The sequence below is a fragment of the Podarcis bocagei genome (assembly GCF_964188305.1).
Source record: "Podarcis bocagei genome assembly, chromosome: 17".
NCBI classification, from domain to species: Eukaryota; Metazoa; Chordata; class Lepidosauria; order Squamata; family Lacertidae; genus Podarcis; species Podarcis bocagei.
In genome coordinates, this window is record NC_138143.1 from 4,497,247 (window position 1) to 4,567,945 (window position 70,699).

General features: G+C 49.0%; 2 protein-coding genes across 2 annotated transcripts in view; one reads left to right on the plus strand and one right to left on the minus strand.

Annotated features, from left to right (window-relative positions):
* Nucleotides 1-517: 517 nt before the first annotated feature.
* BCAP31 (B cell receptor associated protein 31) lies at nucleotides 518-37,802 on the minus strand. The gene is made up of 8 exons (XM_081177221.1): nucleotides 37,653-37,802; nucleotides 34,375-34,535; nucleotides 32,315-32,415; nucleotides 26,823-26,970; nucleotides 19,658-19,793; nucleotides 10,439-10,565; nucleotides 6,616-6,716; nucleotides 518-1,229 (listed from the first exon to the last, which is right to left on the minus strand). Exons 2-8 carry the CDS (start codon nucleotides 34,464-34,466, stop codon nucleotides 1,191-1,193), a joined length of 744 nt encoding a protein of 247 aa, XP_081033347.1. The 5' UTR covers nucleotides 34,467-34,535; nucleotides 37,653-37,802; the 3' UTR covers nucleotides 518-1,190.
* A 7,281-nt stretch (nucleotides 37,803-45,083) lies between these two features.
* ABCD1 (ATP binding cassette subfamily D member 1) overlaps nucleotides 45,084-70,699 on the plus strand; it is a 26,747-nt gene continuing 1,131 nt past the window's right edge. Inside the window, exons 1-10 of the mRNA XM_081177206.1 lie at nucleotides 45,084-46,247; nucleotides 52,311-52,491; nucleotides 55,132-55,274; nucleotides 58,240-58,408; nucleotides 61,935-62,029; nucleotides 63,734-63,879; nucleotides 64,440-64,585; nucleotides 64,799-64,883; nucleotides 65,676-65,801; nucleotides 67,361-70,699. The exon at nucleotides 67,361-70,699 is cut by the window's right edge and continues 1,131 nt beyond it. Of these exons, the coding sequence (XP_081033332.1) occupies nucleotides 45,309-46,247; nucleotides 52,311-52,491; nucleotides 55,132-55,274; nucleotides 58,240-58,408; nucleotides 61,935-62,029; nucleotides 63,734-63,879; nucleotides 64,440-64,585; nucleotides 64,799-64,883; nucleotides 65,676-65,801; nucleotides 67,361-67,583 (2,253 nt within the window). The 5' untranslated portion in view covers nucleotides 45,084-45,308 and the 3' untranslated portion in view covers nucleotides 67,584-70,699. The remainder of the gene's footprint in view (nucleotides 46,248-52,310; nucleotides 52,492-55,131; nucleotides 55,275-58,239; nucleotides 58,409-61,934; nucleotides 62,030-63,733; nucleotides 63,880-64,439; nucleotides 64,586-64,798; nucleotides 64,884-65,675; nucleotides 65,802-67,360) is intronic.

Sequence of the window (70,699 nt, forward strand, 5' to 3'; positions counted from 1 at the left end):
TTCCTTTCTTCCGGGGGGGGGGGGGAGAGCTTTCCCTAGCACTCCTTTATTCCATCTCCACTCGCTCCTCCCTCAAATCCTGCTCCCTCTTCACTTTTTTCCTTTTTTGAAGTGCATTGTTCTCTTTGCTCAGGAAAGCCACTTGCAGACACAAGCTGCGTCCCTTCTGTGGCCATGGTTTTGGCACCAAGTGAGGCACTGAACACAGTAGCAACTTGTTGCTCAAGTCCTTGGCAGACCTTAGGAGGCGGACGTTGAGTGCAAAAGGACAAAGACCAGAACCTTGACCATAACCAGGGTGGGACTCAGGAGCCGGCAGACCAGAAGGCAGGCATTTTTTGGCCACAGAAACAAGTCAACAGGGGTGGGGCTTTCGGTTTAGCCCATCAGAAGAACCCAAACGTCCCCCGCTCTTCATTAATCCAGAACACAGAATTCAGGGCTACAAGATCAATTTCCCCTTGCTCTGTTTTTTTTAATCCATTACTCCCATTTCACTCAGAGGCCACACTGAAAGTTTTGTTCTACCAGAGTTTTAATGAGAAGCTTTGTACAGACACCTTGTCCTTAATATATATTATAAAAAAAATACAGAGATTACGGACACAGGGGAGATCTTCCCCATCACAGCCAGATGGTATCAACATGAGTACATAAGCACCACACATAATGCTCCACTCATGCTCCCTTCAGGCTTTGGATGGAGTAAGTGAAACTACCCAGAGTGTGGGGGAGCAAGTGCAGCTAAAAGACAGCAGGACAGCCTTAGAGCACATGCTGAAATAGACCCAGCCAACCCTCGCCACCATGAAAGGCTTCTGGCCCTGGTAGGCCAGCCCCAACTGCCTCCCCAGAGAGACAGACTTTGTCTTCCTCTTCCTCCTCTCCTCCACCTGTGAGAAACAGTCAAGCAGCAGTATTGTTCTGGTAAGTTCACATCCAGTCTCTTTATTGGGGGGGGCAGGGGCACAAGGATAAAGAGAGTTAGCAGTCCACTCAAAAGCTATATCACTGAAGGGGGGTGCAGGACAGGGAAGGAGCAAATAATGGTGGATGAACAGATCACCCAAACCCATGCCCAGAAAGTGAGGGGAGGGGGCTCAGCTAAGCTGCCCCCAGCCCCATGAAAGACATGAGTGTACAGCAACCAGGTGGAGACTGGCCAGAACCACCAATATGCAGCAGGGGAATCATTCTTCTTTCTTGTCTCTTGGTCCATCGCAGGCCTCCTGGGAGAAACAAGGAGGGTGGGGGAACAACATGGCGTTATATAAGAGGAGAATTATTTCATTCAACTGTATTTTTAAGCCACGTTTTGGACAAGCCAGTGCAAAGTGGCTTAATACAGTTAACTTCTCCATTTTACATGCTTTAGGGACAGTTGTCTTGTTTCCCCATGCTTACCCCCGTCCCCTTTTCAAAAGCTGCAGCCGAGTAAATAACACTGAATTCTGCAAGTGGTTTATTTTTGTGCTGGTTATGTGGAGGAGCCAGAAGTTATGCAGTGCACTAAGGGCCCCACGGCTCAAGCCACAGAACTCCCCTTTGGCTTCTGAGAGGACAGCAAACACACACTTAGCCATGTGTTGCTGCCATTATGGCCTGGAAATCAGCTTTAAGTGAAGATTCCCAGGAAACCAAATTCCTTATTGTCCTTTGCCACATGCTGCACTTGTTACTTTTGCAGGATAAGGCAGACACATAGTTTTGGATTTGGAGTTTCACAGAACTCTGCAGACAGCAGAGCAAGGTAGCAAGTGGACACTTTGCAGCAGAAAGCGAACTACAAGTCCATTGTCATTTCAGGCAGATAATAAGCAAGTCACAAGGCCTTGCATGCCCAAATGTACACAACAGATTTGACTCCCTGCTGGCCGATGACGCAATATCTCCATTCAAGCCATTGTCCTTTGTATTCTGCAAGGTCATAAGCTGCTCATTCTTAGGCACATCATTCAAGGCTGCTGCATTTGTTTTGCTTCTGTGCTGTACATGCCTAATGCTGGTCAGTGTGTGCACCAGCCACATGAAATGCAGGTTCTGTGAATGTATTTCCACAGCAGCCAGTGGCGATTCCCTACCCTGACCAGTTAGGGATGCTCAAAAATCAAGGCTGTTTGCATGCTGAGAGAGGCCACCTTGTGAATTTATGGCTCAGGTGACTTCCCCATTCATAGCTCAGTCTTAGCCCCAGGCATCTTGAGACACACACATCTCCACAAATTCCACCAGACTGAGCCACATGGCTGAAAGGATATCATCTTAGGTATAGCCCTGTTCTGCTACTCCACGCAGTAATGGCAACTTGAGGGGCAAATAGGCATTCTCAACAGTCCTTCTGAAAATACAGTTTTGCCTTAGCAGAAATGCTGCCCCCACCCCAGCCTCCACAGATGGCCAGGGACTTCGATGCAATTCTATCCTGTGCCCAAGTGCAGAGCTCAATTGTCTAGGAGGGACAGCAGCTGCAGTAGCAACATTCTGGCTCTCTGCCAACTAGCCAGCCCTTAGCACTGCAATCCTACCCAAGGGGGAGGGATCTGCTTACACAGCCCAAGGAGGGGGAAGACCACCCAGCTCCCTACAGGAATGCAACCTGAAGGAAGCTGCCCAGAATGGCCACAAAGGCAAATAGCTGCATGAGCAAATCAAGCTAACAGCAGCTACGGCCCACGACACTCCTACCAAGCTAAGCAGATGCCAGAAATCGCCAGCTAACACAGGTTCAGATATCGTCCTGGATTCTGCTGCCCATTCAGAATCCAGTCTTCCTCCTCCTCACCCTCCACCCTGCAAATTCTCCCTCTGAAGGGCTGCGGTAGTGCTCAACTTAAGTAGAGCAGAAAGGCCAATGCACCCCTAATTTTGATGTCTAGGCAAGATGCAGAGCAGTCTATCAGCACCCTGTACAGGGGACCATCATCCCTGACCTTTGGTGATGCTGGCTGGGGCTGAAGCTCAACAGTATCTAGAGCGAACCATGCCATGTACAGGGTGCTTTGGAGTATGATGGCAGCAAAGATGAAGAGCTGCGCGTGAAATATTAGCTCAGCAGGATACCTCCCTGCAGAGAGGAGTTCCCACGCAGTGCTTAGCATTTGCCATCACTTAGTTCTCCCCTCCCTTTGAAAACATGTTTCGAACAGAGTTCCCAAGACAACAGCCGAGAATGCTGCTGTTTGCACCCACACCTCCTCAACATGGCCTTCCCCATCCTGGTGCCTTCTAGAAGGCTGTGTTGAGGCTCATGGGAGGGCACCAGGTTGGGGAAGGCAGCCTTAAGGAAAGGCCAACATGAGAGCCTCCAATCACCACCCAGGAACAATGCTCAAGGGCATGTAATTAGCTGGAAAAGTCCCTATCCTAGAATCATAGAATCATAGAGTTGGAAGAGACCACAAGGGCCATCGAGTCCAACCCCCTGCCAACCCCCTCCTCCTCCTCGCAGGGCAAGGACATCTCTGCTTCCCTAGGTACCCAAAGGCACACTGGCCCTTCAGAAGCAGGAGGGTGCCATTCCTCAGCAGTGCCAGCCTGCAGAGCCATCAGAATAGCAACAACACTGAGATCCTATTTTTAAGCAGCTGGCAAGGCACACTGTTACTGAGTCTTGGCAGCCGGATCACACCAGCTCTGGGGAGGGGAGGGGGAAAGCAGGTGGTTGCAGCACACAGGCGAAGCCAAGACAGAGCTCAGTAAGGACTTGTGGGCTGAAGGGAGCATGGGGATGAGAAGGGATTGGAATGAGGATATTCAGAGCAACGCCCATTGCAATCCAGAAAGATGCTGCGTGGGGGGTAATTAAGCCCCGGAGGTAGGAGGCTTACTCAGCATGGGTTACAACAGAACCTTGAAACTTTTTTTATATATCATCCTAAGACTGAGAAAGAAGAGGCGGTTGCTGTCCCTGTCCAACCCACCCAAGCTCCACCATGGAGCAGAGAGCAAGCAAAACGCAGAAGACTCAGCTCATGTGAACTGTCTGGAGCCCAGTCAAGCCTTCCAAAACCACCCTCCCCAACTGCAAACTTCTAGAGCGGAAGGGAGAAGCCCTCGGTCACTAGCTATGGAAGAACTGTGCAAGCGATCAGGTACATTCCCCAAGGGAGGCTTCCTGGAATGCCCAATGGGGACTATGACTATGACTATGACACACCACAGAAATAAAGCACAGAGATCCCCTCAAAGAATCCTGGGAGCTGCAGTTTACTCCTCACAGAATTACGATTCCCAGTGCCGATGACAACCCACAGTCCCCAGGATGCTTTGGGGGAAGCCATGTGCTTTAAACGCAAGGTGTGTACGCAGCCTTGGATAACAAGAGGGGCTGGTTAAGCATGGAAATTGGGAAGGGGGCCATCACAAGATTGTGACTGAAGGGGGGGGGGAATATTTTCCGAACTCCAAAGAATTGCCAGTAAGCTTCTGGAGAGGACAGTGACACACAGAGAAACCTTCTCCTAAGATCTACTAGAAAATATCATTTGGTCCCAAAACAATAGTTGGGAGGCTGTTCCTGAGGTTTCCCACCTCTGATAACCAGACCATAGCTGTCAACTTTCCCTTTTTTTTTGCAAGAAATTCCCTTATTCCAGTGCCATTTCCTGCTGCTTCCTGGATTCTAAGATATCCCGTAGACTGTCCCCGGGACAGGTGAGGCTGCTGATCCCTTATTTTCAAATCTGAAAGTTGACAGCTATGAACCAGACATCACTATCCCAGTCCCAAACTGCTGTTAATGAATTTGTATATAGTCCTTCACTCCTGAGTTTAAGTCCAGCCTGGGGAAAAGAAAAACATCCTCCACATCTTTGCAGGCAGTGCTGCCTCAAGTCTTGTTTAAAAACCCGAGCAGCGAGGGGCCCAGCCCCTTCCGCACTTCCTTGAGGTGGTGCCAGGCCCAGCATTGTTCCTCCCCGCCCACCTGTTATCAGCTCCCAGGTGAGGCAGCGTCTTGTGACCTGCTGCTTACGTGCAGAGAGAAACGTGGAGGGTTGTTTACCGGGCAGGATTCCCAGGCGCTGCCAAGATCCTCCCCCTTGCTGGTTCTCCGCGAATGGGAGAGGCTGGAGTAAAAAACCCGCAACCGAGGCTGGGCAGCTTCTCTCAGCCACTGTGTGCAGATTAGGTTACCCTGGCAACGAAAGCTGGATTATTTTTATACGTGTGTGTGTATGCTGTGTTTGTTGTGGGCTGGCCATTTAAACCTAGCCAACCAGTGACACAGGGTAGGAGAGAAGGCGGGTCTGCGGCAGAAGACAGCTGTAATCCAACAGATTCAAAGCCCTCCCTTAAGAATGCAGAAAGAACCTTCATTAATGTACCAAAGCAACTCATCAACATAATCACACACACACACACACACCCAAAAAACAAAAGACCGACTACTCCTTTCTTCCTGCCACAGGGGTAGCGACTTTCGGGGGACCCTGAGAAGGGGGAGGTTCAGAAGCACCCACTGCATGCACAAATGTGAAAGCTCCCGCAACACATTCAAGGACTGGAAGGATGTATGTTCTTGAAGGTAGAGACTGTCAGCAACAAGATTCCAGAACTTGTGGAAGGCTCTTGCTAACTTTTAAGGATATCTGATGCACAGTCAAAAGGTTTGGGGTGCAAGGGGTGGGGGAAGAGAGCACACCCCTGAGGAGGTAATCATGGGTTGTAGGACTAGAAGCAGCAGGGACACAGCTCCTGCTTTCCCTGAAAGCTTAAACAACGGCAAGACACACATTTATTTTCAGTTACAGCTGAATCTTCAGAAGACTCCTCAGCTGCCCTCATCTGGAGGAAGATTTGTTCACAAAACTGGCTTTGCCCAGCGGGAGTGACCATGCTGGACTCACCGCCTCACACACAGCTGAAATCCAACAAGGAACAAAGCACAGGGCAAGAAAAAAGGAGGTTCTACTTGGGATGCCTCCCTCTCAACCATTGTAAGGGCCGACCGCAGCCGAAACCTTACTTCTCGAGCGTCACCCCATTCTTCCCTTATTTATGCCTTCTGGTAACTGGGAAGCCACCTCTCTTTCAAGGAAGAATGTCCACAGGACACTCAAGTGAAGGCTGGAATGAGGAGCCCCCCCCAAAAAAAAAGCTGGGGAAAAGAGGAAGACCAAGAAGCTTCCTTCTCTTAAAACCAAGCAGATGGGCCTTCTGCAACCAGGTGTCCTCCAGATCTTCTTGGGGTCCCACCAGCCCTAACCAGCCTGGCCAATGGTTAGGGATGATGGGCACTGTAGTCCAACAATATCTGAAGGACACCAGACTGGGGAAGGCTGGCATTGACGACCCTCACATTCCCAGAGCAGCCACAGTACTCATGGGACAAACACTCTCTCTTTTTTCTTTTTTTAAAGGATTTTTGAGCCCCAAACCCCTCATCACACCACCACCACTGCCTTCTTCTTGCCCTGCCCTAGAACACAAACACCACTGCTCTTCCTGGAGCAAGACACCAACTCAAGCTGGAACCCGTAGAAGCCAGGGAGAGGACCGGTTTTTAGAGTTTTGGAATAGTCCAGCCAGACACACATGCAGATGCCAGCCAGGCCCCACTTGACTCCCTCCCACCTCAGAACAGATATTTGCAACCCCACTTCCCTCCCCTGGCACCTGGAGCTTGGTGTGTTCATGCATCAGTCTGTCATACTCCTTGGTCAGTCCTTCGGCCTGTTTGCGCATAGCCAGGGCCTCGTTCTCTGCCTTTTCCAGGGCTGGGGGGTAAAGGGGGAAGAAAAGCACAGGTTAGAGCAATCTCTACACATCCCAACTGACCCAGATAATCAGGCAACAGCAAGCCAAGTCACATGAATGTGTCTGTGTGTAAAAAATGGATCACTGAAGATCCTGGTTTTCCAGGAATAGAAAACCACAGACTTTTGGATCAGAGGAGGAGCTGTGATCTTCCACCAAGTTCATTCCTCTGACTTCCAACTCCATGAAAGGACTGAGGTGAGTAGTTTGATTTCTAGCACTTACTTAATAAAATTTGTATGCCTGCCTTGATCCAAAGGTCATAGGACAGTTTACAAAGTAACTTAAGGCTGCAGCCATGTTCCCATCAGCTGTGGCTATCAAATGAGGATGCTATAAAGCTTAGCCACTTATTTCCCTCTTGGTCTTCAAAGTTGAGATCACTGGACAATAAGCTAGGCTGCTTCTCAATTGCCACTTTGCCCACTGCAGGGTTTGTGCTTGACCACCAGCATAGACAGAATTTTAAAAAGTAACGCTCAAAGACATGGATGGTGGTTCTAGAGTGTAATTAGTACTAGGCAAGCCTGAAATAACTGATTGGATCATGTCACCACAAGCACATTTCAACTATTCTCAATAAGCTCTCATCCAAATTTTTGTTCTGAATTAGGACTGTGCTCCCTGGTCCAAATCACCTCTAACATTCACTAGTGTTTTACTGCGGGAGCGGAGAACCAGAACCCTGACCCAAACAATTCCCTGAGTCACTTCCAGTTCTGCTTCTTAAGATTCCTACAACCTATCATGGGAGGGGAACCTCCAGCCCACACAACAAATCAGAGCCACCAGAGGCCCTAATTGGGCCCACAGGGTAGTTTCTGCCACACCTGGAATCGCCTATGACTTCAGGTGTGGTGCAGGTAAAGCCGTATCTGCAAAGGAACAATTGGGAGCCCAAAGGTGCACTCTCAGTTGCTCCTTGGCAAGAGGAGCTTGCATTCAGGGCCTTTTGCATGTTGGCCATCAACGGCACAGCAGAGTTTTCCAAGCAGAGCCAATCTGTGCCGAAAGTCGAGCTCGTGGTCAGCGCTGAATTTAAATTTAGTGTGCCAAGTGCAAGCCCCTCTGGGACCAGATCCATTCTGAAGCTTGCATTTGGCGCCAAATGCAAGCTGCACTTCCTGCGCTTCAAGGCTCCGGATGCAGACAGTCAGAGAGCATCTGGCGCATGTCCCACGATAGCATTAGCATCACTGGAAGAGAGAGACACCCAAGGCTGGTTTCTATCAGATGCAGACCTAAAAGGCTTTGAGGCTCCTTAAGGAAGGCTCAGAGAATATTGGGAAGATGCTCCTTCCTTCACTTTCCTCACTGGCTTCAAATAGCACATAGTTAAGCTATTGAATTATTTCCCTTGAGAAGTAGTGATGGCTACAATCTTGGACAGCTTTAAAAGAGGATCAGACAAGTTTGTGGAGGATCAGCCTATCCATGACTGCTAGCCATCATGGCCATTTCACTTCCATTGCCAGTTGCTGGAAATCACAATAGGGGAGAGGGCTGCTGTTGCACCCAGGTCCCGCTTGCAGGCTTCCCACAGGCATCTGGTTGGCCACTGAGAGAACAGGATGCTGGAAAAAATGGGCCATTGGCCTGATCCAGCACATGGGACACTTCCCTCGGGGAAGAACCACCGTGCTAAAGAAACAGAGAGCTTCTGGGCCAGAAGAACAAGTTGTGCCAAATTTGGCAGCTTTTCTGTGGCTTAACAATGAGCACCATTTGGGTGTTAGACTGGAGAGAAGGAACACAACACAGCTATAAAAAAAGAGGGCACACTGGAAGAAGAGACAAGAGATCAGTTCAACCCAGGCATGCCCAGCCAAACACCCCCTGCACCCCCCAAAGAAAGAAATCTGAGCCACAAAATAATAATTCAAGAACCTTAAAAAATTCAACCAACTTAAAAGGTATATTGAGCACTTCTTGTGTGCCTGGTGTTGCACACTACACAACCAATTACAGTCCTGCCTAGCCACTGTGCCGTTCACATGGGAAGGGGGAGTCAAAGAGAAGCTGGGAATGTTACACAAGCCCACCAAGAACTGAGAAGGTCGGAAGGGCAATTGACACCCAAAACTTCCCAGCTCCAGGATTCCTCCAGCACTGATGTCAACCCCTCTAGTTTGCCAGCTCTGGAAATGAGCCCTGGAGAAGCTGCTCAGACTGGTTGATACTGCAACTGAGAACTGGAGCCCCCCCCCCCCCCCGAGTGTGTATGTGTGTGGTGTGCAAAGAACCTGCCCTGCTACCCTAAAAAAGCTTGCAACGTTTATTTGGAGTTGGAGTTGTATTGGAGTTGGAGTTCTTTTCACACACAGAATTGGTTTTAAATTGTTTGCGTATCTACTATACAAACAATTATAGCAGACATACAAACAATTTTCTTGGAGGACACCTGGAAAATCATTTGTCTGCTTCCTATGCATCTGGACACTGGATTACGTAATCCAATTTTGCATTATGGTTCTTGAGGTCAAGTAACGGGTTTTTCATCTATCGGATGCCAATCTGAATCAATATGGCAGGCTGAATCTTACAAAACAGTGTGGATTTTAACCACTGATTTCAAAATTGCACTCATTTTGATGATGTTTCTTAGCATTCCCAATCATTGTTGGGTATGAGCTTGCCAGTATAAAATAGTTTACATACAGAATTGTTTGATTGTCTTTACTGCGAAATCGGATCAAGATATTTTATGGGAAGCAATTCATCAATTGAATCAAAGAAATAAATAAATACATTTGACTGTGGAGGAGACACAGGGAGAGGAGGGAAGGGTTTAGCAGTGGTGAAGTATGGTGCCAACAGCACCAAACAGCAGCATTCCCTTCCCACTAAGTGACTGTGCTCTCACACATCTCCCACGCATTCCAGTGGGGCTTATGCAGGAGAACTTTCCACTTGACTGTGCGCCACAGCTCAGAGCAGCATCACCTACACTGCTGCCAGAATCAACCACTTTGCAGGAGGCTACCTGGGACCAATGTGAGCAAGTGCCACTACAGCAGCCTATGCTGCATGTCAACTGGGACAGGAGAGAGAGGGATGGGGAATTTGTGGTTCTGCTGGACTCCCACCATGCCTGGGCATTGGTCATCAGGCTGGGACTGATGGGAGCTGTGACAAAGAAGGTGTAAAGAAGTCCGAAACCTGCCAGTGTGTGCAGTGCCCAAACATTCAGATTTGAAGACCTGAGTGCACCAATTAGTGCTCCCCATCATCATTTCCCTTTTCAATAACTAAAGAGACCAATTTCAAAGTTGGACATTGCTTTGTAGGGCAAGGAAAACAGCATCCTCACAACTATAGCGAACCAAAGTGTTTACAAACAAACTCTTCAGGGCTCGGTCCATCTATTCCCAAAGTCTGATGCCAAGTGAAGTATTTTTAAGCAGGGGGGGCAGAATTCTGAGATTGTACATGAGGAAGGCGCATGGCTGTACAGTTCTAGAAGTATAAATAGATGGTGTATCACCCTTTCATCGGCATCTAGCCCGGATGATCCAGCTGTACACAACTGGGATGTGGGGGGGGGAGAGGGATAGTCCAGGGTCTCTAATAGGTCATGCCCTTTCCCTATAAGTTACTGGGCAGTGGCATCTATCACACAAGGTCATTTTACAGCCAGGACTGGAGGGGGCATGCGCTAAACATACTCCGCCAAGTCTCTCACCTTTCTTTGTGGAGGCCAGCTCATCCTTCAGTTTTTTCACTTCACCCTGCAGTGCTTTACTCTCTTCTTCACCTCCAGCGCCTTTGGTGTCCAGATCTGTTATTTTCACCCCTGCTTGCTGCAGTTGCTGAATGAGAAGAGGGAGAGAAGGTTAGAGGACACAGGAGAAATCCATCCATCAATGAGAAATAGCTTGACACAAGACTTAATGTGTGTGTACAGACAAACCCCTGTCCTGTACATGGTCAGCTGGCTTTTCTCCTGACCCTTTCCCCTAACCTACCTTGCAAAACTTCAGTGTCAACCCATTTCTAGGACAATTGTCACAGCCAAAAATACTAAATAGGCAAACCACTATTGCAGAATCCAAAGAAGCAATTTTGGGATTCCTCTTTAGCTCAGAGACCAGGGGCGGCAGCAGCGGCTGCCTGGAGGACTCCCAAGGAGAGGGAGAGGAGAGGAGAGGAGGCTGAGGGAACGCTCCACAAGGGAGGGTGTTTGAAAAAGGGTGAGAGGCTGCCAGCACTGCAGACAAGGAGTGACATAAATGGGCTCCTGAGCCCCACAGGTGTGCCACAGAAAGAATGCAGTTGTTTAAGGGAGCCATAGACTCAGAAAGGTTGAAACCTTCTGCTCTAAAGGGATGGTCAGCATGACATTCAGAGGTCTACAATTTCCCTTGGCATGGCAAACACACATCTGCTGAGCATGACAAGTCTTCATGTTTCCTTCCAACCTGAGAGCTAGAAACCTCGCAGAAACTGGTACCCATTTGATGCTGGGCTTCCCAAGAGGAGAAGAACTATAGTGACGATGCCCCTACCCCTCTCCTACTCTGAGGCTGAACCTTGGGCAAGGGGCAAAATCCCTGTCCTCATGCTTTGAAGGTCAAGGATTGGACCCTTCCTGCTGCAGTAATGCATGGCTTAGCAACCAAGTCATCAAGTATGCAGAGCCATCAAGTTTGCAAACACAGATGCAGTGGTTTAGCATTTGGGGGGGGGGTCCACAGGGGCAGATGTCCTGGGCACAAAATTTCAACACCAGATGCTGCCTCATTACAGCTGCATGCTTCCATCACTGGGCTCCACTGAAAATGGCTTTTCCATGCGATTCAGGAAGTGACCTCTCCAGATAATGGAATGACTCTACATCTCTCTGTGATCCCCTGGGTGACACGGATGCCGTTAGGCAGTTGAATGCACATGCATCCATTTCCCTCCTTCCCACCCACCCCTGTGCGTGGCCCCAGGCACTGGCAACCCATGCTACACCACTGTACAAACAATCCTCATATGAGAATGGGGAAGCTCAGAGTGAGGCCTGCCCAAGACCAACCAAGAAGCTCATGGATGAAGCAAGATTTGACCTGGGGTCTACCTACTGGAGGACCCTGGGCAATTTCATTTTTACACAACAAAATGCCCCATTTGAAATACCTATATCTTGCTTTATAGCCCAGAGATGCTCTCAAGAAGTGGCTTACGAAAGTTTTTTCAACTAGGATGATTTAGGCTCTCGCCCTTTTTTATTGCCAGGCAGCAGCTCCCACCAAAATCCTTTTGCCTCCAAGGAGCAGGGAGACAGCTGCCTCTTGCACACAGCCTGTGGTTGGATTAGCCGAGACTCGCCTGCCATGTTTCACAAACTTCCCAGCCACATCATTTCCATCCTATCACTTTCTCCCTTTTTTGATGCATACGAAATGCCACCCTGAATCCTGTCGTTCTCCTAACATTTCTTACTTTGGAAAAATCCCTGAAGGAAAGTATCCCATAATAACCAGTCAAACAATAGGCATACTGCCTACACACCCCTGGAAATGCCAACCGTGAGCGTATAAAACAACGGACGTTGCTTCTGGGCAGTGCAAAGGGAGCTGGATAAGCCCAGGACAGAAAAGGGGACATTTTACTAGGCAAAGAGAAACCTGAGATTTTGGAAGGGAGAAATGGCTGCTGAAAAGACAAGGCATGGGGGTGTGAGGAGGAGAATCTTTCATCCTCAAACTGAGCCTGGTTTGCATAAGCTTTCTCCAATCATGGTTCATCTTATATGAGAAGAAGCAGTTGTGATTGCAAGCACTGGCATGACAAGCACAAAAGCGACAGCCTGACATTAGCAATGCTATGTATAGAAAAAATGTTATACAAGACCTTCAGAGCAGCAGAGATGCCCAAGCCTGTGGCGCACGACACGACAGCAACTGAAGCTGGGTGGAAAATCAGCACAGACCAGAATGAAGCGCTTCTTCACACAGAACAGTTAAAACTGTGGAATCCGCTACCACAAGGTGTATTGACAGCCACCAACCTGGGTGGTTTTAAAAGACAAGTTCATGGAGAATGGAGCCTATCAAAGCCACAATGTCTACGTTCTGCCTCCACTGACACAGGCAGTGAGCCAGGCGCCCAGAGAGGCTGCTGCTGTGCCCGGTCCTGCTTTTGGACTTCCAAAAAGCATCTGGTTGTGAGATCATCAGCATTTTATTTTTATGCCGCCGCTTTTCCACAGTTAAAAACAATGCTCAAGGTGGCTTACAACATGACAAGATTTACATAATTACAAAAGTCATAAACAATAAATACAGTGGTACCTCGGGTTAAGTACTTAATTCGTTCCAGAGGTCTGTTCTTAACCTGAAACTGTTCTTAACCTGAAGCACCACTTTAGCTAATGGGGCCTCCCGCTGCTGCCACGCTGTCGGAGCACAATATCTGTTCTCATCCTGAAGCAAAGTTCTTAACCTGAAGCACTATTTCTGGGTTAGCAGAGTCTGTAACCTGAAGCGTATGTAACCTGAAGCATATGTAACCCGAGGTACCACTGTAAACCACATCAAAAATACACAACCAAATGGAAAACAATTTCCACATAAATAAAAATCTAAAACTAAGATTACAGCATTAATATCAGTTTGAAATGACATAGGTAAAAAATAACAGCAATTAAAAAAAGAAAAACGGAGCCCTCTCTGCCCAGCAGCAGCGCCAGCAGTCCTTTATGGAGCCCGTCAAGCGCCGCCCTAGGCCAGTTGGTGAGTGGCAGGACTGGGGCCCTCAGGCGCTGAGCAGGGGAGTCCTCCTGGGTAGCCTGATCCAGCAAGGCTACTCTTAATGCCCTCAAGTGTGTTTATATCCTATGCCCTCCATTTCTGGAAACCCCTTGCTTCTCTCCACTGCTCAAGTAAAAGGGACCAAACCTTTAGTGGTGCAGGCGCTGCCCTGTGGAACTCCTTGCCAGTAGATGTTTTGCAGGAACTAGCCCATAGGTCTTTTGAAAACCATACCATTCTAAGCCAGATCTTTGTAATATGAATTCTCTTTTTTAACAAATCAGGGATTACTGGTGTTTTATCTGTGTTTATGCTTTCATGGACATTTTGTTGATTTTATTCTCATGTTGTATACCACATTTATATATCTCTCTCTCTCTCTCTATATATATATATATACGCACAGAGAGAGAGAGAAAGAGATTCAAACTACACAAATATTCAACTGTGTCGCACATACAACTGCTCCATTGCCACTTCAAGGGCCACTGAATCGCCTTTCACACAAGTTACAACATGCATGGATTCTTAAATTCAAACTGTTTTCAAAATGGCAACCTAAAAATATCCTCCCTCGTGTTCTGCAGCCGTTATATGGAGATGTAGAAAGTGTGCATCTGCTCATGCCTGTGTTTTGCAGGATGACACTATTCCGTCAACCAACTTCAAAGGCTGTGTATTTGCTTCCCACCAGCTACAACACATTATTCCAGCTCTCCTGTGACAATCTGAAAAAGTAGAAATCCTTCAATGGTACGTATATAACTGCACGTCTGTGGTAGATCACTGGCTCCCCCCCCCCAAGAAGTTCAACTACTTTTGCTCCTCTAAAAAAAAGCTCAACATTTTTGCCCTGCACCCCCCCCAAAACAGGCCCCCCCTCTTCCCTTCCTAAAAAAGGGCCTTCCTTCCTAAAAAAAAAAAGTCAACAACTTTGACCTGCACCACCTCAAAAATGGGGGTAGTCTTTGTGAGTAGTTCACAGTCTCTTGGGAGTTGGCCACCCCTGCTATAGGCGATGTCCAACCTCAATCATGCTCAGAGTAACCCACTGAAATCAATGGAAGCTTATGTCATTGAATTTGTTGGTATTAAGCTTTGAGTTCACACATCAATGTGAGAGCCAGTGTGGTGTAGTGGTTAAGAGCGGTGGACTCGTAATCTGGTGAACTGGGTCGATTCCCTGCTCCTCCACATGCAGCTGCTGGGTGACCTTGGGCCAGTCACACTTCTCTGAAGTCTCTCAGCCCCACTCACCTCACAGAGTGTTTGTTGTGGGGCAGGAAGGGAAAGGAGATTGTTAGCCGCTTTGAGACTCCTTAGGGTAGTGATAAAGCGGGATATCAAATCCAAACTCTTCTTCTTCTACCAAGTAATTGGGGGCCAAAATGAAGGACACAGAATCTTTTGTTAAAACTCCCCTGCCTGGTTACCTTGAAGAGACTGACCTGCCACACCCAAGAAGGGGCTGTTTATAAAACTGTCTTAATCAAACAAGAATAGAAGTTCGACCAGTTCCCGTTGTCTTTAGAATACACAGTTCCCTCCAACTTGGCTGGCCTTAAGGAGCCAGGAATATGGGCTGAGTACACACTACACATTGAAAGCACATGACGTCCCCCAGAGTCCTGGGAACTGTAGCATACTCCCTCACAGAGCTACAATTCCCAACACCCAGCATCTACAGTTCCCAATATTCTTTTTTTGGGGGGTGGGGAGGAATCATGTGTACACAGCCAGTTTTTAGAGAAGCTTCTGCATTCACTTGATCCTCTTTGCACACCCCTCCCAAGACATACTGCAACAGGGCCAGCATTCAAGAAAGTGATCTGCCCACCTCCCTCTAGGTTAGGGTGGGTTCCCTGTGGCCCCTTCACATGCTGCTAAGCTAGTCCAAAGGAAGCCTGTAAGGGGTTCCCACCAGCCCCAGTCAGCCAGTCAGCATATCTAATGGTTGGGGGCGAAAGGAAAGCAAAACAAAAAACAAAGATTAAAAAAAGAGAAAAGAAAAATCACACCTACAAAGAAAACCGTATCGTCATACTAATCGTTAACATTGACTTCCTTCCTTTGTTCTGAGACCTCATAGTTTTTAATCGTTCTGTCTTGTTGTGTCTAGTGTAGATTACCTCTATCTTTATACCTCTTGCACCATTTTTCAATTTCTTTAACCCTGCAAAGCTTCATTCATTACATCCCGATATACTTACTCCAGAAGAATGTTTTTTTCACATATTCTTTAACACAATCCCATTCTTTTACTAATTTTTGGTCCGACTGTCCCCTTAAGAATGCTGCGAATCTTGCCAAATATATATATTCACAAAATTTGATTTGCCATTCTTTTGTTGGTAGGATTTCCCCCCCTTTCCAATTGTTTGCAATGAGCATCCTGGCTCATTGCAGGATGCTCCAACTCTCCAATTCTAAGGTTCTATGAAAATGAGTGAGAAAAGGGGGGGGGGATTTCCTCCCAAACCGGAGTGCCACATCCCCATTCTGTGATGCAGAATATCCCCAAGCGAAATTCACAAGAGATGACTTTTAACTGGAATAGAAAAGTCCATTCCATTCCAGTCTGTAGTGCCAGAGAACAGGGGAGAGAGGAGCTCTCCAAAAACAGCCGCAAGGGACTGGGGCACTATCAAAAGCCCAAGTCATAATCACCGCCCTTGAGCAAGCTTTGCATTTTTATCTTTGCATCCTGTTTATGGCTACAGATTGAAGACACACCAAAGCCAATATATCCAACCACCACCCTACTATCCAGAGGGTCAAGGCTGTCTTGCTAATGAACAGTCCTTATTTTTATTTGACTCCATAAAAATTATTGCCATATTTAAGGCAGTGCCCTCATGTCAACCCAGCGTGGTGGGGCTTGCCTGCCCCATATGGCGGGTGGTGGCTTAAAACACATAAGGTTTGAAGGCTCTTTGGTACACAGGCAAATGTGAGGCCTCTCGCCCCACTGCAAATGGAAATTCCATGAATTTCCATGCTTATTTTTATTGGTTAGGGAGGAGAGAAAGTAGGGCTGGGCCTCAGAGGAGAAAAGCTGGCAAGGAAAGAAATTGCATGAAAGGGAGCTGCCCCCAGGTTGGAGCCCCACCCTCCAAAGCTGAAACTTGAGAATGCAGCGGCACTTTCACCTGTTTTGTCCATCATGTGGTGGAAGTAAGCCTGCTCTTCTTCTATTTTCTAAGGAAATCTGGATTCTGCATTAGAAGCTGCAGCTGCCGTGAATTCCCAGAAACTCCAACACACTTGCCATGCGACAGAGCTTGCCTTTCACAGCCGCACTCTCCACGTGAGGAGGGGGTGGGGAAGACCTGGGATCTAGTTCAGGATTCTTATGAAGCAAAGCCGAGGTTCTCAGAAGTTTCAAGGCCTTGTAGCTGTAAAGACTGTGGGACTATTTAGCAAGCCTGTGTTTAGCGAACTTAGTAGCTCCCAGGTACCTTTTTTCTTTTGCAAGGGAGAGGGGGAAGCAGATGGAAACAAAATATTTCAGGTGTCAGGGTTTTACAGACTTTTCAGACATTACAGTGGTACCTCTGGTTGTGAATGGGATCCGTTCCGGAGCCACGTTCGCAACCTGAAAGGAACGCAACCCGTGCCTGCGCACGTACGGGTCGCGATTCACCACTTCTGCGCATGACATCATTTTGCACATCTGCGCATACGCGAGCGGTGAAACCCGGAAGTAACCCTTTCTGGTACTTCCGGAGTGCTGCGGGACTCAACCTGAAAAGACGTAACACGCAGCGTTCGCAACCCAAGGTATGATTGTATTTGTTCCCTCAGGGCAAGATGGGTGTGAACAGGCCTCGGGCACCCGTGCTCAAGTAGAAGGGTGAAAAATCACTAGTGCAGACTGGTTATTACCGCTTTCATCATTTAAGTTCAGGACTACACAGCGCCCTGCTTCATCAGGGTGCCTTTCCATTGCTGCCAGCTTACACACGGTGTTTTGTTTTTCAAAAAATAAATGCACAGTGAACTCTACAATTCAAAAGCTTGCAGAAACACACCCAGCCACCCTAGAGCAACGATTTCTGGTCTCAATGAAAGTTTGCCATTGAGAGCGACTGGCCAGCCAAACTACACTTTCCTCCTATGTTACGTCTGAGTAGACATGTGCACAATTGTACTGCAGTGAATTCTTATCTCCCACACAGAAGGAGAGATGGCGCAGCCTGTTTGCAAAGTTCTAACCTTTGCCTTCGGTGGGGAGGAGGGATTCCATAGCACGCACCCACACTCACTCACTGTGTAGTATTATTTGCAGAAAATGATTCCTAGGGACTACCCTGATCCCACAAAAACTGACCACAGGAAAAATGCATCCTGGTTGCTGGGCAAAAAGGAATGGAAACTACAGGAATTCCAAGGACCTGAAAATAAGTCAGACGCAGAAAAAGAACACGGAAGAGGAGGGGAAAACAGCAACTCTTTAGGACCACAGGAATAACTATAACCTGGTGTCCAAACAATTCATTGCCTAAAATGGTTGGAGCAGTCAGTCCAGCTTGTTTCACAGAAGTTTCTTAGACGGGGTACCTGCATATTTTGCTTCCTATTTCTCTGTCTAGAAGGGCAAGAGACTTGCTTCTTTAGAAAAAGGAAAGCTCTGAGTCCGGAGCCCCTGCCCAAAGGCACCAATGAAAACTTCTCCAGGTGCCACCTTGCTTGTGGGTGCCGAGTTGGTGACCTCCACCATGTAATACTTCTCCTGGCAGAGCACAATGTCCTATGCCAGGGATGGAGAACCTGGCACCCTCCAGATATTTCTGGGGGGAAACTCCCATCAGCCTCAGCCAGTATGGCCCACAGTCAAGCATGATGGGAGCTGCAGTCCAACACCAGTTCAGAGGTCCGCAGTTATAGTTTCCCTTTGCAAGATTGTCACAAGCACCACGTATGGCGCTGAAAGGTTTGGGAGTTTGTTTTTAAAAGAACCAAGCAGGAAGATTTCCAGTGGTCAGAAGGTAAGGCTTCAGAGGAGCTTGGCTCCTTCATTAGATCATCCCAGTGTTCACAAGGCAAAAAATCAGCAAAGATATTTGCCATCCAGGAGATGGGGCGGGTCATGGCCCCGGCACACAATCTTGAGGGGAGCAAACCAGCATCTCTGTCACGCCCTGCCTGGCTCCGGCAGTGAGGGCTGGGTGAGTGCCAAGGGCAAAGAGCATCCGCTGTGCCCCTACCCTGCCCGGCGCATGAGCACCTGCCTGGCAGCGTCAGCAGCAAGAGCTGGGTGAATGTGCTCCACTCCCTCCGGTGAACATTTGCACCACCCCTGGTGCTGGCAAATAGCGCTACACCCCGGCCCAGAAGAGTTTGGCCTCCAACACCTCTGTGCTCTCGCTGGAGGGAGACAAGCCCAGGAAATGCAGGTGAGGAGGGGCCACCTGCTCTGCATGCAGAAGGTCCCAGGTCCAATTCCAGGTGTCTCCTGGTGCCAAGAAAGGGCCCCCAAGCCCCAGGAGACCACCTGCTGGTCACAGGTAGGCCACAGTGGGCTACATCTTCCTCCCCACACCTTCACTGAAGAAAAATGTGGTGGACAGAACAAAGCCTGCCTCACATGGAAATTCAGAAAGTGTGCCTCGGCTACCGGAAGGTTAGCCAACACCATCTTGAACCCATTTTGAGGTATACTCCATATTTAGGTGCCAGCAAGCCTCTCACCAACACCAGGCTATCGAGGGAGCGGGTTGCAATGCCAGCTGCTTCGAATGCTTGGCATTTGCTAGTGCAGCAATCTTGTAGGTCAAAGTCACCCACCAAGTATTCCTGAAAAAACAAGGCACCAGTGGGCGATTAACCCCTTGGGTAAGGTTACTGCCATAAAAGGGGACCGGGTATATAGTGTGACAGACAGCCTCAGAGCCTTATAGGATTACAGACACCAACCAATACACCCATAAATCAGACCTCTGAAGTCTGAGGATGCGTGGAAGTGTGCAAACTACTGCCCAGAGGGGCCACTGCACCTGTGTTTCCTCAAGAGCAGAGGGACTAGCATCCAGCAGGGCCATCCGCTGCTAAAACTGAGGGGAGCCTCAAAACTCATGTTTGTAACAACACTGCAGCAATCTGCCAAGTCAAAACTGCCCCACAGCAGCTTCCCCTGTGCCTCTGGCCCAGGCAGGAGACCATACCTTCTTTAGCTTGTCGTTCTCCTCCATGTACTTCTTGGCCGCATCGCTAGCTCCTTCTGCCTGCTTCTTGAAGGCTTCGTTCGAAGCCAGGACGGTGGCGTGCTGGGAGATGAGGGTGACCAGGCGTCTCAGCAGACTGCAAGGACAGAGGCAGAAGGTGGCTCAAAGAGAGCATCACAAACCAAGTCAACAAGAGAGATAAGACACACACAGAGAGGTCTTTAGATCTGGGTCTGCTGTAAAGGGCACTGGAGTGACCTAGTTGATAAAGCACCGGGTTCAATTTCCAGGTCCGCCACAGGCTTCCCAACTGGCCTTGGGAAAGGAGGATTTTGTACTGGAAACTGGGGGTGGCAGTAGCTTCCTTACCCACCAAGGCTGTCTCTGAATACTGGGGAAAGCAAGAAAGGAATACAACTTGGCCTTGCCCAAGGCTAACCAGGTGGGACGTGAATCTGAACCCAGTAGTGCTTTATCAGCTGGATCACTGAAGCCCCCACTTCCAGTCATAAAACGACTGAGCCATGCATACCCTTTGGGGAAAACAGAACAGCAAGGCCCAACAATGTCTCTGACCAGAGAAGACTGGTAAAAAAATGGAAGGCCGGTCTTGCCTTCAACAGGATCATGGGTTTAACTGCAGTAGAGAAGACTGTGCTTCACGTCAAAAGTTCAAGGATGGGGACCTGTGACTTTCTGGATATTGCTGGACCACCATCTCCCACCATCCGTGGTCACGGGCCATGCTGGCTGGGGCTGACACAACCTGGAGTCCAACATTATCCATAGGGCTACTTAGGATCCCCAATCCTGCTTCATGTCAAGGTTCCCCAAACCTTTGATAAAAGAAGATGCCTTATACAGAGTCAGGACATTGGTCCATCAAGTCCACTATCGTCTGTACCCTGACCAGCAGAGATTCTGCAGCACAGGAGTTCTCTTTCCGCACCAAGACAGAAGAGAGCAAAAGGCAGAAGTGCAGGATCCGTGGAGGGCTTGGCCAAAGCCTTTGCTGCCTCCCAAGTCAGGAAGGAGCAAGTCAGGAAGTGGTTGTGGCCCCTGCCAATGCAGGCACGGCTCCACACTGAGAACCCATTCTGTCAACCCTTCTGTAATTGTTTATATCAAAATATGGCCTCTCTTACGAGGTTGTCGCTCACCAGATCTCTCAGCTTAGAGATAGCTTCTTCCCCACCCTCCACCTGCTATCACCACTGCTTCCCTCCATCTTAGCCTTATCACTTCTTGCCCCATCCCTACCAGAGGAGCAAGAACAATGAGGCAACGCTTCCTGGACTTGAAAGAAGCCACTGCACATCACCCTTTCAAAGAGCAGCTCCTTTTCAGCAGTAGAAGAAGACTCTACTCTGTGAGGTGAGTGGGGCTGATAAAGTGTGACTAGCCCAAGGTCACCCAGCAGCTGCATGTGGAGGAGCGGGGAAGCGAACCCGGTTCACCAGATTACGAGTCTATCACTCTTAACCAGTACACCACACTGGCTCTCAAAGGAGGCAGACTAACGTACAGAGAACCATGCAGAACCATTACACAAGCCCTTCCGGCAGCTTAGACTGGCCCAGGGGAAGGAAGGCTGCCACATCCAGGAGCCACCAAGCAGATCAGTCGCGACAAGGGCCAAGAGTGCCACCCACAAAGCTCAGCCTTGGCCAGATGTCAAACAGGCTTTTGCAACCACCAGATGACCACTGTCTGTTAGAGGCCACAGACCGAAATGTCGGTCAGAGAAGGGAGTGAGGTGGCAATAAACCCAGTGCAAGGCGAAGATGGCCCTCAGCACAGATTCCTCTGGCTGCAAGAGCTGCCAATGCAAGGCCACAAAGCGGAACGAGAGAACACTGGCAGTCCCTTCGAGTGCTTCAATGACAAGTGAAGCCCAGAGAAGGGTGGTTTGCAGCTCTCGCCTGGAGAAAACGCTCCTTCCTGTTTTTTAAAAAGCTTCTCTCGATAGCGAGGATACAAGAGAGGGAAGGGCAGGCCTTTTACCTTTCTGAATAACCGCCTTGCAAGTCAACGTGCTTTCAAGGGCAAGGGAAGGGCAATGCCACCTTGGACAAGCGTTATGGGAGTGAGATCTGGCCCAGGACTCCCAGTTCCCTCTGTATAGCCATTCTGAGCACAGACAACAAATGCATTTTGCAACAATGAAAGGGAAAGTGAGCTGAGAAGCTGCAGCCCAAGGGCTGTGCTCACAAGACCAGAACATCCTGCCTCCTGGCCAGACACTCACACACAGCAAAGATATGGAAGCCGACAGCTCCCCCCCCCCATCCCTACTTCCAGCCCCAGCTGCACAGTCAAGCGCATTCCCTTTGTATGCAACTCTGCACCCAGGCTGCTGATTTATGGCCCACAGGCATTGTTCACACCCTTCGCCAGCTGTCCTGTACGGCCAAAAGCGGCTGCTCATCAAACCAGAGAGCTGGCTGGACAGGCACCGTAATGGACACAACAGAGACCCTGCAGCCTGCTCACAGCGCCAGGGAGGACATGAGCCCCTGGTTCAGCTGGCCTGTGAGCAGCTGCTGCCAACGCAAGGACCACTGGCAACGGAGAAGGGGTGGAGCAACTGCTCTGCATGCAGGAGGTCCCAGGTTCAATGGCATCTCCAGGTGGGGCTAGAAATGCCCCCCTGCCCCGCCTGAACCCCTGGGGGCCGTGGCTGCCAATCAGCGTGGCAATATCCAGACCAGCCTTTCTCAGCCTGTGGGTTCCCAGATGTTGTTGAACTACAACTCCCATCACCCCTAGCTAGCAAGGCCCGAGCTCAGGGATGATAGGAGTTGTAGTCCAACAACATCTGGGGACCCACAGGTTGAGAACCACTAATCTAGATGGACAGCCGCTCTAACTCAGCCTGAGGCCATCTTCCTACACTGGGGGAAGGGCCACATCTCAGTGGTAGAGCGTCTGTTCTGCATGCAGGAGGTCCCAGGGTCAGTCCTCAGCATCTCCAGGTAAGGCTAGGAACACCCTCTGGCTGAACCCTGTACAGCCTCTGCCAGCCTGTGCAGACAATGCTGGGCTAGCTGGACAAATGGTCTGACTCTCAACAGGTTGCAAAATGAATAGCAAACATAAAAACCCATTTTGTGGGCAGGAGAAGAGAGAATAACTTTAGGAATTGGAATTTCACCTCTTTTAGGCTTCTTACTGTTAATCTCAGAAGCTTCTTAAGAAAAAGTTGGCTCGAAGGGCCAAGGGCTGCCTGGCCCTCACTACAGTCTAAGGACACAGAAGTGGTGGTTCTGTCCAGAGAAAGCGTCCGGCATGTGCTCATTAGGGCATCACTTTGTGGCTTAATCCCCAACTCTGAAGAGTCTACTCTACTGGCTTGTAGACTCAGCTGCTGTCCTCATCCTCAGGAATTTTCAGTAAGAGGTAAGAGATTATGCACGCCTGCCACCTTGTGGCCAGAGAGAGCACAGCAGGCTGCTTCAGCCTCTGCAACTACAGTGGTACTTCGGGTTAAGAACTTAATTTGTTCTGGAGGTCTGTTCTTAACCTGAAACTGTTCTTATAAACTGAAGCACCACTTCAGCTAATGGGGCCTCCTGCTGCCACTGCGCCGCCGGAGCACGATTTCTGTTCTCATCCTGAAGCAAAGTTCTTAACCCGAGGTACTATTTCTGGGTTAGCGGAGTCTGTAACCTGAAGTGTATGTAACCCAAGGTACCACTGTACTTGACTCTAGTCTAAACAGCAGCAAACAGAATACACTGGTACCTCGAGTTACATACGCTTCAGGTTACATACGCTTCAGGTTACAGACTCCGCTAACCCAGAAATAGTACCTTGGGTTAAGAACTTTGCTTCAGGATGAGAACAGAAATTGTGCGGTGGCAGCAGCAGCGGGAGGCCCCATTAGCTAAAGTGGTACCTCAGGTTAAGAACAGTTTCAAGCTAAGAACGGACCTCCGGAGCAAATTACCGTAAGTTCTTAACCCGAGGTACCACTGTATGCAACAGGGGTTGGAAACAGGAGGTCTTTGGTCAACCTCCACCTGGTCCTCACAGTCAAGTGGAGGCAAGAAGGAGCAAGCAGGGCATGCCCAGCTACTGCATAGTCCCATCATTTATTATTATTTGTATACTGCCCTTCATCTGAAGCTCTCAAGGCAGTTCACAGCATAAAAATACATAATAAAAACACAAAATACGTAATAAAAACAAGAACAATCTGTGGGAACTGGAGTCCAACAGCATCCAGAGGGCCACCTCTTAGGAATCTTAGCAAGTCCAGGATAGTAAGTGGGAATACAGAAGGCACTGGGAATAAGGCATTGAGATGAGCAGTTGCATCAGTTGCAGCCAGATTGCATCACCCTTCGCACCCACTTCTTGCCAGTAAGGCCAAATTGTCAGTAAGGCCCTTGACATAGTTCTTGCAGATCGTGTTGCTGTATAGAAATTTTGACACCCTGCCTTCTCCAAGCGGCCTTCCAAAAGAGCTAGGCTGCTGTGCCAGACTGATGCTGAAAACAGGAGTCCTGCTCTGAAGATTAACCGGTTTTTTACAGCATAAGCTTTTGATGGGATGGAAGCCACCCAGACAGACAAGAGAGAGAAAAGAAACAGAGAGATAGCACCCAGTGAGGCTCTAAACAGCCTAGGACCCTCGTACCTACGGGGCCGCCTCTCCCGGTATGCCCCACGGAGAGCCTCAAGGTCCATAAATAGCAACACCCTAGTGGTCCCAGGCCCTAAGGAAGTTAGATTAGCCTCAACCAGAGCCAGGGCCTTTTCAACACTGGCTCCGGCCTGGAAGAACGCTCTGTCTCATGAGACCAGGGCCCTGCAGGATCTGATTTCTTTCCGCAGGGCCTGTAAGACAGAGTTGTTCCACCTGGCCTTTGGCTTGGAGCCAATTTGATTCCCTCCCCCTCTTTCTTTTTTCTTTTTCCTTTCTCCTCCTGTGATGAGGCTGCATTTTAATATTTTAATGTTTCAATATTTTAAAGTAGTATTTTAATCTTGTTTTTAAGTTGTATTCATTCAACTTGTTTTTATTATTGCTTGTTAGCCGCCCTGAGCCCAGCCTTGGCTGGGGAGGGCAGAGTATAAATAAAAATTATTATTATTATTATTATTAACCAGGGACAGGAAACCAGTGTGGCCCTCTAGATCAGGCATCCCCAAACTCGGCCCTCCAGCTGTTTTGGGACTACAACTCCCGTCATCCCTAGCTAACAGGACCAATGGTCAGGGATGATGGGAGTTGCAGTCCCAAAACAGCTGGAGGGCTGAGTTTGGGGATGCCAGCTCTAGATGCTGTTCTCCAGCCCTGACCTAAACAGAGCAACGCAAATGGGAGCAGGGAGAAGAGGCAAGCCCCTCTGCAGCTCACATCACGCTCGTTGTCAAAGCTTCCAGAAGGGAGAGCAGGGAAATGTGATGAAAACCGTGCCTCCTTTTTGTACAGCAGTGGTTTTCAAACCTATCTTCAGGGAGTAATTTTTAGTATTGCTTTGCCTGCCAATCTGCATATCTAACAGTTGTTGAGACAGCCTGGGCACACACCGTGCGAACAACACTGCAGAAGGTTAACTGCATTGCTTATGCAAGGGTGGGGAGACTTTTTCGTCCACCATGGGGGCCAACCTTGACAGGCAAGTGGTGCAATCCATCCCAGAGGCGAAACTAGGCTTTATTTCACTTGGGTCAAAGACCCAGTTGGGTACCCAATCCCCCAATGCACATTTGCATATATACACACACACACAGCCTGGGAGCCTCAATGGCGCCCCTCTGGAGGCTTCACCTGAGCAAAAACCCTGGCTAGCCCCCACCTCCTATAGCTACGGCTCTAAGGCAGAAAACACCAGATGATTGGCAAGTGGGTTGTCCCACCCACTCCTCCAAATTCATTGTGCAGGGTTCCCAAACTTGGCGCCACAGCACAGGAGGCATTACCAGCCTTGTGCTTTCCATGTTCAGTAGGCTGAAAGAAGCACAGGCAGCTTCAAAGAGCAGTTGTAAAAAGGGAGAAGCAGCTTCCACTGAATAGAAACCACATGCCGACCTCAAGCAAGGTGCGTTCTCATTGCCCATCATTTGATGCCATGACTGGGAGTATACCTTGACTGGGAGTATACCTTGCTCCAGCAAAAAAAACCAACAGTCAGGAATCCACTTTAAGCTCCTGGTTGTTCCTTTGAAACCCCACCTTTACCTGTCCCACACCTATCATGTATGTGGGGCGGTGGGCCTGTACTCACAAAAAAGCCTTGTAGGCCAAGTGGGCAGGCCTGGCTAGCCATGTTTGGCCCATGGGCCAGAGGCTCCCCACCTCTAGCTTTGCCATCCTCTCGGGTGGCGCTGTGGGTTAAACCACAGAGACTAGGACTTGCCGATCAGAAGGTCGGCGGTTTGAATCCCCACAACGGGGTGAGCTCCCATTGCTCGGTCCCTGCTCCTGCCCACCTAGCAGTTCGAAAGCACGTCAAAGTGCAAGTAGATAAATAGGTACCGCTCTGGCGGGAAGGTAAATGGCGTTTCCATGCGCTGCTCTGGTTCACCAGAAGCGGCTTAGTCATGCTGGCCACATGACCCGGAAGCTGTACGCCAGCTCCCTCGGCCAGTAAAGCGAGATGAGTGCCGCAACCCTAGAGTCGGTCACAACTGGACCTAATGGTCAGGGGTCCCTTTACCTTTACCTTTTATCCAGCTCTGCAGCCAACACCTGCGGTGCAAGAGAACAAGTGTCATTAAGGGGAGATGTCAACGCCTGCCTAGAAGCTTTTCTCTGCAAAGGAGAATATATGGAGGCCACCCTTGCAAGGGGGAGAGGGATGCTCCCTAGAGAACTCTTTGCTACTATACGCAAGAACTATGTCAAGGGCCACAAAGTAAATAATTTGGTTCTTACTGGCAAGAAGTGGGTGATGCAATCTGGCTGCAGCTGATGCTCCCCTCAATGCCTTATTTCCAGTGCCTCCTGAATTCAAACCTACTATGCAAGCCTTACCCAGATTCCCAATCATCTGGCCCAGGGATTGGGAAATGGTAGCCCTCTAGATGCTGTTAAGACTCCAGTTTCCATCAGGCTCCAGACAGCATGGCTAATAGTCAGGGGTGATGAGTCTGGCCGGCCACGCAGCTTGCCCGCCACCTGATCTGGCCTCAGCAGTGCCCCTGAGGTACTCACAAGGACATCAGCAGCGAGAAGCCAGCAATGTAGAGGTTCCGCTGGGCTCGGAAGAGCTTCATGTGATAATGCTCCACAGCCCCAGGGTTGGTCTGCAGGTTCACTTTCTCGGTCACATCGTCATATTTCCGGATCTCACGAATGGCATCTGAAAGTCACAAATTTATATACGAGTCAGAGCTCCGCAGACTGACAATTTATTTGCAAGCCTTGCTTGAACTTAAGCTCCGGTTGGTTTCTTGAGATTTCGTCCCAAGCTCAGCCCATTGCTATGAATCCATGAATCCGGCTGCGGTCTTTGACAAGAATCCACCAAAAGCCATCATGCCACAACAGCATGTGTTCTGGACAGAAGTATAAAATGGAGGAAGGTTTTGGTCATGCCAACTTGAGGGAGGGAGAATGTTTGTCCCACTGACCAACAGTAGGGTCCCCAAAGAAGGTCTTAGACTGATGGGAACATAAACAAGCTTTTCAGCTGCCCCCACACAATGCAACACTTTGCTACCCTCCTACCATGAGGAGCCTCTGGGTAATTTCCACTGGTCCAAAATATAGTAGCACAATTTCTGTCTAGAACTAACCTCCAGGAGTGTATCTCACCTCCCAGAGCAGGGCTGGGGACCTGCGGCTCTCTAGCTATTTATGGACTCCAGCTCCCATCAGCCCCAGCCAACACAGCCAATGATTGGAGATGATAGGAGCTGTAGTTCAACAACTACTTGGGGGGGGGGTCACAAGCTCCCCAGCCATCTCTGAAGAGAGCGCCATTAGCTGCCAGCTTGTTTCAGGCCCAGTTTAGGGTGTTGGCTTCCAATCTTTAAAGCCCTCAGTGGCCTTGATCTAGGAAGCCACTTAATGAGCTCTTTCTCCTATACTTGTCACCCACCACATTAATTAAGATTGACACATGAGACATTACTTCATGTAATCATGATCATCTGAGGCAAGATCAGCTGTCACCAGGAATAGGATATATTCAGCATGGCGCCCAAGTTAAATTCTCTCCTGAGAGAAATCTGTCAGTTCCACTCCACTGTCATATATTTCAGGGCTTTTTTTGTTGTTAAAAGAATAATGACAATGAGGTGCCGGTTCTAGGATCTATACCAAAGTGCTGTGGGTGCCAGCACAAAATGGCTGCCATGAGCATCAAAGAAACAGGGGTGCCATGAGAAGGGGGCGGAAAGGCCCTGCTTCTCATGCTTGAGAATTAAGCCAATGTTAGCTGAAAGGTCTGTGTAGACGTAAGACAATGTCACCCCTCCTTCATTCCGTTCCATTCTGAGACAGTACGAATGCTATTTGGGTATTAACATTACAAGCCATTTTGACAGCCTAAGTCATGGCAATGCATGATTGCAAAATAAAGTTTTGACTCCTCACTGACTGTGCTAAAGGTGAAACTATTTCCTCACATATTCAGCCTCGCCAAGTATTCTAAAAGCAGCGGACTTCCAATACCAGGCGATACGTTGGTCACATGATTGTGCTGCCCAGGCCTCTTTTTCTTTTGGCAACAGAAATTGCTGGGGTGCAATTCAGATGGAGATCACAGTGCATGGACCCGGGGGGGGGGGGTGGTGACCCTACTCCACAGCATTTTTCTAACTAGAAATTTGCCACAAGCAGCTTGGGAGGCAATTTTGAGGGGGGAAATGTGTGAAGAAGGGACAACTCCCTCACCCCACAAATCCTACCCAAAGTCAAACCCCCACAGCTGATATTTCCAGAAGGAAAATCAAGCTCAAGTCACATGGCAAACATATCATCCAGTCTGGGTCAAATGTGATAGTCAGGTTTCAAGAATATATGGGGTTAGCAGGATAAAAGTAACTAAAGTCTAAAGTGACTGAGAACTAAAGCACTGAATTTCTTCTCCTCCTAGGCCCGGTGTGGGGATCCTGAGGCCCAGGGGCCAAGTGCACACCCATCTACCCCCAAGACCTCTCTATCTGGCCCACATGACTCTCTCCAGGACACAGCCCACACTAGCACCTGCCCCACTGTCTCCTTGAGGGCTTTTGCCTGACTGGAACTGAGACTAGAGAGGTCTGCATAGGAACCTCTGGATTTTACATGACTTGAATGGAGCCTGCTATATGAAAACGAGTCATGTCTGGGGTTCTACCCATCTTTTTGCCTCTGGCCATGCCCATTTTGTGGCCCCCAGGAGGAAAAAGTGCCCTATCCCTGCCCTTGACAATTATTACAAGAAAGCCTCTTCAAAAGAAAAGAAAAAAAGCCTGTGCAACAACTTCTTCTGCTAGCGCAATGGGGCTTGCCCCTCCAGTTGGCTCTGGGGGTCAGGAGAACCACTGGGACAGCAGGCAGGTGGAGGAGAAGGCAGCTCATTTCATCAGGAAAGCAGAAATGAGTGAGCCGACAGAGCGATCTGCTTAGCTCTATGTTGAATTCATTCCCTAAAACAGGACGGGCTGGACTTGCCTTCTTGTGGTGCCACATGAACAAGTCTCATTTTGGTTCTATAATCTGCATTTGTGTGGAATACGGCACACAAGTCCATCAGCTCCATCCCTAGGGAGCCCCGACAGCCAGACGGCACAAACTGATGGGATGGTGCTCTACTCACTCATAAGACAAATGCTTCAGTGGAGATTCCCGCACTGCAGTGGGTTGGACTAGATGACCCTCAGGGTTTCCTTCCAACTCTACAATGCTGAGTCCATGAAAGGGGTTTGTATGGAAAAGTGCACCTCTCACCCTCACTGTCCCACTGAAAACTCCAGGGGGTAGCAGAAGCCAACTTCTTGCATACCTTGCAAGCTCCATCTCTGCATGAACTGCAGCTTGCATGTGCCATTTTAACACTCTCTTGCCAAAGGAAGCAGAAGCAGAGAAACCTGCTGAAGAACAGCCAGGAATGTTTCACAGGGAAGAGCCTACCTGTCACTGGGCATGTGCTGCTGGCTAGAACTCTGGATTCTGGGCCATCACCGCAGGTGACTTTAGAGGCAGTGACAAAGAACATGGTGCCCTCCAGCTGCTGGCGTACTGCAACACCTAACAGCCTCAGCCAGCATGACCAATGGTCAGGGATGATGGGAGTTGTAGTTCAGGGGCAGCTGAAGGGCACCATGTTGACCATCCTTGCTTTAGGGGAAATTGAGCATCTCTAAGACAACAACCCAGCCACAGAATCTATCTTAATGCAGGGGGAGGTAAGAATGTGCCCAACTTCTGACCCAATTTATTTCTAAGTCGTTTCTCCATCTCAAAGGCCTTCAAAGTGCCGGCAACCTTATCTTTTAAAAATATAGAATTCTGCACCATAAAACTGGATCAGGAGTGACACACACACAATCCAGGGGAGAGCTTGTCCACAAAGGCACTACATAAAGGCTGGGCCAAGTGTCGAAATGCTAGCAGGGAGATGGGGCCAAGTGAGCCCTTCAGGGCATGGAGTTCATTAATCTGGGAGAAACAACCCAAAAGGCTCTGCCCCATGTAGAGGGTAGACTGCATCTCTAACAGTGGCAGAGCAGGGCATCTGCTGAGGACCTCAAAAGGCAGACAAGTATCACATGAAGGAGGCGGTTTCTTGAAATGCCCAGATGCAAGGGACTTAAAACAAATTGGTTTGCATTATGTGGAACTGGTGTAGTGGAGGTAGGGGTCAAAAGAGCAGCCTCATTTCACAAGGCTTCCAGGGTCTTTCCCCCACCCCCCATCTGAATAGAATACATTGCCATAACCCACACAAAAGATATTTGGCATCCTAGCCCAACTGCTGATGATATTATTATTATGATTATTATGATTATTATTATTATTATTATATTTGTACCCTGCCCATCTGGCTGGGTTTCCCCAGCCACTCTGGGCAGCTTCCAACAAAGATTAAAAATACATCAAAATGGATGCAAAGCAGTTGTCTACTCAACTGTCCTGAGCAGTTAAGTGCAATGGTGAAGTAGAAAGAAGGTACCGTATTTTTTGCACCATAACACTCACCTTTTTCCTCCTAGAAAGTAAGGGGAAATGTCTGTGCGTGTTATGGAGCGAATGCCTACGGGTGGCGGGGGGGATCTGCTGCAGTCATGAGCAGAGGATCCATGGTTCCCCTTCCTTCCCTCCTCCGTGGCTCGCTTTGAAACAGCAAAGCGGGAGAAGAGCCGCTGAGTGAGGAGGAGAGAGGGACAGAGAGCCTGCTTGCTTTAAAGGAGCAAAGTGGGAGAGGAGCCGCTTACACGAGTGTAAGCGGCTCCTGTCCGGTTGGCTCCTTTAAAGCAAGCAGGCTCTCTGTCTCTCTCTCCTCCCCACTCGCTAAATAGCAGCAAAGATTTTTCAAGCAGGCTCTCTGTCTCTCTCTCCTCCCCACTCGCTAAATAGCAACAACGTTTTTTCAAGTAGGCTGTCTGTCTCTCTCTCTCCTCCCCACTCGCTAAATAGCAGCAAAGTTTTTCGCAAGCAGGCTCTCTGTCTCTCTCTCCTCCCCACTCCTCTTATAAGAGCCTTCTCCTCTTATACCCCTCTTCTGCATTATTAACACCATCCTTCTCCACCCTCCCCACGCGTGTTCCCTGTCCCTTGAGTGCTTTTCCTTCCCTCCCCACTTAAAACATGGTTACAAAGCACGGATCCACACGGATCCTCAGGATTTTTGCACTGGGTCACCCCAAATTCACCATCAGATCACATAGCATGTCCATGGCTACAGCATGCACCAAAAAAATCACGCACCCACTGTTGCCTGGGGCCGCAGTGGTGCAAAAACGTGGTTACAAAGCACGGATCCACATGGATCCTCAGGATTTTTGCATTGGGCTACCCCAAACTCACCGTCAGATCACATGTCTGTGGCCACAGCATGAACCACAAAAATCATACATCCACTGTTTCGTTTAGAATATTTTTTTTTCTTGTTTTCCTCCTCTAAAAACTATGTGCGTGTTATGGTTGGGAGTGTGTTATAGAACGAAAAATACGGGTACCTATAAAGCAGAGGTCTGTCATCTCCACCACTTTCGCACCCGCAACCCCCAATATTTTGACACCAGCTTTCCCCCTCTGATTCATCTTCAACTCTTACTCTTCTAGGATTTTCCAGAGCACAGAACTGCTTCTGATTGCCTTTTGGATTTCACAGCCACCCTGTGAGGAAGACCCCAAGAAAATTCATGGCTGGGCAGCATTTGAACCTTAATCCTTCACGGCCAAACCCAGCACAGCACTCTGGGCAAATCCCTACCCCAGCTACATGGAGGGAGATGAAAGGGTGGTTCTCCAGAATCACTAGCCAAGATAAAGTTGAGCGGGTGTGGAGAAAGGCCCTGAACCACAGCCACGTTCTTGTCCCCTTTCTGTCACAGTGCTGGGCTATGAGCAGCTCAGAGAGCACAGGAGGAAGAAGTGGCCCAAGGCCCTGGGGACCTGGCCAGAACCTGGCAGGCACAGGGAGAAGCAAACGCTCCCATGAGCGGGTGAGGCGAGAACACCCGCCCCAAGCACAATGGCTTCCTTCCACTCACCAAGAAACAACAGGACCAGGATGACTATGAGCACAACAAAGAAGGTATTCCCATAGGCCAACATTATCTTCACCAAGCGGGACTTGAAGATTTTCTGCCATCTGTGGAAGAAGGTTGGAGGTTAGGATCAATGCTTTGCAGGCAACAAACACAAACACACTTGACCGCAACACAGGCAGCAGCTTGTTCTGGTATGGGTGGGGAAGCAAAATGGAGACAGGACCCAGTTTTTCCTCTCTTGGGCTATTTAGGAGGCTGTGGACAAGCGACGACAAAGACTAGGATGGTAAACTTCCAAACGCAGTTGGCCTATAACATTCCCATCATCCCCAAGTATTAGTTACACTGGCTGAGCTGATGGGAGTCTCAGAAACATCTGGAAGGCTCTAGGTTCCCCCTTCCCCACCTCCAGGGATTTCCCGCCTCCCCGGTTACCTCTGCCTAACCTGACGCCATGGAGGCACTTTCAGGCAGAAGGCATTTTGGGGCTACATCAATGCCTTGGAGGGAGTGTAACTCTCCTAGAAGAAATCAGGAGACAACTCGGTAATTGCCAAGCAACATCCCCAGACAGCCTTCCGTCTGGGTTAAACAGCAGCGGAAGAGATGCCAGAAGGAGATGGGAGGAAGGAATGGGGGGGGGGGGGATGTGTATGCCATGATTCTAAAGAAGTGCAGGTTGGGAAGAGAATTCAGCTTCCTGAGAGTCTTGCATATATGTATTTTTTAAAAAGAAAACTAAGGTTCTAGGCCTCATAACTGAGAAGGTATGTTTGTAAGGTGAGCAGTGCCTGTGAAAGACTCAAAAGCCAGAGGAGCAGCCAAGGAAGGCTTCCAGGAGCTAGAAACAGAGCTGAAGTGTCCCAGGCAGCTCTTTGCTTCTCCCAAAAAGTTAGATTAGCATAACTATGCAGGGTTTAAGTAGGTCATTTTAAGGATTGTGACACATGGCACCAAACACAAAAGTATTTTTTAAGCAATTGCCTCTCATTTTCCAATCATGTCACACAAAAGATTCAATCAACAATCGGATTTCACTAACTGAATTATGCAAACTAAGTTTACAAGCAGTGTTAGAAACTCAGATACAGATCGCCAAATGGCACCTTAAACCAAGGCTGCGGTCACCCCAGTGGCACCATTCCCCTCCCACCCCCATGGGATGATGACAATTATTATTATTATTTCTGTTTCTATACTGCTTTATATTTTAAAGAACAAATCTCTGTGTTTTACAACACATTAAAACATCAAATAAAACAATTCAGAATAAATCTAATTCAGGCTTCAGGGAAAGTATTTCAGATTCTTCTCGAAGTGGCATTTTGTTTTCCTCAGTCGCCAGCCTGGCATCCAGAGATCTCCATGTGGTCACAACTGGACCCGCACCAGTCGCAACTGGCTAATTCCAAACACCGTTTACAAGTTTATGTAGCAAAACATGGCTTTTCTTGCTGCAGAATCAGCAAAATTTGGACTTAGCAGGCTACAGAATTTTATTTCTTAGTGCATCAGAATACAAACAGCCCTGACGGTGAGCTTCACTATCAACCTTTGTAATAGTAATAAAAAATTATTTAGCCGCCCTTCTATGAAGTCCCAGAGTTGCAGCACTTTTTAATAGGTATTTTAATCAGCTTAAAATAAATTAGTGTCATAGAATAGGGTGGCTCCTAAGAACACTGTCCAAGAACTATGTCCTACATAAGGGCTGTTGCACCATTTCCTAACCACAACCCCCCTCTGAGCTACTTAGCAGATGTTTGACAATAAGGAACTTGGCTAAATAATTGGGAGTGACTTTTCATCCACCTCCTTGTCTCCTCTCACAAATTCCAGTGACAACCAGATATTAAAAATAATTTCCCATCGGTCTGCAAGAGCTAATCACTCTCACCCAGCTCAACCCACTGTTTCGTTGACAGGCATCCGCCTCCTGCAACATCCTAGAAACCAAGGCCGAGAGAGGGTGTGATTGCGTCCTTAATTGTGTTACACAACAGCTGCGGCCTGGAAAGGCTCCTAGGTTCACCCGCAATCCCATCCCCACCTCAGCTCACCTTGTTGCTGAGATAAAGGGTATGCACAGGAGGAAAACGAGGAGGACTTCTGCATAGAGGAAGGTGGCCACAGCCGCCCACTGGAGACTCATCGTGAGACGCTTGGAAGGGACTCTACGTCGGAGAGACTGAAGACTTCACGGCTAGGATGCAATTCTTAGCTGGAAGAGAGAGACAAGACACTTGAATATGAAATTTGCTGGGCAAAATCCCCTATGTTGTACCCTCGCAGCAACAACCGTTCAACTCCAAAGCTAAGGTTTAACTTGTATGGCACACTGAAGGAGGGAGAAGCCTCAGCTATCGGTTCCCCCTTATCTATTTAGGCAGCGCTGGGTAACCTATGGTCCTCCAGATGGCAATGGACTCCAAATCCCATCACCTCCAACTAGCATGGTCAATGGTCAGGGATGACCACTGGGAGTTGTACAACATCATCTAGAGGACCACAGGTTCTTCCCCTCTGCTTTAAAGACTGGCTAAGCTTACATACCATGTGAGTTTACTGCCATCTCAGAGGACAGCCTTTGAGTAAGCTCAGGCAGGGTCTGCCTGCAGGATCAGAGGCAGTATATCTTGCTGGGGTTCCACAGGTGGGGCAAGTCCCGTTGCCTTTGCTATGGGCTTCCCAGAGGAATCCTGTTTGGCCATTATGAGAACAGGATGCTAGACTAGATGGCCCAATCCAGCAGGGCTCCGATGCACTTAAAGTCTGTAATGTTCGTGAAACCCACATCAACACCCCCCCCCCAAAAAATGTATTTGGCACAATGGCCAGAACATGTCGTTAAGCTGCTCAAGAACTGGAACAAGTTTGTTCTTTTTCCTTAGGGAATTAGGTTCATCCTCACATTTTAGCATTTATTCTTTTGTACCTTGTGAGCTGCCCAAAATACATGTTATATAGTTTGTTTTATGATAATTTGGATTGTTCCTATCTTTGTACAGTTTATCATCATCATTATTATTATTTTAATTTAGTACCCGCCTTTCACCCTAAGGTTGCAAGGTGAGTCACAACAATTAAAAAACTTACAACTGAACAACACAATCACAAAAAATAGGGAGGGTCCTGGTCTGTAATTTTATGTACACCACTTAAAAACGTTAATGGCTTAAATAAATACATATGTTCTTTATATTAAATAAATATATTCTTAACACATCTTGCTCCATGGGAGATTTCTCTTTTTGCAATCCAGCCAGAGATCGGTACATTAATGAAGCTCCCAGACAGAGCCATTAATGAAAAGTGCCCTATGATAATCTTCTGCTGTCTCTTTAGTTCAAGGCCTCTTTCTCCTCCCCGCCTCCATTTTGATTTTACCTTCAGATTAGGGTTGGGGGAATCTGTGACCCTTCAGATGTTACTGGACTGCAGCTCCTTCCCATCAGCCCTAGCCAATGACCAATGGCCAGGCTTGTAGCTCAACAACAACTTTGAGGGCCACAGGTTCCCCATGCCTGCTTTAGGCACAGTCTAATGCTCCCGTTGCTTGGTCCCTGCTCCTGCCAACCTAGCAGTTCGAAAGCACGTCAAAGTGCAAGTAGATAAATAGGTACCGCTCCAGCGGGAAGGTAAACGGTGTTTCCGTGCACTGCTCTGGTTCGCCAGAAGCGGCTTAGTCATGCTGGCCACATGACCCAGAAGCTGTACACCCTTGGCCAGTAAAGCGAGATGAGCGCCGCAACCCCAGAGTCGGTCACGACTGGACCTAACAGTCAGGGGTCCCTTTACCTCTACCTTAATGCAAATAAGCAGGGGCCTTGGGGCAGGGTCTGACACCCCAAGAAAAACTCTTTTAGGGAAAGAAACAAAAGTAGTGCTTTCTGTTCAGTACCATCTTTCCTGCACAAACATTTAGGGGGTGATGCTGCCATGGACACCAGGATAGTGCCGCACCTAACAGGCAGTTCATTCAGTAACAACTTGTAGGCCTCCAGCCCCACAGCAAGCATCAGTGTTTAGAAGCAAGCAATATTTCACCCTTTGCTACCTTTACAACCTTTGCACAAACCCAATGGAAGAGTTGCATTTGAGACTAGAAAGCTCTTCTCCAATATTTCAGCATATTACTTGAAAAAGTGCAGGCATGGAGGCAATCCTGGAAGAGGCCCATAATCGCCAGGACAGCAGAGGGGTTGCCACAGCCTGTTCACTTCCTTTTATCTGAGCATTCGGTGCAGAAATAGCCCACCGGGGGCTTAAACAGACACTTGCAGCAAACAGGGGTTTCGCTTACCGTTCCCTGCCTCACTTCCACGCCCAGAGAAAGCACCAGAAAAAGTTCTATCCGCCTCCCACAGTGTTACACCATCAGCCACATTCAGAGAACACGTGGGCAGGGCAAGGAAAATCATTCCCTTTTGCAGTATGTACAGGTACGGGGAACACAGCTATCAAGGCAAGGTGCAAAGCAAATTTTTGGTTTGCTATGGAAACCTAAGGCCTTAAAAAGGCGGGGGGGGGAGTTCTGTCTAACTCTAAAGCTTGCTTCTAGGTTGTTAAACTTTAGAAATGGCCGAGCAATAAGTCAGAGCCGTAGCTACGCGGGGAGCGGGAGCTAGCCGGGTTTTTTGCCCCGGGTGACGCCTCCGGGGGGCGCACCAGCCTGTGTGCGTTCGCAAATGCACGGGTTTTCTTTTGCCAGTCTGCGTCTTTTACCCGGGTGAAATAAAGCCTAGCTTCGCCCCTGCAATAAGGCAATGCATTTTCTCCCACGCTTTATAGCCAGCAGAACCAGCCGCAGGATCCAACCGGGCTCCTGCGAACCACCGAGGAGGCAGGATTGTTGCAGAACCGGTCTGTGCGCGCCTCTTCCCACGCAAACGCCCAGCAGGAGCAGCAAGCGGAGAAACCTGCGAGCTGACGGGTTCCGTCCGCTGCCTCCGAGGAGCCTCACCCGCAGCGCTCGCAAGGCAGGCAGACACGCAGCCCAAGAGGAACGTGGGGAAGAGTTAATTGCGCGCGACTAAAGGCTGGCGGCGCCTGGGAATGGGGATTCAGGGAGCTGCAGCTGGAGCCAGGGCGGCGCGCGCCTCTTGCTTCCCGCCCCCGCGACATTTCAGAGGGGCAAGAGGGGCGAAGGCGCACCGAGAAGAGCCTGCCTAGGGGGTGGGGGGGTGGGGGGCGGGGAGGCAGCGAGAAGCCACGCCGGAGCCCCCCTCTCCCGGGGAGGCCTCGGCCGCCCGGCACGCTCCTGCGGCGCCCTCGGCGCGCCCCTGCCCCGCTCCCGCGCGCTGCCCCCGGGGCGAAGGCCGGGCGGCGCCCCACTTACCAGGCCCTCCAGCAGAGCCCAGCTGCGGCCGAAGTCGGAACTAGAAGGCTGGCAGGCCCCGCCTCTCCCGGCGGTGGGCGCGGCATCCCAGGGTCTCGTCGGCCGGGAGGAAGAGGGCGGCCGAGCCGGGCGGAAGACGCCTCGCCATCGCCGTGCATGCCCGCCCTGGCTGCTGCGTCGTTATTCTTAGTTTCTTATTTGGTTCGGTTTCTTCTTGTGCAAAGGGAGGGAGGGACTCCGCAGGGAGCGCGAGCCCCGGCAAAGGAAGCGGGCGCCGTAAAAGAGCAGAAAAGTTGTCTTCTTGGGACTCTCTCGAAAGGGCTGGAGTTGCGCACATGCGCGCCTCCAAGGGACCTCCATTTTAGGTTGGGTGCTTGCAATGTGGGGCCGCCCCATTGAGCCGATGAGTCGGCTTTGCGGCTCTAAAAAAATGAAGATGCGTATATATAGCGGGCACACGCTCCGCAGAAAAATGGGAAGGGGGGATTCTTGCAAGAGAAAAATACAGATCGGCCTTGCTTTCCTCGACTGGTTCCTGCCTCCACTCATTCTTCTCTGACCGATAACGAGCAGCGGATCCTGGGTCCCTTGGTGGGAAATTGGGACTTTAAAAGTCAACCCCAAATTTTATTATAGTATTACTTAACTTGCTACTTTTGCATGACAAGCTGCGCCCAAAAAGCAGCCCACAGCAAACGTTGCAAAGCCTTGGAAAGGCAAACGTGCAAGATGCAGAGTATGCCAGTAATTTTTTTAAAGCAATTTAGCAGACGCAGAATAAATTGAGTATTACCCCCCCCCCACACACACACACATACAAACAACCCACCCAACACCAATCTAGGCGTAAGTACGTAAATACAAAGCAAAAAGGAAAGTTAACCCACAATAAAGTTTGTGGTACTGGTCTTGCTACACCCAAAGGCGCCTGGCTCAGTGAGGTTTGCTTCTGCACAGCTTGCATAGGAGTGAACTGCAAGAACTGCAAGGGTGATGGCGTTCTCTGGACAGTTGAGCTTGCAGTGGGCACTGTAGTTGACCCCTCACAGAGTTACAAGCCACAGCAGCCCCAAGGAACCGATGCCCTCAAGTATTTTCAGGGACAAGAATGTGCTTCAAAATAGGCTTTAAAGGAATAGCATGTATAAGGAGAAAGCTGGCTATAGGATAGCCAGACCTGCCTTATACCTGGACAGATTGTCAGCCTATCTTCCCCAGTATATTCTATTATTAACAGCTAGCATCCCTCACAAAGGGGTCTTCCCCATCATACGTAACTTGAGATCCTTTAAACTAACAAATAAAGAAGACTTAACTGAATCTGGGACTTTGCACATGCAAAGCAAGTGCGCTTTCCCTGGGCAGTGGAGTGTACACTTTTCACCTGGCCTTTGTCATGTGCCAAAGACACATGAGAGCAGAAGCAGCAAAGCAGGCTGGGAAGTGCTGGGACTGCACAGTCATTTTGGGACTACTAAAGTTATTCAGGCCTAACTGCTAACTGTGGAGTCACTCTGACACTGACTCAGCAGCCACTTTCTCTTTTGTGCTCTCTAAGATGTCAGTGAGAGTCTTGTCTGTTTCAGTTGTGAACAGAGTCAGTATGTAATCTCAGTCAAACTGTTTGGAACCATGTTGTTTATGAAGAAGTTTATTTTAACTCAGTAAAGCTTTTATTCTTTAAAACTCTGCATTGTTAATTTACGCTGCGCGTCAGCCTTGCTGGCTAGGCAAAGACTGCAGTCTCCAGCCACCCCTCGTTCCCTGCCCACCCCACTGCCTACTGTGGGGAGAGTGGCCTGTTGAGCATGGCAGCTTGAAAGTAGCATAAGTGCTTTGAACCACCAGTATTCAAGACGCAGTGGAGACTGTTGTACCTTTCAGAAATATGATTTATTCACATATTTACACCTTCAGATTGCATGGAAGGAGTCCAGATCTTAACAGCATGGTCATATAAAGCAAAGCTTGTTCCCCACAGCAGTGCAGCCATGGAGTCTAAGGCAGGGGTCGGCAAGGTTGCACCTGCCTGGGCCAGTCAAGTCCCGCGGAGATCACTCCGTGGGCCTGATTGCGCACATGCGATTTTACCGGCATCTGGACATGCACATATGCGATTTCTGGCGTCTGGGCATACGCAGACATGGTTTTCCGCACCACACCGCACTGCTTAGCGCAGCGCGCAGGGACTCACCAAGCGGGCGGCTTGATTCAGGGGTGGCTCGTGGGCTGGTTAAATTGCCCCCGTGGGCCACAGGTTGCCGACCCCTGGTCTAAAGCATCTCTCTCAGCCAGCCTGCCCAAGATGGATCTCTCTCTCTCTCTCTCTCTTTTCTCTCCAGCAAGCTTGCAAAAGACATTCTTTACCTTTCAACTCACACCCAGTTACTCTAGCAACTTTCTATCCAGGCCCAAGATTCCTCTTAAATGAGCCATCAACGCCTTTTTGTCATGTTAATGCCTCTATCCCAGGTGAGGTTCTGGCTTGGAAAGAAAGCTTGACCTGTATTTTTCCTCTAGCCTGCAATCTTCCCTTCAATTCTCCAAATAAAATCCTACCATTTATTAATTTCTAGGGTTTAGGGTGGTCCCCCCACAAACTCACAACAGTATTTTTCAGAAACAATTGAAGACTTTTTTTTATTTCAACAACTTGGGTGCTAATTTTGTATTGTTTTAAACCTATATTTAGCTACAGTATTTAAAAATATATGTTAGCTGTTTTATGGTATGTTTGTAAATCATTTTGACATGCATTTGGAAGGCAAAAATTTAATATGAGTGAATAAACAATACAGCTTCATAGGGTCGCAGCCTCAGCTCCCTCCACAAACCTGGGGCTAATAAAATTGGACTACAGTATATTGTGGAGAAAACTGCTTCCTTCGCCTCCCTCCCCACATCTGCAGTATGGGGATAATTGTGTCTACATCTGCAGCACATTTTTTTAAAAAGTAAAGATAAATTCACAGCAAAAAAAAAATGTTATGCTATATATTGCTATATTTATTTTAATTATATTTCCTTTTATTTTTGTAATATTGAATATAGTCTGTGTTTTCCAAATTGCCGATTTTTGTCATTTTTGAATTTATTGCCATGTTCTGTATTTTGTATATTTGTATTGTATTTCCAATGGTCTTTATTTTGGTGTTTTTAAATGTTTGCTGTAATGTGCTTTGGGTACAGCTCATGGTGGAAAAGTGACATGTAAGTAAATTAATCAAATCACTCATTCCCAAAAACTACAAACTCCCATTTCTTTTGCTTCCCTGTTTTTGACTGAGGAGTTTGTGGAGCTGCCAGATAACAGCTGTCCTAAATAGCTAGGTTTTTCTGCTTTCTCCTGATAGCTGTTTTCACTTCTGCCCCACTAAACTGGAGGGTGATTGAGAGGGGTGGAGGAATAGTGTCAAAAGTTAACAGAAATACTGGTCTGCAAGATGGACAAGTCTGGTCTGATCCAGGGAGAAGGAAACAATACTATAAAATGAGAACTGTCTGGGGCACAACCATGAGGCAAAGTAAGGTGCCAGCCTCAGGCGGCAGAATCCACAGACAGATCTTCACTCACCCCTTCTTCCCTGGCAGGAGGTGGCACCATTTTGTGGTTTGCCTCAGGTGCCAAAATATATTGAGTTGGCCCTGTTCATCATGCTTGGGGCAGCTCCCCACATCCCATATTGGGCTCTTGACCCCCATAGGGCAATGTTCAAAGTGGAACTGGAAGCAAGGTCCACAAAGTGGAATTCTTAATCTCAAACTCATTTGTATCTCTGTGGTTCCTGCTTTCATCAGAACCTCAGTGCTGAATTTATTTATTTTTATTTTTAAATTATGTGATAAAAAGTGGAAAGGTGGCATGGCGACCAGGAACAGATGGAGGGGATGCAGTTCTCGTCAGGTTTCTGTTTCTGGTACTTGAAAAAGAACAGGGCTTTTATTGGTACTCATCTCATTAAACTGAATTGGCTGCTACTGTTTAATTACCAAAAGGAATTTTCACCTCTGACCCACTGGCAGCTGTCAATTTAATTTCATACTTCTAGTTTAGACGGTGTGTTACTCTACATTTTCTTATCTCTGTAGGAACAAATAGAGCAACTGTCATGACACTACAGGAAACCTCGGTTGCCATGGCAATGCCAAAGGGTAGTGGCCTTAGTGATTTCCAGGCTAACGAGACTTCAGGTTCCCATTCGCAGGCAATAGGCTCTTCCGTGCAAAGATAAGAGACGTGGAAATACAGTAGCCAACAGTCCAAACTCCACACCCCCGGGTTCTTTTTAATCTTCTGGCTCCTCCAGGCCAGCCAAACACTGCTGTGCTGGGCGGAAGGCATGTTTATGTCAAAGCACTGCAGTGAAAAGAAGATTCTAGTTCTGCCCTTTTTATACTTTACTGTCTTTCCAAGAACCGGTTTCCAATTCTTGCCATGGGGAGGATTCCAATAGGAGCTGGAACTGGGTTCTGGCAGAGAAGCAGGGGCATGCACATGCTTGGTGCATTGCACTCAATTGAGCGTTGCCACAATACCTGCCCTTTTCTACCTCTGCCATATTAACAACCAGCCACTTTGCATATGTGCTCTTGAACACTTGCTGTGTGTGCAGCACCTTGGCTTAATCAGAACAAATACAGTACTAACCATAGTTACAGCAGAGTACCCAGTCATTGAGGACCTGGCTTCTGCAGCAGTGATGCCGCTATGCATGTAGTCAAACAGACTTTGCAAGCATCACGGCCAAAGGAGCAGACTGATCACCAAGGACATACCAGTTCTCCTCCAGTCACCATGGCTAGCTCAGTTTAGCAGCAAGTCTGAAAGGAATGTTTTATTGGATCCTAATGTGGCTGTTACTGTGAAACTTGTCATGGGGTCCTTGCTCATAGCAGCATTCTTGCTTCCTAGCCTTTGGTTATATAAGGATGCGATGTAAGCATGACATCAACAAATAATTGCTTTCTGAAATATATACATGCCATGAAGTCAAGGAAACCCTTTGAGTTATTGTGAAATCCCAGGCAGTTGTTTTGTGAAGAATGCAAACTTAAAGATCTTGAGGCTTAATCACAATGGGTTTAATCCATGGGCATCCTGCATGCAGCTGGTGGGAAAACTTCAGGACTTTGCTGACATTGGGGTTTTGAGGACTTCAGCTCCTTCCTCTAAAAGAACTATGACCTTTAGCTCCTTCAGATTAAAAAGACATTTGAGGGGTAAATTAAAGAACCCGCAGTGATAACAATCAGGACAGGGTCTAATTTTTATCTCTATGGTGCAAGCTCTGAACTTTGTACACCTACTCACACTAGCAGTTTTTTAAGCTTTTGGATTGTCTATTTCTTATAGAAACTCCAACATACTGAGCAGAGTATAGTTTAAAGGTAAAGGACCTCTGACAGTTAAGTCCAGTCGCGAACGACTCTGGGGTTGAGGCGCTCATCTCGTTTTACTGGCCAAGGGAGCTGACGATTGTCCGCAGACAGTTTTTCTGGGTCATGTGGCCAGCATAACTAAGCTGCTTCTGGCGAAACCGGAGCAACACACAGAAACGCCGATTACCTTCCCATCGGAGCGGTACCTATTTATCTACTTGCACTTTGACGTGCTTTTGAACTGCTAGGTTGGCAGGAGGTAGGACCGAGCAACAGGAGCTCACCCTGTCGCGGGGATTCGAACTGCCAGCCTTCCGATCGGCAAGCCCTAGGTTCACTGGTTTAGACCACTGCGCCACCTCAGAGTATAGTTTAGGAACTCACAAAGACATAAAGTATTGGTGTGTTCAAACTTGAGTAGGGGTGGATTACTGAGCTAGCAAAATAATCTAATCCTCTCCTCATACACAAGCATACTCACCATGTCCATTATCTCTTGAGCTCACGAAACCATTGATGCTGCCAAAACATTTCCCCTCAATATGCACCCATAACTGTGCATCTTCTAGGGCATGAAAGGAAGTGAAATTCCATTTTGTTGGAAGCTGCTCCCTGCGCTTGAAATGGTACCCCAATAACTGCCTAGAACAATCTGCCCAAACTGGTGCTTTCCATATATTTTAGACTACAACTCCAAAACACTGGAACTTGGTTGACCTATGACCACAGACGATGGGAGCTGGTGGTCTGGAGGGTTGCCACAGGTTGCCCATCCCTACTCTAGATGGTCTTGCACTACAAGTCTCATTGTCTCTTACCATTGGCCATGCTGGCTGGGGCTGATGGAAATTAAAAGTCCAACAACATCTGGAACCCACAACAGAAAGCCTTTTTGATATGATCTAACAACGCTATGCATGGCAATTTCCATTCTCCCACACACCATGATGACTGTGCTCTGCCTCAATGCTGGAGGCGCAATGCTTCTGAGTACCAATTGCTGAAACCTGGAGGAGAGGTGAGTGCTCTTGTGATCGGATCCTGCTTGTGAGTAGGCATCTGGTCGGCCACAGTGAGAACAAGAGGCCAGAGAGCCAGTGTGGTGTAGTGGTTAAGAGCGGTAGTCACGTAATCTGGGGAACCGGGTTCGTGTCTCCGCTCCTCCACATGCAACTGCTGGGTGACCTTGGGCCAGTCACACTTCTCTGAAGTCTCTCAGCCCCACTCACCTCACAGAGTGTTTGTTGTGGGGGAGGAAGGGAAAGGAGAATGTTAGCCGCTTTGAGACTCCTGAAGGGGAGTGAAAGGCGGGATATCAAATCCAAACTCTTCCTCCCCCAGACTAGACGGGCCATTGGTCCTGACCCAGAAGGGCTCCTGTCTCTTTCATACGCACACCCCATACCCAACAGGACACAGAATTTGCTTTAAAATATATTCTATATATGTTACTGGTTTTTCAAAATAACAAAACCGACATCCAACAGCACCCCCTTCTCACCCTACCCTCCAAACACAGGTTCCTGATGGCAAAAATATTTTCTTAAGCTGTGTTACGTCAGGTTTTATTGTCAAACCTTTAAAGTCATCTACGTTCATGTACTTATTATTAATTAAGCACGCAGTAACTGTGTTCTCTCGGGGAGTTGCAAGCAGTAAACATGCTCCTCCTCGGCGTCTTCTAATTAGAAAATAAATCATCCGTTGTTTTTTTAGAAGCCACAGCTCCATTGCTTGCATGCAATGATGGATGCGTCAGATCAACCAACCCCAAAATAATGGGTTAAAAAAACCCCAAAACGTCTGGATTTAAGACGAGCGCCTGGACACATACTGTATTGACTATCTGGGTGGGTGCGATTGGTGCAGTGGACTCTAGCGGGGTCTAAAACCTCCGAATTGGAGCGATTTAAAGGAAGAGCAAAAGGGAGCGAGCGAGCGAGCGAAAGAGCTAAACCCGCGCGCGACTCTTCCAGGCGCCCCCTAGCGGCTGCCTCGAGGAGCGCCCGTCTGTCGCCGTCCTCTCTATGGTGCCCCGAGGCTTTCTCTATGGTTCTAAGGGATGGCCATGGCTCAGTCCCCTCCCACCTAGTCAGGCTGAGGGCTGGGCATTGTGGGGTGAGAGCGGACTCTGGCTGAACAGCCAGCCCTGCCACAGCCAGGCAGAGAGCAGAGCACCCGAGCTGGAGGAGGAGGAGGAGAAGGAGGAGTGGTGGGGGGGCAGAGAGGAAGCCAGGACCAAGGGGCAGTGCCCCCCACCCCACCCTAAGGGACACCATGCCAGTTGCCACAGCCAAAGTGGCAGCCAGGTTGGCCCAGGGGGTCACGGCAAAAAGAGCGGCGGTGGCACTCCTGGTGGCGGCGTATGGAGCCAAGAAGTTGTACCCAGTCCTGCGGCGACAGTGGGCTTCCTCTGACCTCCAAGTGAATGCCAACTCAGCCGGGCACCACAGTGCTGAAGAGCCAGCCTCCAAGTGGGGGGCAGCCGATGAGGTGGCAGCATCGCCACCCGGGGTGAACAGGGTCTTTTTCTTCCGCCTGCTGCGCCTGCTGAGGTTGCTGTTCCCTGGGCCACTGTGCCGTGAAACGGGGCTCCTGGCCTTGCACTCGGCCGCCCTAGCCAGCCGCACCTTCCTCTCGGTCTACGTGGCCCAGCTGGACGGGCGCTTGGCCCGCTGCATCGTCCGCAAGAACCCGCATGACTTTACGTGGCAGCTTCTTCAGTGGCTGCTCATTGCCCTGCCTGCCACCTTTGTCAACAGTGCCATTCGATACCTAGAAGGGCAGCTGAGCTTGGCCTTCCGCGGACGTTTAGCGGACCATGCCTATCGGCTCTACTTTGAGGGCCAGACCTACTACCGCGTCAGCAACATGGACGGACGCCTGCGCAACCCGGACCAGTCTCTCACGGAAGATCTGGTGGCCTTCGCCAACTCCGTGGCTCACCTCTACTCGAACCTGACCAAGCCGGTGCTGGATGTGATTGTCACTTCCTATACCCTGCTCAGCTCGGCCAGATCGAAAGGAGCCGACACAGCCTGGCCCTCGGTCATTGCCGGCCTGGTGGTCTGCATCACAGCTAAGGTGCTGCGGGCCTGTTCGCCAAAGTTTGGCCAGCTGGTGGCTGAAGAGGCACGTCGGAAAGGGGAGCTGCGCTACATGCATTCCCGGGTGGTCGCCAACTCGGAAGAGATTGCTTTCTATGGGGGCCATAAGGTAAAGCAAGTGGGCAACGTGCCATGGTTCTTTGGGAGGAAAGCAGGGATCAGCTGATAGGAGGATTACTGGAAGCCAGGACTCCTGGGTTTCCGGACAGGGAATTATAGTGTAGTAGAACTGGAGAAACAGAGAAGGGTAGTTTATCCCCACCCTCTTTTGTTATATGTCTTTCCACTTTCTCTTCTTCTCTTGAGCTCCGAAACGGAGGCAGCTGACCCTGCCAGGCCCTGGGCCGGTGGAAGTGAAGTTGGCTTTATAGAGAGACAAGCTATAGCTGAAACCAGCACCCTTGTTTACTTCCTTTTCTTTGTAGTCTTCTTCCTTGAATTTGTCCGAGGGCAAGGCTGAGGCCCTGAACTGAATTTATCCAGCTTCAAATCTGTCCATGTTCAGTAATCCTCCACCAGTCTAAATTTCCATAGAAACCTTTCTTGGTTTCTATTGCTCATGCTTGACTTCTGCCTCAACCGTCAAAACAGCCCCAGGCGTTTCCAAGTGTGGCACTTAAGGATTCCTGCACTGCCTAGCGGAGGCGATTGGACGGCAGTTGCGGTGTGTTTATCAGACACCATTTCTGATCCCCAGATTTGGAAAAGGAATGGATCAGATAACATATAACAGTAACAGATGAGAGCTGGGAATCAGGGGATCTGGGCTCTTCCTGTTTTCTGAATCATCGTGAGGGTGGGGGGGCGGGGGGGGAAATGCTCTTATACTGAGGGCGATGGTGACTGAAGTTAATCGTCATTTTCATCACATGTCCACTGTAGTCGCCCCTCTCCATTCCAGCCCAGCTGTGTCAGGAACATTCCAAGGCCGAAAACTCTCCTGCCTTTGGCGTCCTGCCCAAATTAAGGGTAATTGTAGGTCACATTCGCACACAGAAATACAGCCTTTGTGCTTAAACATTTATTAGAACCATGCAGATTTGTGCACACATGCACACACCTCAGACAAAAAGTCTATAGCAGCAGTTGCCCTTTAGGAAAAAGGAGTATGACCAGTATTAGTCATGATGACATTTGAATTGTGTCACCACTTGTGATGTTTAAGACAATTATCTCTGAATGTTCAAGGTTTTCTTAGGGCTATTGGATGCATTTGTGCTGTGCCTCCAGCTGCCCCCGTCCTCCACTAGTCTACCTACCTGTGGCTCTTCAGCATAAAGTGGTCTCCCACCAGTCTTGCACAGCAGATTGGAAGGGTGGGGGACGCAGTGTAGGACAAAAATACTACTCCCATATGAAAGCCATTGTCAGAATAGCAGGACTGTGACTCAAATACAGTAGCCACCCCATCCCCATCTCTTTGAGACAAGATCTGTTAGTTGTCACCTCAATGGCTTTAGTAAGTGGAGAACAGGAAATGCTGACCTTCCTGCCTTGGTACTCATTAACTTTGCCCTCCCTATTAAAGTTGTGGTATTGGTGCAGGATTATCTCATACCCCTTTGCACCTCCTGTATTTTTTCAGGGTGTTATTTATTATTATTACCATTATTTATTAAATTTGTATATTGCCCTTCATCTGCAGATCTAAGGGCAATTCACAACACAGAATTACAACATAAAAAACAAAAAATACATAGTAAAAATAAGAACAACAAAAAGCCATTAATCCCCCCTCCCACAACACATTTAAAAGAGCATCGGATGTCAGTCAACGAAAGGCTTGGTTGAAGGGGAATGTTTTCACCTGGCACCTGAAGGTGTATAATGGAGGTGCCGGGCAAACCTTCCTGGGGAGAGCATTCCATAATTTGGGAGTCACAGGTAGATTTGGTTTGGTGCAATCCAGGCTCCCTGTCCCAGTGCGGCTGAACTAGCACTTTTGTAGTCAGATTTAACACCAGGCGAATTGCTGTTGTGAGGCTAACAGGGTTTGTACCACAGAGATGAAGGGACAGAGCAATTTCCCAATTTCAACTGCAGAGAACTAAGGAGAAGACTAGGTACAGTGGTGCCCCGCAAGACGAATGCCTCGCAAGACGGAAAACTCGCTAGACGAAAGGGATTTCCGTTTTGGAGGTGCTTCGCAAAACGAATCTCCTATGGGCTTGCTTCGCAAGACGAAAATGTATTGCGAGTTCCTGCGGGGTTTTTTTCCTTTCCCCCCCTTTTTCTAAGCCGCTAAGCCGCTTATCAGCTGATCCGATAAGCTGATAAGCCACTAAAAGCCGCTAATAGCGCTAATCCGCTAATCCGTCAATGGGCTTGCTTCGCAAGATGAAAAAACCGCTAGACGAAGAGAATCACAGAACGGATTCTTTTCGTCTTGCGAGGCACCACTGTATTAGCACCACAGCCCGACTTTCCAGTAGTTAATTAAAAGCTGCCATTGGCCAGTGGTGTAGCCTGGGTTGCTGGCGCCTCGGGCAGGCAAGCCACCAATGCCACTGGAACCAAGCAGGGCTGTGCTGTGCCACCGGCCTGCCTGCACAGGAGGGAGCCCAGCTGTCTTACATGACCCTTGGTGGGCAAACCCCCTCAATGCCTGCAGAGAGGAGCGCTGGGTCGGGCTGCCCTGGGGTCACCCTCCCTCCATCTGCATCCACTCACTGTGGACCTGGGCTATTCTTGCTGCCATCCAAGGAGCGTGGCACAATGAGCAAGCACTGGCTGGGCAGCCATTCAGTGAGGCCTTGGCATGGCCTGGCCTGGAGAATGAAGGGTGGCATGGCCTCAGGAATGTGAGGAAGGTGGACGGAGCCTCTGCCAGGGACATGGCGGCAAGGCCAGGTTGGGCTCCAGGGTCCAGAAATCCCGGGTGGCAGGCAGGCAGGCAAGGACAGGGAACCTGGGACAGGGCCTTCCAGGATGTGCCTGGGTGGCAGTGGTGCAACCCCCTGACAGGCTGCTTTGCTGCCTTTGCCAGTATAGGGACCCCTGCAGAAGCTGGTGGCTGTATGGAGGCCACCCCCTCAGAATTTTGTGCCCGGAACCATAGCTCCCCTGGCTCCCCACTGCCCTGGCCATTACTCTATGAATGCAAATACTGTGTTGTATTGCTGCATCCCTGCATCTATGTGATGAAAACCCTGACAAACCATTTAGCACCAGTGAAGTGCTAGTAAAGGCTGGTTTTGGAACTGGGACTCCTTATTCAAAATGTGGCTTTTCAGTTTGTAACCCAAAGTTCAGGGTGTGTGTTGCTATAGTATTTTTCCTATTTCTGTAGTCACACAGATAGTGGAAGCCACACTTACTGGGAAGCAAATCCCATTGCAACCACTGGAGCTTACTTCTGAGTAAATATGCATAGGATTGTGCTATTAGAACAACTGAATTTTAGAAATCTTTCCCCTACTTTTATCCTTGGGATTACTTTTACACCTCTTTTCTCCTCCCTTTCAGAAAGGGAGAGACAATCTTAGGGTCAGTTCACATATTCAGGTACATCACTTGAGTACTTATCACTTGACAATTACCAGTGACCCAACTTTTTTTTATTTTTGCCCTTGCTGCTGTGTCTTTAACAGCACATTGACTGGGCAAATATATGTAGATGAGGCTTCTCTTGTCATGGGGGTGGTGATTGCTGCCTTAGCTGCTGTTAAGGACAGGGCTGGTTAAAATCTTAGAGTTAAACTCTCTAAGAGTTCTGTCTATGACAGCAGAGAATTGCAATGGCTCATTCACATATGTCAGTCGTCCCTTAATTCTGTAGTCCTGAAAAAAGACACACGTGTAATGAACCAAACTGTCGTTCTGCCTCTTTCTTGTGGAAATTGCTCAAGTGCCTTTTAAGAGCTGGCTGGTGGTCTGTAAAGAAGGAAACTTTTCCTGACATGGAGATAAAGGAATGAGCAAAGCATCACCTGCCTTATTTATGCAGGTCAGTCTGCTGCTAAAAGCACTGAACCTGGTGGGAGTGGCTGCTTTTGAACCATTGAACCTTTTCATCACATGCGCACAGATGAAGCAGATTCTCTAACAAAGAGGTAATGCTACCTCTGGCCTCCAGGGAGTAGACAAAGAAAGTCTGTAGCATTTGAAACTTTTTAGTTTCTAGCAGTTCGAAAGCACGTCAAAGTACAAGTAGATAAATAGGTACCGCTCCAGCGGGAAGGTAAATGGCGTTTCCGAGCGCTGCTCTGGTTCGACAGAAGCGGCTTAGTCATGCTGGCCACATGACCCGGAAGCTGTCTGTGGACAAACCCCGGCTCCCTCGGCCTATAGAGCGAGATGAGCGCCGCAACCCCAGAGTCATCCGCGACTGGACCTAATGGTCAGGGGTCCCTTTATCTTTTTTAAAGATGACTAAGAGGTGGTAAAGGTAAAGGGACCCCTGACCATTAGGTCCAGTCGCGGACGACTCTGGGGTTGCGGCGCTCATCTCGCTTTACTGGCCAAGGGGGCGGTACCTATTTATCTATTTGCACTTTGACGTGCTTTCAAACTGCTAGGTTGGCAGGAGCAGGGACCGAGGAATGGGAGCTCACCCCATCATGGGGATTCGAACCGCCGACCTTCTGATCAGCAAGTCCTAGGCTCTGTGGTTTAACCCACAGCGCCATCCACATCCCTTTTTAAGAGGTGGTATGATAGAAGTTTATAAAATTACAGTGGTGCCCCGCAAGACGAATGCCTCGCAAGACGGAAAACTCGCTAGACGAAAGAGTTTTCCGTTTTGGAGGTGCTTCGCAAAACGAATCTCCTATGGGCTTGCTTCGCAAGACGACAATGTCTTGCGAGTTCCTGCTGGGTTTTTTTCCTCCCCCCCCCTTTTTCTAAGCCGCTAAGCCACTTATCAGCTGATCCGATCAGCAGATAAGCCGCTAAAAGCCGCTAATAGCGCTAAGCCGCTTATCAGCTGATCTGATCAGCAAATAAGCCGCTAAAAGCTGCTAATAGCGCTAAGCCGCTTATCAGCTGATCCGATCAGCAGATAAGCCGCTAAAAGCCGCTAATAGCGCTAATCCTTTAATGGGCTTGCTTCGCAAGACGGAAAAAAACGCTAGACGAAGAGAATCACAGAACGGATTCTTTTCGTCTTGCGAGGCACCACTGTATGTATATCATGAGAAAAGTGGAGCTGTTGTGAACCTCCGTCTGTCTTGAGACAATGGAGTGTGCTTCTGGGGGTGAAATCAAACCAGTATGTTAGCACCACCAAAGTGACCTCCCTGGGCCGGCACAAGCCTGGGCAGTATATCGGGGTCCTGGGCTGCCTAGATGACAAGAGGTCATGGACATCCAATGAAGCTGAATGTCGGAAGATTCAGAACAGATAAGAGAAATTACTCATTCACAGAGCTTAGTCAAACTATAGTACTTGCTCCCACAGGAAGCAGGGCTGGCCACCAGCGTAGATGGCTTTCAAAGAGGGTTAAACAAATTCATGGAGGGGAGGGCTTTCCATGGCTACTAGCGATCAGGCTCTGCTGTGCCTTCACAATGGGAGGCAGTACTGCTTCTGAATACCAGCTGCTGGGAATTTCAGGTTCTGTTGTGCTCATGTCCAGCCTGCAGGCATCTGGTTGGCTACTGTGAGGATGCGGGACTTGGCCTGATCCAGCAGGATTCTTCTTTGGTTCTTAATTAAACTCCAAACATTGGAAGTAAAGCAGCAGTGCTTCTGAAATTAGAGCCACATGGAAATGCCCTCCATCTCAGCAGCTGCATTAAGGCAAAGTCTAAGGGCGTGGGATTTCAGCTGCCTGACTGATGCTAAGCAGGTCGCAGTCTGGATGGGAGACCTGGTGTGCTGGCCCCGGGGGTGAGGTAGAGGCCGAAGGGTTACTGGGCCCTGGAGGAGGCTCACCTGTGGCCACTGAGTCATCAGGCCCCTCTGGGGCCAGGAGGACTTCACCTGGGGCCAGCTCCTGCTGCACTGCCACAGGTGCAGGCTCTTCAGCCTCTAGGCCTTGCCCCAGTTCAGCCGGCCCTGGAGGCGGGGACTCCTGTGCAGGCTGGGATTCCTCTGTTTCATCCTCCGAATCGGAATCCCAGGCCATCACACCTGGGAACCTCATAGGGGATACACCTGTATACAAATGATAAATAATAAACATCTCATCACCCTGCCGAATGCCATAATGTCTCCTGGCCTCCCCTTCAGGTGGAGTTGTCCCTTCTGCGGCGCTCTTATCGTGAGCTGGCCTCCCAGATCAATGTGCTGCTCCTGGAAAGGCTCTGGTATGTCATGCTGGAGCAGTTCCTCATGAAGTACGTGTGGAGTGCCGCCGGGCTGGTCATGGTAGCTGTGCCAATCATCACCGCCACTGGCTATTCTGAGACAGGTGAGTGGAGGCAGTTTTTGTAATTAGGTTGTAAACAGGGTTTACAAATTACAAAATTAGGTTTTGTAAACAGGGTGACGGGAGCATGTTGGGCGTACCTTACTGATATAGTAATAAAGTAAATAGTTGTTTGTTGGCAGGGGATACTTAAGAATGCTTTCAAGATGCCGGATGAAGTGCCCGATACCAGCTTGCTTAAGAGGCTTAGGCAGGGCATCAGACTAGTGATTGCTGCAGATTCTCCCTGGCCCTCTCTCTCTGCTTGCCAGTTTTGCCACAGTGAAGTACATATAACCACAGAATTGCAGAGGGGGAAGAAAACAGGATAGCTGTGACATGGCAGCCCCTGTCTCAGCCACATATTTCCAGTCCTGCCCCCCTTGCAGGAACAGATTGTCTGAGCAGTGAAGATGTGGAAGTGGCTGTAATCTTTGGGTTGAATTACACATTTGGCAGAGTCTGGGGTCAGGACATTCAAAACAGCTTCAAAGTGACAGGAAGACTGTGTGATTTAGAGAAGAAGCTTAGGGTAGGGGAAGAAAATTTAAGCTGTTTTCCTGAATAACACAGTAAATGAATGTGCAGAATCTTAGATTGAACTGGGGCAGGAGATGATAACAAGGTGATTGAAGGTTGAAAGTAGCAGGTAAGGAAAGGGTTAAGCCCTGCACATCCACTGCTTTAGTTTGGAGCTGCACCCTTTGCTTGCTGTTTTGCACCTCTTTGGAAGATACTTGCATTCCTAGTTCTTGGTCTTTGCTTTTAAAGGCCCATAACCATTCTTCACTCTCCCTGAGGAAAAGTTGTTTTTGTGTGTACAGAACTGGAAACCTTCACTGCACATGAAAATTGCTAGCTATGGCATTGAACACAGATGTTGGTTTTGAAAAACAGCTGCAGCTGGGGAGATGTGAAGAGGAGACCCTGTTTTTCCTCCTTAGTTTTATAGGCAACAGGTGTCCTCGTGTTAATTGCAAGAGCTCCATTTATGGTGGAAGTGAGAGGAGTGGTAGCAGATTATACAGACAGCTCACAGTGAAACTTTACATGGGATGGAGTATTTAGAATGTTTAGGATGTTTAGAAGATTTTAGAATGTTGTATTATTTTATTGTTGTTAGCTGCCCTGACCCCGGCTTTGGCTGGGGAGGGCGGGATATAAATAAAAATTTATTATTGTTGTTATTATTATAAATTCACCCTGTGTGTGTGATCCTGATTTCGTCAATGATAACTTGCTGGGCAGGTCGGCAGCTCACCTGTTCCATATATCTTCTTGAGTAATGATATCTAGAATGACATGAAGGGTGTTGTCAAACTGATAATCTTATAATGTCTCGGCCTAAGCCTAGGCTAGAGCCCTGCTGCCTTATGCAACAATTTTGTTTCTGGAAGGCATTTTTCTCTCCTGTTGCTCAAAGTTCTGGTGAAATGACCCATCAGAATCAGCAGTAGGTGATCAGGTTCCTCTTCCTGGGTTTAAATCTAATTATACAGATATTTGATGATTAAATGTAAAGGTATTACAGAAACCGAAAGGCTGATCATCCCAGGAAGATTTGTTGCTTTCTTTGTTTTTGCTGTGGGTGTCTGAGCTGTCCCTGCCCTCGCGGACGCCTCCTCCTCCTCCTTGAAGTCTGAAGAGGATCTTTGTTAGCTTAGTCTCTGGGACCTGCCCAGTTAGAGTAGGAACTGAAGGTCCAGTGATCCAGTACAGGCTGTTCAGGGATTTCCTAATCTGGTTGCAGCTGTAGCATCTGCTACCAAGGGCCTCTCCGCTACCTAGATATTGTCTTAGCTGCTTTCTCCCATGTTAGCCAAGAGACAGACCAATGGCTACTTAAGCTACTCCTTCCTCCAGCACCCACATCTACAACACGGAAGGCTCTGTCACCATATGCTCCTGACATTAGGCCCTGTTTGCAGCACCACTGCCCTGCAAAACTCAAGGGGTGGCAGAACAAGAGAGGTGTTGCAACATCCTCCCCTCCGACATGTGTCTGGCCCCAACATTGCATACCCTCCAGCAGACACACCTGTTTGCAGGCCTTTGGAGGTGGAGGTTAAAGATGGAATAACCGTTTCCCCCATGCTGTTTTGCTGCGGCTGTTTTGCCATTGTTAAGTTAATGCTATGGTTTTCAAGTATGGTTTTAACTGGAGTTTTAGCTTAATGTGCTGCTCTAATTTGTTTTATTGATTTTGGAATGCACCTTGCCCTGGGACATATGGTGAAGGGCAGGTAATAAGTATTCCAAATAAATAAATCTGGCAAACAAAGGAAATATTTAAGGGAAGAACTCTGTTAGAACATCTTTGCTAACCACAAGGGTGCAAGAGAGAATTAAAGAGCCTTTTCCTGTGCCTAAAAGCAAATGCCTCAAATGCCTACGGAAGAGGTTTCACCAAGACCAGGGATGCTGGGAGGAGGGAGTTTCAGAGTCCCCTGCTTATGTTTTCGTTCATGCAGGAAGTAATCCATAGGCAAGTGTTCCTGGCCAGAGGGAAAGGATTCCAGGTGAGAGCATGTGGTTTCCAGGCAAACACGGGTCCTAAAAACAGCTGTGGAGCTAGAAAATGGAGGGTAGAGATGTTGTCCTTGGAGTTTCTGCTGACCATGTTGGTTTCCTCTCCTATGCCAGATCCTGAGGCAGTGAAGCAAGCTGCGCTGGACATGGAGGAGAATGAGCTGGTGAGCCTGAGAACCGAAGCCTTCACCACAGCACGGAGTCTGCTGAATGCAGCAGCTGATGCAACAGAGAGAGTCATCTCTTCTTACAAGGAGGTACGGATGCAGCTTGGCTGTTTGGGTTGACCCAGAAGGAACTGGCTTGGTTTGATTATCAATTGAAGGAAGGGAATAAGCCACGTCGTTTCTGTTTTCCTCTGAGGGGAAATCCTAAAATTGCATATCTCTGCAAGGCACAGCCCACACCCAGAAGGTTGGGAGACCTGGGAGCACAATGTCCTGGCATCAGTTCCCAGTTGCACATCAGCGTCCTAGATTCTGCCTTACACGATCATGTTTTCCAACACCCACATGCATGATCTTTGACCCAGTGCAGTGCTCTAATACTTTGTGGGATTGGTTTCGATCTGTAACAGACCAAATGGCTCAAAGCAAACATCTAATTTTGCCCTCCTATGTACACACTCTTGGGAATAATTCCCTTTGAACTTGGTGAGACTTATGCATAGGATCTGTCTAGAACATGGGTCGGCAAACTAAGGGCCGCAGGCTGGATCAGGCCCAATTGCCCTCTGGATCCGGCCTGCGGACAATCCTGGAATCACCACTTGGATCGGTGTGATCGTTTGGACTGCACCTTTTTTTGCAATTTTTTTTTGGCGCCATTTCTGCCTCCCCCCCCCCCAATACACAATGGTGGCGCGTCCTCCTGGCTTCTGCCCACCCTGCGGAGGACGGGAGCTGTGCTTTGATTGATGCCAGCCATCCAAAGCCTTGCCACCCACCTCTCTGTCCATGGCCGCGCTGTGGGCATCATGACGGGTGTGTCACGGGGCTTTGGCTGAAGCTTGGCGTGCCTGCTGGCCCCACCATGGCCCGGAAAGGAGAGGCAGCGCCAGTGGTGACTCCCAACCGCAGGCAGAGCGGCGGAGGAGGTAGGAAAGCAAGAGGAGGGGAGGGGCTGGGGGAGAGGGGGGAAAATACCCCCTCTGTTGCATGTGTGTGCACACGCGCGTGCGCAGTCCGGCCCACCACAAGGTCTGAGGGGCAGTGAACTGGCCCCCTCCTAAAAAAGTTTGCTGACCCCTGGTCTAGAATAGGAATGAGCATAAGGTGGATCTGGAACTAGTGCAGTATTTCTGCAGGGATTGTGACTCCCAATTGTTTAATAATTGCAGCAACAAAATGACATATCTTGCTTCCCAACCAGACTTCTAAAATGAAAAAAACGAGGAGTAGATTTTTTACATGAAAGAACTGTGAACTCAGTTCAGTTCTGATAACTCAACACAATCCCCTGGGTTCAGTAGCTGCTCAAAGGCACCATGTTCTTTAATGCTTAGCACATGTATTCCAAACCAGGCTCCATTTGGTGGAGCTTGAGGGTTCTAGGGAAATGCAATGTATATTCCACAAATCTGCCCTTTCCTGGACCAGAACATACTGTGTTTCCTTTATTTCATCACACACTCTAAGGGAATCTCCACATGACTGGTCTTTAAACCTGATTGAAACTCTGGTTCTTTACACACTATACCTTTAAAGAACATTAGGAACTTACTCTCCTCCCCAAAATCCTGGGCACTGTAGTTTATCCCTCACAGAGTTACATTTCCCAGCAACCCTTAACAGACTAGAGTGCCCAGAATTTTTTGAGAGAAAGAATGTGCTTTAAAGGTATAGTGTATGCATAAGCTTTGATTGAAACGGGCCAATGAAATTCCTGGTTAGACATCTGGGACCCTCAGTTAAAGAGATTTGAAACTTATTTAAATGTGTTTCGTCTCACACGCACACACACGCACACACACACACACCGCCCTGCCATCTAATGGCATCCTCCTAACAATGTCAACTATGTGCCCCAGGTAGAGAGAAACTGCCAGTGGTTACTCACAGGAACTTCCTAGGGAATTCTGCCTTTGGAAACGTTTTCTTCTGGGAAGCTTGCTGAAGCAACCCCTGCAACCTTGGGAAAGGACCTTGGCTCAGTGGTCAATCAGATGCTTTGCATGCGGAAGGTCTCAGGTTCAATTCCTGGCATTGCCAGTTAAAAGGATGGGAAAGGCCGAGATTTAAGACTCTTGCAGAGCTGCAGCCACTCAGAACAATAATGGGCTACATATATGATACCAAGAGTCTGACCTGGTATGTGGCAGCTCTCTCTATCCATTAGTGGGATGCAGTTCTGTGTGTGCTTGGGAGAAAGGAGCATTGAGCTATATGGGAATTCTGAGTAATTAGGCATAATAAAACTTGACAGACTGAGCTGGTTTCAGGAGTCTGGAGCGAAGCCAGAAGGTCTGTAATATTAGTGATTGTTGTGGGGTTGTTGTTTTTACCTGTATGCTTGGAGTGATTTCCCAATCCTGGATACTCTGGGTAACACTCATTGACATCAATGGGTTTACTCTATGAGTTAATGGATATCAGTGGACTTAATGGGATCTACTCTCAGTGAGACTTTTGTTGTTTAGTCATTTAGTCGTGTCCAACTCTTCGTGACCCCCTGGACCAGAGCACGCCAGGCACTCCTGTCTTCCACTGCCTCCCGCAGTTTGGTCAAACTCATGCTGGTAGCTTCGAGAACACTGTCCAACCATCTCGTCCTCTGTCGGCCCCTTCTCCTTGTGCCCTCCATCTTTCCCAACATCAGGGTCTTTTCCAGGGAGTCTTCTCTTCTCATGAGGTGGCCAAAGTATTGGAGCCCCTGCTTCAGGATCTGTCCTTCCAGTGAGCACTCAGGGCTGATTTCCTTAAGAACGGATAGTTTTGATCTTCTTGCAGTCCATGGGACTCTCAAGAGTCTCCTCCAGCACCATAATTCAAAAGCATCAATTCTTCGGTGATCAGCCTTCTTTATGGTCCAGCTCTCATTTCCATAATCACTACTGGGAAAACCATAGCTTTAACCATACGGACCTTTGTTGGCAAGGTGATGCCAACATTAGTCTCAGTGAGACTAATGTTGGCTATTACCAAGAACATCCCAACTCCAGCCCTCAAAGCTTTGTGTTTCCCTTCTGGGCTAAGGTATGTTACTTGCTGCTTCCTAATTCAGGTGACTGAGCTGGCCGGGTACACTGCTCGCGTACATGAGATGTTCCAAGTGTTTGAAGAGGTGAAAGCCTGCAACTTCCGGCGCCCTGGAGAACTTGAGGAGGGTCAGGCTCATGCTGGGAGAGTGATGAAGCATGGCGTACGGGTAGAAGGGCCGCTCAAAATCCAAGGTAAGGCCTTCAGCTCCAGACTGTATTGGGCTGACATGGCACACCTGCACTGCTGCTGGCCTGGTAACTGCGAGATGCATCCTGCTAGATCAAGAGATGATGTTCACGTGGTGGCAAGGATCAAACCAAGATGGTTATCTGATTTACAATTACTCAGAAGTCCCATAAAACCCAATGGGACTTTCGGCCAAGTAAACATGCACAGGTATCAGGGTACAGGAACCCAGAGACAGCTGCACATCTTCCATCAGATCTAGTTCTCAGTGAGCTGGTAAACCTGGGCCTGGGCTATAGCACTTCGAATTGCAGGTAGGGGCTCCCGTGACTGAAGGCACTTCATTACAAAACAAACCACGTAGGAGCCACCTTGCCAGGGGTTCTCTCAGCTGTGTTCCTGCCTTTTCTTACTACAACATGCAAGGGAGTTACTTGCGAGTGCTTTATTTTAGTTACTTTTTTTTTGTACAGTCCAAAAGAAAGAAAGGCAGCATGTCAGAAGGCTTCCCCCAGATAACAAGGGCGGCGGGTTGTGTGGAGGTTTAAAAAACATGTTTCATATGGAGGGGACTTTTCAAGGGAGCTCTTGCACCAACAATCTAAAGTGGTACATTCCGGATGCATGTTTTACCACCTCGGTGAGAACTAGACCTTTCTGCCAGCAAGTCAGGATTGTCTCCTGCCTGCTTGACTGTGCATCTACTTTCTTTCCCCTCCTTTCCTGAGTAATGCACATAGCCCTTAGTAACTGCCAAGGAGAGGCAGATTGGTAATTGCTCTATAGCACAATAGATGCTTGAGCAACATCCTGTACAGACAAAGAGTGATTTCAATTCTCGGAGTGCCAGTCCTTATGTAGCCAATATAGTATTACCCGTGCACAAGAGGGAGGCATCAGCAGACTCAGGGGAACACTGCCATTTGAACTACAAAAGAACCTTTAGAGAAAGACATGCGAAAACACTGAGCATGCTCAGTAGGCGCCTAACGCTGACTGTCTCTTGGGAGGTAAAAATGGAAAGATGGAGTGGCGGGAATCCTGAATAGGGAGCACTGCACTGCAACATTTTGTTCCAGGTCCAAGGTATGGGGAACCTTTGCCCCCCATGCCACTGCCATCTGCCTCAGCTGGCGTGACCAATGGCCAGTGACAGTGGGAGGTTAGCTCAGCAACATCTGGAGGACCAAGTGTTCCCCACACCTGCTTTATGCTATGGACAACTAACCTATAAAGCATGCGTTTATAGGAAACACAAAGGAAACACAACCCCAAACTACTTTTGATGAGTTGATGGCTGTGTCAGTTGCCCATCTCTAGTTGGGGAGTGGGCAGTCTGTGAATCCAGAGTCTGTGCCTGTAAGTTTTGTTTCTCTGCTGCTCTGTGTCCGCTCTTACTTCTTTTTTTGGTGTCCTGCTTCTTTTCTTGTTCTCTCTCTTCCACCAAACCCTTCTCTTTCTCCAGCATCATCTCCATCTGTCCCAAAGCAAGTTCACCTCCTCTTGTCTTTGCCCTCACATTTTACACCTCTCTCTCCATCTCTTCACCCTGCAGCCCATCACATCATGGGAGCAGGCATTGTACCTGCTTCTTGCTCTCTGTTGACAACAGCTTCCCTGGCTATTATTAAAATGTACAGTTCTAGGCCAGAGTCTGTGCTGGTAATTCTGTTTTGTGCGTGTTCATTAGATTTTTATCTTGCCTTTCTATCAAAAGAAATGGCTCAAGTGACTTACAGAGTTGAAATTTGCAAGTTGACAAGGCTAGGGCTGTGGGTATTCTGTTCATTTAAAAAAAAAAAGCTGCTTAAATTGAGCTTAAATTCAGTGCCCTGGATAAATTATGCAAATTAAGTATATTTCTCTGATATGTTTTGCATAATCTATTGACAACATTGCACAATAGGTCCTGTTTCTGTTAGTCGTGGGGGGTGGGATATGCTGGCAAAGGAGCCCCCTGCAGAGAGCAGTGTTGAACCCTCCACTCTTCAGCTGGAGAATGGAGACGTCAGTCCTGCTGGGTCCTGCAGACTCCTCCACCCACCTTGCACCTGATGATTGGCAGATGGGTGGCCCCACACACCTGTCAAAGCTGGCTCGTGGGGTTGGGGAAATAAAGATCTTAGCCCACTGGGCCAAAAAGACTCCCCACTCCTGCACTACAAAACTGTTGCCTCAATGGCATTGTTAGTTCGGGAAAAGGTGCAGAAAAGGGCATCCAAAGTGATCAGTGGGTGGAGCAACTTGTCCAGGAGGAAACGTTACAGCTCTGGGGGATTTTCAGTTCAGGAAAAAAAGTGAATAAGGTAGTACATGACTAAAGTTCACAAAATGCTGCGTGACATGGAGAAAGACACATTTTCCTCCCTTCATCACAACTCTAGAACTTGGAGTCATCCTGTGAAGCTAGTTGGCAGGACATTCGGGACAGAAGTGCTTCTTCCCCAAGCACATAAGCAGTGAAATTCACTTGCTCAGGATGTGTGGACAGCCACCTTCTTTAAAGGTGGATAAGGGAGGATTAGGCTGCTGCTGGCTGCAAGGCATGATGCCTGTATGTTACCTCCAGGGTCAGCATCTCTCTCCATGCCAGTTGCTGAGAGTAGGCCATTTCCCTCATGTCCTCTTTGTGGGCCTCTCAGTGGCATCTGGCTGGTCACTGGGGAAATGGGATGGTGGACTAGACCTTTGGTCTGATCCGTCAGGGCTGCTTGTATGTCCATTGGTTATCCTTGGATCCTCTAAGTCGGGACAGCTCTGGCAACCCTACCAGCTATTGGCTCATCCTAATACACTTCCTCGCCTGTTATCCTGGCTTCATCCCATAAACAAATACCAGCTGAACCTCCTCTGACCGCAAGGTGACTTCCAGTTGGGTCAGATAACATGACCACAGTGGAAGGATAACTATTTTATCTCCTATTCCTTGAAGGCTGAGGAGGAGTTTTGGCAGGTACAGTGTTCCTCACTTTGTATGACAAGTGGCACCTGCCAAAATTATGTCTCCTATTTGGTTTGCAGTAGTACAGCAGCCCTCCTTTCCATCCCATCATTCTCCCTGGCCTGACTGGATTAGACCAGCAGGGCTTTGGGTCCTGGAGCCTCTTCTGAAAGCCATGCTTTGTTCCCAGAAACATATAAAGTCATGTGCATGTTAATACCAAATGGAGGAGTGCGCATGAGCATGTGCAGACTGCCTTAATCTAACCAGCGAGCCATAGCCATTCCCTGCAGATCCAGTGTCAGAGAGGGGCCTCTCGCCTACCATCCTGAGATGGACAAAGTTTAGCAGATATAGGGGCCCCACCTGGCATTCTTTCTCCATTCCCAGGCAAAGTCTAAATTTGGGCTTGAGCAAGAGAGGAGACAGGAGGAGGATTCTGAGAGGGTGTGCTGCCCCCTTCTGGCTGAGCCTGTGTTCACTCTCGCAAGGGTTGGAACACTGTCTTTCATTGTGGATTTGATATCCAGTCTCTTCCTTCCTTCCCCCCACATCCCATCCCATCCCACCCCACCCCATTTTGCTTACAGGACGTGTGGTTGATGTCGACAATGGAATTGTCTGTGAAAACATCCCCATCATCACCCCCACTGGAGACGTCGTGGTCACCAGCCTCAATATTCGGGTAAGTAGTAAAAAACAAAGTTTGAAAGCGGGGAGCAGGAGCCGGGAGACTTTGGCTGAGTTGGCTGTGCCTTTAACAGTTGCCTGATATCCAGGAATTTGCATGTGATAACATTGATCCCTGTATTCCAATGCCATGAGAAATTTCATTTGCAGATTTCTGCAGATCAACTTGCTCATGAAGACACAGGAGCAGAGCAGACCCCATTTCCTTTTTTGCTACTGGTTGCTAAGCCTGTTGTGTATTATTGCTTGAAATTCTGTTCTGCATTGTTGCTTGAAAGATATATCCTAGGGCAGAGTTCTAACATTGAGAGGATTCTAATGCTGAAGGTCTGGAAGAACCTTCTTCATATTCAGCAGGGTTGTTAAAAGAGAGATGGAGAGAAGGCTGGGCTGAGATTGCACGCTTTTTTTGTCGGTAGGAGATATGAAGCAGCAAAGTTGAGGGAAGGGGGTGGGTGGGACGGAGAGTCCCTGCCAGTGCTGCTGACTTTGCAAGGTCAGGTAGGAGGAGCAGGGGGTGTGGTGTTGGGGGGGGCTGATAAGACCTTGATCACTGCCTTCTCTTTATTATATTTTGCAAGAGCACAGAAAGAGCTGGAAAATCGGCCAGAGTACAGGAGTGGGGCGAGAGAGAGCAAGGCTGACGTGGCTCAGAGATAGTTGTCAGGGCACCATAGGGGTAATGTCACTTGGCAGGTGGCCTAAAGCGGCTGGCAGATCACAGATTTCTTACGTTCTGGGCCATTTGGGGTGGGAGTGGGGCCAGGTTCCCAAGGCAGGGGAGTTGAATCTGTCCTCCAAAGGCCAAGGAGAGATGGGGCAGGGGAGTCTGGCCTTTACAGGCACAAGGCAACCAAAAGTGACTTACAGCCAACCAACCAACCAAACTAACAGCAACAATAGCATAGATACATTAAAACTTCTAAAAGGCCACAGATAGTGAAAGGCCAAAAGCCTGGCTATAGAGGAAAGTTTTTGCCTAGCACTTAAAGATATATAATGATGGTGCCAGACGAGCCTCCCTGGGGAGAGCATTCCACAAACCGGGAGCCACCACAGAAAAGGCCTCTTCTCATGTTGCCGCCTTCCAGACCTCTCATGGAAGAGGCACACGAAGAAGGGCCTCCCATCATGATCACAGGGTTCAATTCAGTTCATATGAGGAGAGGTGGTCCTTGAGCTATTGCGGTCCTGAGCTGCTTTATAGGTCCAAGCTAGTTTATTCCTTCCTACAAACCTGCCTGGGCTCTGAGATCTTCTGGGGAGGCCCTTCTCTCGGTCCTGCCACCCTCACAGGCACACTTGGAGGGGTGCAGGGAGGGCCTTCTCAGTGGCTGCTCCCAGGCAACGTTGGAACTCCTTCCCTAGAGAAGCTAGACTGGCTGCTTCCCTGCTGTCTTTCCGCTGTAGGTGAAGACGTTCTTGTTCCACTGAGTTTTGGGGAACTGACTGCTGTTCCCAGGGCTGTTTTTGTTTTGATGTGATTGTCTGTATTTTTTTAAAATATACATATATACATATAGTTTTAATTCTGTTAATGTTTAATTGTTTTTCAGTGATTTTTACCTCTCTATGTTTTTAGCTGTTCTTTTTTATCTGTAAGGCACCTTGAGTCCCTGTCAGGAAAAAAGGTGGGTGATAAATAATAAAATAATAATAATAATAATCCGACATACTACTCTCTGATGTCTTCTTGCAGGTGGACGAGGGCATGCACCTGCTGATCACTGGCCCAAATGGCTGCGGGAAGAGCTCACTGTTCCGGATCCTGGGGGGACTCTGGCCGACCTATGAAGGCATCCTCTACAAGCCACCTCCACATCGTATGTTCTACATTCCACAGAGGTACAAAGGACCAGTATTCAGATGTCTGCAGGGAAGGGAAAGGCGGGTGATACAATGGAACAAAAAAGAGAGAACCTAAGACTCCTGGTTGCTCTTCATGGGGCTGAACGTGTTAAAATTAGGAAATAGAATCATAGAATTGTAGAGCTGGAAGGGATCCCAAGGGTCATCTAGTCCAGCCCCCTGCAATGCAGGAGTCTCAACTGAAGCATCCCTGACAGATGACCATCCAGCCTCTGCTTTAAAACCTCCAAGGAAGAGTCCACAACCTCCCGAGGGAGAGCCTTCCACTGTTGAATAGCTCTTGCCTTCAGAAAGTTTTTTTCTGATGTTTAGTTTGAATCTCCTTTCTTGTAACTTGGAGTTGTTGGTTTGAGTCCTGCCCTCCAGAGCAGGAGAAAACAAGCTTGCTCCATCTTCCACGTTGTTTTAGCATTTGCGTGTTTGACGTCCTGGCTTCCTTGGAAGGAATGGTGGGATATAAATGGTTGTTGTTGTCATATTAATATATTTGCACACCAAGGAATGTTATGACTTGTCTGCTTGGTATCTCATGGTAGGCCATACATGTCTGTGGGAACCCTGCGAGACCAGGTGATCTACCCAGACACTGCAGAGGACATGGCACGGAAAGGGAAGACAGACGCTGATTTGGAGCGGATCCTGGGCATTGTCAACTTGAACTACATCGTGCAGCGTGAGGGAGGTGGGTGCAACCAGGAGAGGTGGGGTGAGCATGAGAGAGAGAGAGAGAACGCACGAACCTTTAATTCATGGGAGACAAATGGGGAGGGAAATTGTCATTTCTGCTTCCTTTGCCTCTGGCTGTGTGGAGCAGGATGCTTAGGAGGGTCTGCTGCACCATCTGGATTGAGTGACCAATGAAATCTCTTTCCTTTCCATCCATGGGCGGGGCCAGGCTGGGAAGCAGTCAGCGACTGGAAGGATGTGCTGTCTGGTGGCGAGAAGCAGCGCATGGGGATGGCCCGCATGTTCTACCACAGGTTAGTGCCTACAAGTGCAGTGAGAGGCCTGATTATTGGCCGCTGCTACTGTTCTGTGCATGGGATTCAGTTGCATTCCAGCAAATTCACATAGAGTAATTAAAGTGGCTTTGGCAGTCTTGTGCAACAAACCTACTTCTTCAAAAGGGGGGCTTTTTCAGTAAGGAAAGTGACAGGAAAAAGCATTGGGAAGCAGAAGAGAAGAATCTCTTGACGCAATGTTTGTATAACCTCTTGGCAAATAAATTGGGGTGAGTGCTATTTAAGCAGCAGATATTGCATAACCTTCCCACAAACTTTGTGCAAAGAAATGAGGCAGGTTGTCTGGAATCAACCATAATCCCTCTAGCAGAGGACTAGCCACAGTGTTGTGCTTTCCAGATATTGTGTACTACGACTTCCATCAGTTCTAGCCAGCATGGCCAATGATCAGGGAAGATGGTGTTTGTAGTCCCGCGACCCCTTTTCTCGCGGTCCCTCTTGCATTTTTGCTCATCCTGCTGCCGGCTGAGGATGGGAATGCAGTGTGTCCTTCCGTCAGTAGAAAGGCAGCAGAACCAAAGCTGAGACCAGCAAAAGTCACACCAGGGGCAGCCCAAAAGGATGATGTTGGGAAATACTGCCAGGATCATAGCTGAAAGGTGAAAGAGGCACAGATTGGATCAGGAATTGTGGAGGGAGGTGCGGAGGGGAAGGTGGAGGACTGCAGTGTAGGAGTGGCTGTGTACAGACTGGCTTGGCCAAAGAGCCACTTTGGGGTCTCTCATTTGGTCTGCTGCTCTTCCTCCCTAGGCCAAAGTACGCTCTCCTGGATGAATGCACCAGTGCCGTCAGCATTGATGTAGAAGGCAAGATCTTTCAAGCTGCAAAGGATGCTGGGATAGCATTGCTCTCGATCACCCACCGACCTTCACTCTGGTATGTTTTGTGCTCTACCCACAGTCTTCTGCCTGGTATGTTTCTTTAGGCCTTTCTTCCTTTGGAGCCCCTTGATCTAAGGACTTTATATACATCTATCTCACTCTTCCATGGGGCTCCCAATGGTCTTCCCGCTTCCCTTTAATGATTCTGCAGTACTGGGTGCTCTTGGCTCACTCTCCTGTCCTGCTCAGGGAGCTTCCTGTCGACAAGACCAGGACATCCAGGCTAGTTGGTTAGTTGGAGTCATCTGGACACACGTTTTCTCCCTTCTTGCCCATCATCTACTTGTGGAGTCAGCTGTGCCACACACTGGCCCATGAGTGGGGCTTTTGAGAGAGCAGGGAAGGCTGGGGAGATCCCTGCAGCAGTGTGCCTCCTCAGGCACTCAGTCTCCATGGTGGTACACCTCTGCCATGAATGGAGCCTTTTCTCCACATACCTGATTTACCAGGCAGGAGTCCCTGTGGGCCACCCCTTATTCTCTCTCTCTCTTTCTCATACAGGGGACAGGGAATTATTGGAGGAGGAGGAGGATGGGGAACCATCTGAGCATTAGATGAGAAGTGGACTGGCAAGCTTATAATGCCTCCAGGAGTCTGTCCTCACTTCTACATCCATTTACTCTGCTTCTACCTATTCCTGTGATTGTGCATGCTTTTATATCCTCCCCCCTTTCTCCCCAAGAAGCTGGAATGCCAGACCACCCCACCTGCCAGACCACCCCCCAGTATCAGAGTCAGTATCTCCCCATCCCAGCTTTCATCATACCCCCAAACCTCAGTTGCCACTGCATGAACCCCCTTCCTCCTCTGGTTCCCACCTCATCACACTTGGCACTGCCACCCAGACAGGGTAGGAAAGGGTTGTGTCATTAGTGAGCCTGGAGGCAGGACCTGTCATTTCCTCTGTGACCAGTAGAGGCTGCCATAGAGTGGATCACCTGTCTGGTGCCCCTTTGCTTGACCCGGGACAGGGAAAGAGGGGTTTTGGAGGAGGACCTAGAATAACCCACCGACTCCAAAAGTCCTGTGTCTTTAATAACTGAAGCTTTATGACAGCAGAGGATGCACCTGCTAAAATCTTCCTTTCTGCACACATTGTGAAAGGGACAGGAGACTGTTTTTGCATAGAGTCTGGCTGCGCCTGGGCCTGCCCACCTTGTCCTTTCCTGCCCCCAGAAGACTTCCTATCCTCCCCGCATCTCTCCCTGTTTCCGCCGCCCCTCCAGTCCCTGGCTGTCTCCCAAGCAGGGAGTCACGTCCCCAGCAGGAAGCCGTGTGGGCGGAGGGGGGCATCAGAGTCTCATCCCTGGAGACTGAGAGCTGCTTTGTTCCTGACTCCCCCAGAGACAGCTCAGCGGAAAGATCCCTGCCCAGGAGCAGGCAGGGATGCCAACCCCACCCACGCACAGGGCGCCCGCTGGACTCCGAGGAATGAGGGGCAGCAGCGAGAGCTCCAGGCCAAGCGCAGTGGGGTGTGGGGAGATTGCTGGGAGGCCCGGAGCAAAGCGTAGCGCAGGCCAGCATCTCAAGCAGCCTTTCCCTCTTCCCTTTCAGGAAGTACCACACCCACCTCCTGCAGTTTGACGGGGAGGGGGGCTGGCGTTTTGAGAAGCTGGACCCCGCAGCCCGTCTCTCCCTGCGAGAGGAGAAGCAGCGCCTGCAGCAGCAGCTGGCCGGAGTCCCCAAAATGCAGCAGCGTCTCAGTGAACTTTGCCAAATCTTGGGTGAAGATACGGCCTCTCCAGCGGGACACATCCGAGAGAGCCAGGCACCCTGAAGCACCCCCTCACCATTCCTGCCCCGGCCCACGCGGCTGAGTGCTCAGTAAGAGGATCCCGGCTGCTTTCCTTTCCTCCTGGGAGCTGCAGAAGAAGGCCGGCTGCTGCCCTGGCTGCTGAAGGAAGAGTCACGTTTTCTCTGCTGGGGCATCGCTTATTTCTGGCGCCTGTTGACCGTGCCCTTCGTCACCTTCTCTCACTAGCCTGCCTCGTTCTAGGACTGGAGGGAGGGAATGGGTCACCCCGTCCTGACAAGTGACTCCGAAGTTTTCTCTCTCTCTCTCTCTCACACACACACACACCTCACACACACAGTGCCTGAATATCCCAAGATAGTAACGCCAAAGCGTGGGTTTTGTTGCCCCACTGCCATTCTCTGCCCTCTGCATCTGTGGATGTTTTGGAGTGAGCTTCCAGCATCAGCCACACCTCAGAGGCCTGGGAGGTTCAGCGGGACCGGTCTCCGCCTTTGTCCACACAAAACAGCCGCACAACATTTGATACGAATCCAAGCCATGAATGTAGCTCTTGCACCTTTCTCCCTGGTGGCCTCCTTTTTGCCACAACTGGGCTGTAGAAGCTGGTTGCATAGGGCAGCACCAAACCCCCCTCCCCTCCAGCCTTCGCCCCCTGAGCTCCGCTTGAGGAAGACCTGCCTCCTTACCTGGACACCATGTGGGTGACATGGCAGCCAAGGGAGCAAGTTAGGAAATCCGCGTTGCTCTAGATCAGTAATTTTCAACAGTTCTTTCTAAAACCTTGCTGTTCTTCAGAACTTACAGAGAGCTCCCCGTGAGAAGATGGGTAAGTTATGCAGGGCAAGCGGTCAAAAAACCTCATCACGACCTCTTTGACTGACCTTCCACAATTGTTTCAGAATGTGGGGTTGGTTCATTCTTCTGGGGCAACAGTTTAGGTCTGCCTCATACCCTTACAAACGGAGTGTGTGGCCTAAGATGCCTCTCACACTGCAGGGATCCCAGACACAAATTGGGTCCTCAGCAGATAAGCCAATATGGAGTCCCCTGAGGTGGGAAGCCTTGAAAGCCACAGTCCTGGGCTGTCTCGGGACCCCCTTATGCAACTCTGTAGAACATAAAGCCCTTCCTGAGGCTTTGTCCTTGTGGCTTCTAATACTTTAGTCCCTTAATTTTGAGGGACTGGTCTTCCCTGTGAAGGCCAGCAGAAGGCCCCGTGCCATTTGCTTAGGGCACTTTCTATGGGAACCTGCTGAGACTTGCTTTCCATACAGCTGTCCTTCAGGACTTGTTCTCCTTGAAATAGCAGGAATTCTCCTGGGGTCATTTCCCCCCGTTTTCTAAAGCAGGGTGGAGGTGGAGGTAGAGAAAGAGATGTTTTCGTATACAGACAACAAGGCCTCAGCCAGTGAAGCTGCATTAGTTCAACTGCACAGCATATATCCACATCAGGAGGAGTGCAGCAATTTGGGTCTTGCCATGTGCGTGATGTGATGGAGAGAGGGAGCGTGTGGCAAAGGAACTAGGATTGCTGGTTGTCCCTTATTTCACTTATGCCAGTGTTAGTCTGCACAGATGTGTCTATTCTTAAAAACTGAGCCGCCTTTTAATTAGTCATGAAGGTGATTGCTGCTGCTGTTGTTGTTACTGTTGTTGTTGTTGTTGTTTGTTGTTGTTAGAAGACTCACTGCCAGTTGTGTTTTCCACGTGAAATAACAGACCAGCAAGCTATTAATGATGTGTGCTCCCATGTCCTTTAAATGCACATTTAGCTACAGCCATCACGCAGTTATTTGTTTTAAATATTTCATCCATTGGCTTTGATGGTGGGACATCAGGGTTTGCCTCATGTACTAGGTTCTCTCCCCTCTGCCCTTTTGCACGGGTATTTCCTCCTCTCCCCGCTTGCCTCCCTTTCCCAATCCTGCTGCTTCCAAGCACACCTCATCTTCCTAAGAAAGCGAAGAAGATGCATGGTTGCTTAGAGGAAATGAACCCTCGGCTCTCCCTTCGTGAAACATCTTGCGCTGGCCTGCAGTCATGCGGCCTACCATGCTTGGCCCTTGGACTTAACTGGCGGCAGCAGAGTCTGGCAAACCACCCACTGTGTTAACTTTCCCACAGTGCTCCAGAGTGCCTGACTTAGCAGCACTTTGCATGGTATGCAGCAACTCAGGCCCAGCGGCTGCTGACACATAAGGCCTTAGCCAGAGGGGAGGGGGCTCTTCCGGGGGGGGGGATCAGAGTTGTACCAGCCCTGCAACCCGCATTGACTACATCTCTGTTCTTGCAAAAAAACAGAGCAGGAGGCTTTATATGACAATGAGGCTGGTAGGCTGCATTAAGCTGGGTGGCAGGCCTGATTCCGCAGCTCTGTGCCCAGGGACACCTGGCAACTGACCCTCTGGCACCCCACACCCCATAGGACTGGCACCTGGAACCCTGCTTGTCCTATGGGGGAGCCATCCCTGATTGGAATAGACACATTGCTCTCAAATGGCATGTTGCTTCTGGAGGAGTAAAACCACAGCTTGGCAGCTCACAACCTGCAGGATTCATACAACCCTCCAGAGGCTCCCTGTGCCCCATGAAATCACCACTTCCAAATTTTGACGTCATTATGAAGGGAGGATCATCTTGAGATGCTAACAAGGGAAGCAAGTTCATACAGTGTTTTGCAGGCTCTGCTGCCTAGTCCAGCCATGCTCACAGAGAGGCCACCTCAGTCAGAGTGTGCTCACATCTTCAGAGAACCAGATAAATTCTTAACATAATTTCAGTCAACTAGTACAATGAGTTTTCCTTTCCTCAAGGGCAATTGCTGACATTTTACAAAGCACAAGGCCCGTGTCGCCAGCCAATTTGGGCACTGGGGAGGTTATTTCATGCCCCACACATCACCACCATACCCAGCGTCTTTTAAGTGCCACACTGGGGTTCTTATTTAATATTTTTTTAAAAAATCTGTATTCTGCTTTTTTACAAAAGTAAATTCCAAGTTGCTTACAACAATCAAATATACAAACCAGAAAACCAAGTCCACAAAAATGCATCAAACCCCATAAAATACCAGCATCACAAAAACAAATGGATCTGGACCTGTTAAGGAAAGAGATGGTAACAACCTGGCAGAGTAA

What these genes read in the sequence shown, in the direction of transcription:
- BCAP31 (XM_081177221.1), bottom strand. Translation starts at nt 34,466, where the DNA reads ATGAGTCTCCAGTGGGCGGCTGTGGCCACCTTCCTCTATGCAGAAGTC. An exon ending in CCCTTTATCTCAGCAACAAG is followed by an intron (nt 32,416 to 34,374) that starts GTGAGCTGAGGT and finishes CTTCTTCCACAG; the next exon opens with ATGGCAGAAAATCTTCAAGT. An exon ending in CCTGGTCCTGTTGTTTCTTG is followed by an intron (nt 26,971 to 32,314) that starts GTGAGTGGAAGG and finishes TGTGACTTTCAG; the next exon opens with ATGCCATTCGTGAGATCCGG.